The sequence below is a fragment of the Hydra vulgaris genome, chromosome 09 (assembly GCF_038396675.1).
Source record: "Hydra vulgaris chromosome 09, alternate assembly HydraT2T_AEP".
Lineage (NCBI taxonomy): Eukaryota > Metazoa > Cnidaria > Hydrozoa > Anthoathecata > Hydridae > Hydra > Hydra vulgaris.
This window is the reverse complement of record NC_088928.1, coordinates 26,892,691-26,964,779: the sequence shown is the minus strand read 5'-3', so window position 1 is coordinate 26,964,779 and position 72,089 is coordinate 26,892,691. Positions and strand designations below refer to the sequence as shown.

Below are 72,089 nucleotides of genomic sequence, written 5' to 3'. Positions count from 1 at the left end.
TTATACATTTAAATATTGCCTTTTTTTTTCTTTCAGATGCATATCCTGTATATTTTTGAATAAGTTTATGTCTTTTCTGAAATACAGATTCAATACTTAATGTATATTTTAAATACGGCTTAACAAAAGATGTATGTTTCAGTATGTTTGGATTAAGGTATTTAAATGTGTGCTTTATAATGCCAGTTTGAATTTTGTTCACAATTTTTTTAATGTGCCATCTCCTTTTAAGTTCATTTATAGATGCACTTAGATTCTAGTGTTGTTCTAGATTTTGTGACTTTTTTAACAAGTTTTTTTAACTAAGAGTGTATATATTATTAAGATTATCGTAACCTAGACGCATAATTTTGCTTTTTTTGCAATTAAATTTTCATAACCATTTTGTTGTTCAATTAAATAAGGTATTGAGATCGATTTCTAACAAAATATTTTTTATACCTATGCTTTTCTGTTGATCTTTGCAATAATTTTTATTTTCTTTTATGTCATCAGCATATAGTTTTCAATAACTTTTATTTCATCAGCATATGGTTTTCAATAACTTTTATGTCATCAGCATAGAGGGTTGTATTTTTGTTCTGTTAAATAGTAAGGTCATTAATGTATTTGACAAAAAGCAAGGGATTCAATACTGATCCCTGCAAAACTTCTTTGTATTTCTGACTTATATTGACCATTCTGACTTACATCTGACAAGTCTTTAAGGTTTTTTAGATGAAAAAGTTTTCTACTGGTTTAACAGCTTACTATTTTAGCACATAACAAATGCCTGGGAAATTAAGCACATAACAAATGCCTGGAAAATTAAGCACATAACAAATTAATGCCATGCCAATTAAGCACATAACAAATGCCTGGGAAATCTAAGAATTCTATATCTACACTTTTATTTTTCACCAGGGCAGTATACACTAGATTAATATACTTGCCCTTGAAATTAGGGTCAGGATTTGGCAATGTCGACTTAACTGCCAACTTAAAAGTGTTTGGGGTCGGCAAAAAATCCCCAACCTTGTTTCTATTTTAACCCCTTTGTGTCAAATTTTTTTTGCCGTTTGAAGTTTGCAATTTATTTTCGACCTCATTTTTCCTAATTCCAAGGGTTGCATATACTGTAGTGTATACACTATAAAATCTATAGTTTTAAATAAATTTGTGACACAATTATTTGATTACTCATATCATTAAGTTTGTTAATTCAATTTATTGTTTCTTTAATAATATTGTTTTTATTTTTTATGATTATGCAAGTTAATATCTTTCATTATTTTTGTGACAACTCAAGTGAAATCGTAATTAACAGAGTTATAATAGAGTAATATTTACTTGTAGTCAATATTTAAGAAAAATGAAGTTTATTAAAAAGAATAAATAAAAGATTACTCATGCTATCTGCTTATTTTTAAAGGATGTATTTTAAATGGATATATTGTATCTAAACCAGGACTTTTATAGACTTTTAGGTTCGACGGGTTTTTTAATATGGCTTCCTTAGGGAACAATGGATATGGACACAAAATGTATATTAAAATTTAACAAAGATATATTGAATATATATTGAATAAAAAAGAATTACAAAATACAAAATAATTTTTTATAGTTTCAGACTTTTTATATTTTTCATAGTTTCTTTGTTCAAAATAATTTAAAATTTATTTAAATATATATAAACCTATGAGTAAGCTATAATTTGAATAATATTTTAAATGGGTTAAAGTTTACTATTATATAATACTTATAGGCTATACATCCTTAGTTCTTAATTCTACATCTTCCAGACTGTATGCTGTTTGTACAAATGATGTTGTATATGAATACTCTACTTCTAATATGTCTTCTACACCTTTATCAATTTATGAAGGACTACAATCATCATCCTTTTATGTTAAAGCAGCTTTGTCACCTGATGATGGGTTTGTACTTTATCAAATTTTTTGCTATATTTATATTTCATTTTTGTGTTCTGCCTATGGCCTATTCTATATGTTTGTTTTTGTTGTATACGTAATAGTGATGTGCCATCGGCTAATGCCGATTGTGGCTAATAATAGGTTTAATGTATTTATTTAATGGGTATTATACTAATATTAAGGGTTTAAATTACGTATTTAGTATGTTACTATTCATCAAAAGTGACTCGACCTATTAGCCTATGCTATTGGTAACCAGCAACCGATTAATCGGCTAAACCATTGGCCGATTAGTCGGCCGATGGCATCGGTTGATTAATCGGCATTGGCCGATGCATCGGTATTGACTATTAAGCCAAACTAAACAGGTGCATAGGCACACCTTATATATGCAAGATACATACCTAAAATAAGATATTACCTTTATATACATACATTAAACTCTATAATTAGCCTTAATCGGCCTTTGCCGATGGCACATCACTAGTACGTAAACAAAGTCCATGGATCCCATTAAATATTTTATTTTTTACTCCATTTTTAAAATTTTGTTTTTAAAAAGTTTTTTTTATATTTTTTTTTTTATGATTGTATTATGTTATTGTTTTTTTCCAGCATTTTGTTAACTTAATTATCTCAAGAGATGTCTTGTTTAATTTATTCAAAAATGTTTGCTTTTGAATATGTCCTAAAACCAACGGAAAAAAGTTATTTTTATATCATTAGTTTCTACTATTCGTCTAAACTATTATTCTTCTAAACTATTACTAAACTATTCTTTCTACTATTCTACTATTCTTTTCTGCTATTTTACTGAATCATTATTTTCTGCTATTCTTCTGAATCATTATTTTCGTATATTCTGCTGAATAATTTCTACTATTCTACTAAATCATTATTTTCGTATATTCTGCTGAATAATTTCTACTATTCTACTGAATCATTATTTTCTGCTATTCTATTGTATCATTATTTTCTGCTATTCTATTGTATCATTATTTTCTAATATTCTACTGAATCATTATTTTCTGCTATTCTGCTGAATCATTATTTTCTAATATTCTACTGAATCATTATTCTCTGCTATTCTACTGAAAAAAACTAGACATTGTGTTTGTTTTTCTAATGATTAATGAAACTATGATTAATTATGATAATTATCAATTAAATTAATTTAGAAAGTTGTTTTTTTTTTTATTTTATTTTAAAACAGCAAATTTTAAATTAACATACAGCATCCTTAAATTCACAATTAAATAAGTAACATGATTAGAAGAAAATAAGTGAAGTTTGTTAATTTTTATCTGGTAATTAGGTAGCAAACTTTTTATGGCCCACATAAAAATAGGCAAATAAGAGAAAAATAAGCAAGTGTTGCAATCTTTTTATGGCACACAAGTAAAATAAATAGACCTGAAACAGTCAAATTACCAATTTTATTAAAGTGATAAGTGATATTTTAGACATAAAAGCCACTGATTGTACAGACTACTGTTAAAATCATTGCCACTAGATGAAAGCCACTGATTGTACAACACTACTTTTACAATAATTGTTACTACATGAAAGGCATTGATTGTATGACATGTTACAATCATCACCGCTTAAGTGGTAAGGTTGTCAGGAAGATTATTAATATAAATAGAAAACAAAACAGGACCAATTATAAAGCTGCATAAGTAGGAGAAAACGTAGTAAGAAGTGTGATGATAGGGTGATGATAGTATTTGATATAGAAGAGGTATGAGATATAAGATCAAAGTATGATTTGATAGTAAAACCATAGAATGATCGGAACTACCTAATGAAAAACTAGGAGAAACTAAGCACAATCTAGGGTTAAAAACAAAACAAAAATATTGGAGGTGATTAAGGTTATTTGAAACTAAATTATAATTACTATAATTAATTAACAAATTTAAAATTACTTAAAATAATATTAAATTTGTTAATTTACTTTTAACAAGAACTTTGTTTTTTCTATTTATTACTTTAAGTTACTTTCCTAACTGATTCAAAATAATACTATATATTTCTACTTACCACACAAATAATCAGACATATCTCCTTTCAATGGAATGTATCTCTTCCCAGAATCATGCAAACAAAATTGTAAGTTCACTTCAATGTTTCCCTTGGTTCGTTCATTAACATCACAATTTCATACTCCTTAGCCTCTTTAAAAAACACAATTCTTGATTTGGTGCCTTCACAGCCGAACTAAATCCAAATCATGGTTTCACATATATAACTGTAATGAATAAACAAACATTTTGAAGTGCTCTTTGGCACTTGTTTATCACTGGGATTGCAAAAAACATATTTTTAAAGAGTAAATAGGTCTATCCACCTTGCTTGATGCATCGCTCCAAGAGGTCTGATTTTAATTTTTTTTTTTTTTTTCTCTCCTAAGAAAATAGTAGATAGTTCAATCAGTTTCCCATAGTCATGTACAATGGTTTTTTGCAGTTCTTGATTATAAAATCAATAATTCTTATTAAGTTAATTTTTCATATAGAAGTAAATCTCTTATTTACTTCTGATGAAAAGCTATTACCATATTTAGGCTGGGTCTTCTAATGTCCTTTTCTTTTTAAACAAAAATTTATTTTACAATTAGTTTGCAAACTTGAATATTCACATCCTTTTACGATGTTATATTTATAATTTTTTTTTTTCATATTTGCATATTTGCTTATTTTTGTCATATGCTTAGTTTAGCGTAAATAAAGGAAATCCTTAAGAAAAGTAATTAAAACAAACAACAAACTTTTAGAGTTTTAGTTTAGCGTAAATAAATTGAGTCGCTGTTAAATAATAAAATATAAATGCATATAAAAATTTTTAAAAACAACAGTTTAAAAATGGACTAAAAAGTAAAAAATAAACTATTTCATGAGACCCAAGGACTTTGTGTACATACACAACTTAAATATTCATTAAAGTCAATGACTGAAAATGTTGGGTAACTAAGTTCAACTCGTTCCTATTGGCGCCAAATATTTTCAGTCATTGATTTTAATTGATATTTCAGGGTGTGTACGTAAACAAAGTCCTTGGATCCCGTTAAATATTTTATTTTTTACTCCATTTTTAAAATTTTGTTATTAAAAAGTTTTTTTTATATATTTTTTTTTTATGATTGTATTTTAATAGGCCATTGGTTTTTATAGACTTTATATAGATATGCATACACTTAATATCATACCTTCATTATCATTAGATCTACATAATTGATTCATATTGGTTTTAATCAATTGTTCTGTTTAAATTTTTTTTGTTAAGATTTTTATTATGTGGTTCAAACGACTGTCAAGCATATATCTGGAAGACAAATTCATCTGATAAACGCCCTTGGGTTTTAAAAGGTCATCATGGTGAAGTAACTAGTGTTACATGGTCGCCAAATCTAGGAGATAAGGTATGCTATGAAAATGCATTTTTTATATATCTATGTAGATGTAAATATAAATACATAAATACATACATACATACATGCATACATACATACATACATACATACATACATACATACATACATACATACATACACACACACACAACTTTTACAAAAATGTTTACTGTTAATGAAAATCAATTAAAATATTTTAATTAAGTTTATAAAAATACCTTTATTTGATGGAGATTTCAAAAATAATATTCATTTGCAATACAAATACAATATTATAATATTAATGCAAAAAATAGATATATAAAACAGACATGCTTGTATTTTTTCATTCTTTGTTAAAATAGTCGCCTTCAAAATATTCACTTTTTTGAAATAAGATTTCTTTAAAATTAGCTATGCATTTGTACAGTTTTGAAAAGAAAGAACCAGAATATGGTAGTTATTTTCCATAAAAATAAATGAAACTAAATCAAGTGGTGATTGTATATTATATTTGAGAAAATGTCATATATCATGAAAGGAGACCTGGTAACCAAGGTTGCATTACTTATTTTATTTTAATAAAATGCATATTATAAAGAATGCTTTCACAATTGATTAAAATCATGGGGGAAAATGGTAGAAAGAATAGTATTCATTTTCTTTTTAAATTGATTGACATAAAATTTGTGCAAAAGAAAAATTTTAAAAGTCACTTCACCTAATTCCTGAAGAAGCCTTCAAATCAATGTTTGCTTTCTTTTAGATACTAGTGACATTTAATATTTTACACAAATTATAGAAATCAAAATAGAAGTCAGTCATTAATTAGTCAGATATTAGCCCAGATGTTGCTCTTTCTGCTGGTTTAAATATTTTTTTCAGTTTGAAGTACTCTATAAAAGTTCATGCTTTTTGAATTTGTTTATAGTTGCATTAAAAAGTTTTACATTTAAATTAGAAAAGAGTTTGTATACAGTGTTTCTTAATAAATGATCATTGTCATAAAATCAAACATAATAAATGTAAATGTTAACATCTTCATCATGAGCAACTCTTACTTAATTTTTGAAATAAATAATTAACTGGTATTAAAAATATGTTCAATTGGTTTGGTAACAACCTCTGGCTAAAATGTATCCTTCATGTTTAGAAAAAGTGGTACAAAAAATAGCTTTGTAAACATTAAAAGACAATAATGATAATGATAACTGCTTAGAAAAATTATTATTGAATAAAGAGATTGAAGTTGCACATGCTTAAACATCGAGGATAACTGATGTTTTCCATGATGATAAGTTTGAGAAGTAATGTTACGGAGAAGCCAGATGTTGAATATCATTTTCAATGCAAGAAAAACTTAATACTGCTCGCAGAAGGGAATTTAGGTTTTGACTTTGGTTCCTGATTTATAGCCTTTATTGATTTAGCAGCTGAGGTATTTAATACATCAAAGCCAACCATAACTATAGTAAAGAAACTTAGATCTCAAAAGAGGATGTTATCATTTTCAGAAAATCAAATACTGTTAAAATATGGTTAGATATCTTAGCCTAAGTAGAAAGCTTTAAATCCAGTAATAAATTCAATCAGCAGTTGCCTGATAAAATAGACTTTGTAACTATATCCAAAAATCAAAAATGTCAAAACATTTACTTCTTTGCAATCTATAAGAATTTTTTTCTGAATTCAAATTAGAATGCCCAAAGTCCAATATAAACTTTTCCAAATTTGCTCAATTGAAGCCAAAATGGTGTATTCTGGATAAAAAGGATTTGTACAATCTAAATCTTGCCCTTAGTTCAGTTATACTACGAAAAAATTCATAAACCTATTGAGAGCATTGTTTGCAGTGAAATTATTTAATTACCTGTACTAAAATTTCACAAGTAAATTTGTGTGGTGTATTTTGGCTAATTTATTTTGGTGTGAGAAAATCTAAATTATTAGATTAGATTCCTGGGAAATTTGTCCTGCTTTCAATAGCTGCCTTTTAGTAGCTCAAGCTGTACATTTTTACTTGCATTAATAAACTAGTTTACTGCGCAATGGTAAAAGTGTACTATTGATTATAGAATTAAAGTGTATTATAGATCTTAATATGATTATAGATTAAATCATTTTTTATTAGATTACAGTCTATAATCATTTTACAATCTATAATCTGTAATACATTTTTACAGATTATATGTTTACATTTTACAGATATTTACAAATAATTAAGATTACAGATTGTAATCTTTATTATTTGTAAATTAAATAATTTTGAAACAAATTGAGAAAATAAAATTTTTATCTTTAAGGTTGTTACTTGTTCAGATGATAACACTTTTAAAATCTGGTAATTTGTATTTTTATTTATTGTGTATGTTATTTAAGAAAGCATTTTTTTTTTTTAATTGTATTATTTATTTACATAAATATTGTAATACCTTTAAAGTTTACAAGTTTATGCAAAAAAATTTTTAGGCGATTGTTTCAAGATAGTTCTAAAATCCAAATAACAGGAACTTGTGAGAAAAAAGAATCTCAGCCAGTTGTAACACTTGATGACATATTACCTGGACCGGGTATAATTTTTTATATACTATATTATATTTTATATAGTATATAAGAGTATATATTTTATAATACATAAGAATATAATGTTCTTTAACTTTATTTTCAATTATAAATGATTTATTTTTAGTTTCTCTTGAAAATAAGACTTTGTTAAAAAATTGTTCTTGTCTACCTTTGCATATCAGTTCTAATCAAAAACTTCATGCAAGTTGGACATTTGATCAAAGATGTTCTATTTTTGAAAAAATGAAAAGTAAATTGTTAGGTATCTCCTTTTTTAAAAAATCTTTTTTTATTGGTTCTATTTCTATTGGACAGAATATATATTTTTTATAAAAAAGAGAAAAGCCCAAATTGTAATCATAATAAACTAATAATTTCAGTTATGAAAATTTTTTGCATTTAAAGCTGTCTCTGAATATCTAAATACGATGCAAATCTTTTGTTCAGTTAAAGAATAAATGATACATGTGATAGTAGAATGTTTTTTTTATGAAGACCTAGCAGAAACAGCTATTCACCTATGTTTATCCTTGTCTTTCCATTTATGCATATTCGTATTTCAGAATATATTGAGTTTTTTACATTTTTTATCTTTTAATGAGCAAAAAAAAAGATTTAAAGAAACACTTGTTTGACATTAGTGTTTGTAATAATAATGGTTTATATTTGTAGCACATTTTATCAAGATTTGACGTAAAAGTAATCAAAACTAATTAATAATTTATTTTGTATTTTATTATTTTAATAAAAGCTTCAGCTGTTTTTTCTTAACTCTTTGCATTTTGTTTGGTATACAGTCTTTCCGAATTTGTCTATTTTTGAAGAAACCATATTTAAATACTGTTTGTAACTTTAACATTTCTTTTTTAAGACAAGACGGCTTTATCTAACGACTATTTAAGTTATAAAATATCTGGAAAATATCTAAGACATTTAAAGAGCGATAAATCGTTTATTAGAAGACTTGAAATCTAATACCTCTAAAATGCCTCAAAAATAAATATGAAGTAAAAAGGTGAAAGTGTTTCGATATTTAGATTATACATGATCAGACGGTAGGGCTGAATTAAAAGGCTGTCATCATTTGTAGGAAGTAAATTTTCTGATAATCGGGTAGCGAAGGATTGGCCAAGGTAGCAAAGGATTGGCCTGAGTAGCAAGTTATTGGTATAGTTTTAATAGGATAGAAAAATAAGTTACAAATATAGGTTTAAAAAAACACTGGCAACCACATTACGACTAACGATTTTCAAATTTATATATATAGTTGAAATAAAATTCCTATGCTTATTAATAGGCATATATTATAGAAAAAGATTTATAAAATCAGAAATTTATTAAACATTTGATTGTTATATAGAATATCTTTGTCAGCGATAAAAAAAATTTGATTGCTGTTGTTGGTAAAACTATAACACGTTGCTGACCGAATTCAACGTTCTTTGGGGTCATCCATAAATTACGTCACGCTATAAGAGGGGGGGGGAGTTGGTGGTTTTGTGACGACTCATACAAAACTTGCTTCTTAAGTGTTACGATATTGTGACGAGGGGGGGGGTCAAAAACAGTCAAAACTTGCGTGACGTAATTTATGGACGACCCCTTTATTGTAATTTTTTAAAATCGGTTCATTGTAAAAATACAATTATCGCGTTTATAATTGTATAAGAGGTGCGTTGGTGCGCCTGAAGATATGTTTATATTAACTGTGCGCTTTTTAAATAACTAATAAATAATAAAATTGTATGGAATGTTTTTTTGACACAACTTTATGAAGAAAAAAATTAATTTTTTTAGAAGAATCTCATTTCACATCGATGACGCCGAAAACTCCAACGTTGAATAATACATCTGCTACAAATCAATACTTTACTCCAATGTTAAATAATGTTGAATCTGCTACAAATCAATACTTTACTCCAAAAGCTGCTCGTATGACAAGTTACACACCATTTTTAAAACTTTCAACTCCTAATAATCTTATGACAAAAGCGCGGTCACTTCCTGCTACTTGCAATATTGAAAGTTCTGTACCTAAAACAACTTGTTCATCTTTAGAAACATGGTTAAAGTCTATAAATACAAACATGCGTTTAGTTAGTGATATTGGTTCAAAAAATTGCGAGTCGACAAAGGAAGTACTGTCAAACTCTTCACAAAACATTATATCTAATCTCACTTCGAATCGCACAAACCTTGGTGGTGTTAAAGAGGGAATAAACAAAACAAACGTTAAATACAAAAAATTAGATATAAACATGGTAAACAGACGCGACGTTTTATCTTTAAATATTGCAGAACTATTTCTTTCAGGAAAGCGGAAGCGTCAGTCTGATGGAACTGCACAGTGTTTAAAACAATCTAAGAAAGATAAGGAAAACATTACGTCCGAAAGTTCTTGCTCGATTAGCCGTGATGACAATAGAGGAGTAGTACCTAGAATTAAAGATTTATTAGATCACGCAGAAGACTCCTCTCAAACTTGATATAATTTTTATGCGTCTTTTATTTAATTACGGAATTATTATTTTTTTAACTTGAAGAAATTGATGTATCATTTTATTTAAGCCTATTATTGAATTTGATATTGCTTATTTAAAATTCGATATTTACGTTTCAATCCTATACTTTTCAGCTCTTTGCTACAAATCATTATATTATAATAAACAATATGTTTTAATAAAAAAAGAAATCAAAGTAAAATTAAGTTACATTTTACCCATGCTACTAAACGTTATAACAAAAAAGTTATGCTATTGCTTTTACTGTTTCACCGTTGTTTGCTTGTTTGTTTGTTATTAAAATCAACTTCAAATAGAATAGCCTATAACAATGAATTCTACCGCTGATATTACTGGCAACCTTAAAGAGAAAAATCGTATTTCGTATTAAATAATTATTCACACTAAATGTTCTCTTTGTTCTAATATATTAATAATTTCTGATATAAATATTCTTTCCCAAAACATAAATACAGCAATAAATAACACGAATGGATATTTCTTAGTAACAATAAACGAACAATAACTGGTACAATCGACTAATCGTACTCAACTTTGACTCAATTCTGATGAAAACAAACTCATAATTGAATTTATAATAAGTCTTTTAAGGTTAGGAGTTGTAAAACAAGAAAAACTAAATTAATTAAAATTAAAATATTATTTGCAAATAACAAAAACATAGGAAAATGATTTTCGATAGCTATTAAGTTTAAATACTTTTATTCAGAGAGTAACGAAAAAAGAAAAGCAGAAAGCTTATCAGAAGAAAATACAAAAAAACGGTCAAAGGAGAAACGAAGGATTGTACGAGGTAATAAAATAAATAAAAAAAACTTTTTAAAAATAGCTTTCTATTCAATCGACTAAAAAGTAGAAAATAACTTTTTTCTGTTTCTGGTACTCGTGGAAATCATGTACTTAGTAATAATCACTTTTGTAAAGCCAATACTAGAAGACTTTGAAGGCAATTCATGTACGTATGTAAACAAACAAACTCATCCAAGTAAAGGAATAGAAAGTTTGGCGCCTTTTAAGTCAGATGCTTTCAAAATCAAATTCGTTTTAAATGTACATAAAGCTAAAGGCGCCAAACTTTCTATTCCTTTACTTCGATGAGTTTGTTTGTTTACATACGTACATGAATTGCCTTCAATGTCTTCCAGTATTGGCTTTACAAAAGTGATTATTACTAAGTACATGATTTCCACGAGTACCAGAAACAGAAAAAAGTTATTTTCTACTTTTTAGTCGATTGAATAGAAAGCTATTTTTAAAAAGTTTTTTTTATTTATTTTATTTTCTACTTTTTAGTCTTGATAAAATTATTACACTTATTGATTATGATTAATATTCAATAAAAATTTATTTTGAATTCTGTATATAATAATTAACAAAAATATTTGGAGCATATTTTTTTTTATTAATTTAAATGTTGGTTGGGTCTTCTTCTCGGTTGATGTATTTGTTCTTTTTTGGACGCATTTTTATTTGTCTGAAATTAACAAGAAGAATATTTGTAAAATTTTTAATTAAATTTATATTGATACTTAACACTTTTTGATGCCCTCTCGGTTTCCGATATTTTTTTCGGAGTTCCAGATCTAACAAACGGGGAGGTGGGGCATCGTAAATCTAAAATACTTATTAAGTCAAATGTAACAAATATAGCTATTGTTAGTCGGCAAAAGATTATTTGTAAAATTTCAGGGCTGTACGATCAAAAGAATTGCTTTAAAAAGCGCTGTGAAGTTTTGGCCTCCACAAAAAAAAAATCAAAAAATGCGGACTCGTCAGTGAGTGAATAGAAAGCTTTAAAAATTAACTTAAATTAGTGACAAAAAGTTGTGCATTGTTATCATTGAATAATATTTGATATTTTATTTATTTTATGAAAAATTGTTAAATTTCATGATAAGAAACTTGATTATTTTTAATGTATTATATAATTTTGTGTTTTATTGCGTTATACTACGTTATGGTATATATTACACTATTTGTTATGTCATTTAAGTAACGTAATGAACTGTAAATATATATATTTTTTTGAATTTAATTTTAGGTGCCCCAAGAAGTTCTTACGGTCTTATCACAGAGCTCCACAGAAGAGCATTTGAAAGGAGGTTCACGCCTTCTTTCTTGCCAATATTATTAAACTTGAGGTAGCACCACGAATTTCTTGCTTCTGAGGCAAGCGCACTAATCACTGCACTACGGCTGCTCATAAATAATATGAGTTTGTAAAAAGAAAGTGATTTCTTAAAAGAGATCTTCCATAAGGTACGTACAGCTGTAGCAGCCGTGTACCTTTTTTATTTTGTAGAGGCTAACTAATGGAGGATGGACAACAATTACATAATTCGTAGGGGATTGAAGTTTTGCGCCTGAAGAGAGGAATCCAGCATAGCTGTTGCATAAAGGACTAAATGTTCTTGATTGGCCAGAGTTTAAGGTTGTTAGACTCGACATCACACTAGCAACATGGGTGTTTGCTAGAGTGAGACTGGATGCCACATAAAATGTTGGTAACTTTCATGCCACATGAAATTACGTAAGACACATCTTCAATTTATGAGGCTTAATAAGATTTTACACGTTTCAGGAATACCTCTTGCTGCAGCAACAATCAGCTGTTTTTTTACACCACCAACCTGGGCAGAAGAACTTGATTAGAGACAAAATGATCCTTGAGTATAACTTTGCTTGGAATATGTGTCAATTACGCTGAGGGTAATTTTCAAAAATAAATCACCTTTATCAATTCCAAGTTTAATTAAATGATGTGATGTAAGTCCACTTACTGAGAGAATATGGTTGATTAAGGCATTCAAGTTCTCGCAGTGAACAACTTTTCAAACTTGGTTTTTCGTTTTTTTGTCCAGAATGACAACATTTGACATGAAAAAATCTGCAATTTTTTTCCTGAGGTTGTCAAGTTTTCGTTTTACGTTTGTCTCTACAGTTCTTTTTCCTATTGAGTCGTTTAGATCTGATGCAAGTCTTTTCACACCAACATTGGAAAGATTCGTATTGTTTTGAACTTGGACCAATGTTTCTGCAGTAAATAGTTGCTTGTACTTTAATGTCCTGGCAGAACTCTTAAAGGTTTACCTTCACTTGCTCGACTAAGTTTGACAGTACCTCCTGGAGAGGCATCTTTTTTAGAGATTAAATCAGCTGCTATTTTTTCAGCACACTTATGGTCCTCAACAATAAGTTTCTGAACATTTTTCCACCTTTTACCTATAGTACAAAAGTGTGGGTGTTCTTTCGCAAGTACCGACAAACAAATATTGCATCTTTTTTCAGCTGTCTGTGATGATGAAGGTTTGGGACTGAAAGCTTTGATACGGTCAGTTTTAGGGTAGACTTTTGTTTTTTGATTCAATATATCAAGCTCAATCTGTGGCAGATTTTCTTTGAGCTTTGATTTGGCCACCCTACAAATTATACACTGGCAAGCATCTGAATACTTTGTAGATGGCTTAATAATAATCAAATCGAAATTGTACAAGTCTGGCATCTGTCCAATAATACTAACAGTTTCAAGTCGTTGTAGTTTGCTTCTACATGAATTGCAAATGCCAGTTGGAATTTTCTCATCATTGAAATTAATATTTCACTTAAAAATATTCTTGACTCTTTTATTCAAAAAATCAGTTTATATGCAATCACTTTTCTTTAAACATAAAAAGCAAACAGTTTTTCTGCAATCAGCATGAGTTTTTGCTAAATTGGGCATTTTTTGACGAAGACAGAAGACAAATTAATTTTTAACAGAAATGCGAATTTATTTGTTTACGTTATTTCAGCGGCAAAAATCTGGCGTCAACTTATTTCAATTTTTTAATTAATAAACCTTTAAATTTGAATTTTTAATAAAGAAGGAAAAAAAGTTAAACAATAAGTTAATACAATCTTTAGAAATATTTGCAACAGTTAAGACAAAACAAAAGATTTTTTTAGTAACTTTTAGCAGTGGAAACGCATTTTGAAAATTAAGTTTCTTGGTGCAAATTAGGCAAAAACTTTAAATGCAATTTTCTCCTGCGGACGTAATTAAGGGATTTTAATTTTTGCTTCAAAGTGATCACCATAACATATAGACCTTACTTGATATGTCTGACATTTCAGTTGTAATTTGTTCTTTATTACTCTTACTTGTTCTAATTTGAGATTTAATGGGATTTTTTTTTCTATTAACATATGAGAATAAAAGTTTAAGTGCGAGTTTTGCTCTCTTTACTAAATCTCATATTCTTGATCTCTTTGACTTGTTTTTTAACATTAGCGCACATTTTGTTGAATTGTTCAAGATTCTTGACTTCGCCGATGCACATTCGAATAAAATAGAGAAGAATGCAAAAGTTAAAATTCCTTTTTTAACTTTTGCATTCAACCAGGGTTGACTATTCCTTCTTTTTTTAATTTAAAATAGGAATTAAAAATCGACAAGATTTATTTTATGTATGTAAAAATAACACAGGCTGATTTATCATGAAACAGCTCAACCAAGTTGACTTATTTGAAGTACTCAATTATTTGTGTAAACTTACCTTTTTTAAGACAAAACTAATCTCTTGTGAATACCATATTGTTACTAAAACGAGTAAAATATTGCCAAATTATGGAGTAATGGTATCTTCCTTTTTAATAGTCACCTAAATGTGGACCACATTTAAGAAAATCAATGCAATTCGGTTTGGAGGCTAAAACAAGGTCAAGGACTGTAAACTGCAACTGCAAACAGGTCAACTGCAGCAACAGAATTACTTTGTTTGAATGTTTGAAAGTATCGTGCTCAATCCGACCTGATTTTGAAATTGAATATTTGGTTCCAACCGGACCACCTCTTGCCCAGTCAGGAGGAAAGTTTTTTTTGGCTTTGTATATCACAAATGGAAGTGCAAAAATGCCCATCAGCGTTGCAGCAATTGTTTACAGTATAATGAATTTTTTCATTGTTGCCTGTAAGTTTAAATGCACGTCTTCTTCCTTTTCAACAAACTGCGGTTGCTTTGCCTTAATCACCCGAAAAATCTATTTTATCACAATTTCAAGTATGCGACCCAGAAGTTATACCAGTCTGTAGATATTGCTTGGCGACGCATTCAAAATAACGATTAATTATTTCTGGCGTACAAGAAGCGGCTCTTTTAGATGTTAAGCTATCCGCTTTTCTTGTTGAAATTTCTTTTGACCCTCTCTTCATAAAGGCATAAAACCAGTCTTTACCAGTCTTGCCATTTTTGAATAAGTACAATTGATCTTCGCGTTTAAGGTAGCCGCATACAAATTCTAGGTTTTTATTTCGGGTTAAACCATAACCCCAGTTACCAAGTAATTGGAACGCATGCATCAATCTTATTGTTTCATTTGAGAGAACCTTTGTTGTACCTGAGCCATGGAAGCCTTTTTTGTTGTTATTTTTGCAATCTTTGAGTGTTGAGACTGAAACGCCATGTTTGAATGCAGTTTTTCTCAGTGATGTTTTATTATTTTTCATATCAGTTAATGCAGCAAGTCGTCTTCCTTGTATGCTCTTGTTTTTTTAGATGACATGTTAAAGTGAGTGAGTTAAATTGAATTGAGTAAGTAATGATTATTTTGAGAAATAATATAGCAATTGGTTTTTAATGAGTAAGAGATGATTCTATTAACAAATAACATTAGAGTTCATTTATAATTAAACCGGAATTAACACTAAATTAATCAGGTAAAGATGGGTCACTTGCAAAAAAATGATAGATGATAGTCACTTGATAATCACAAGATGGTCACTTGATAGTCACAAGATGATAGTCACTTGCAAAAAAATAAACTAAGTAATTAATCGAGTGTGCGGTTTTATCAGAAAAAAGATTTTTTTTACTTTTTTGATTTTTTATTTATCTTTTTGTTCTTGCTGCAAAAAAATTATACTAATAGAATTAAAATTAAATTTCCAACAAGATAGTGCTAAAATTATTTTTATATCAGTTTCGGTTCAAGTGCTATTGCAACGATAAGAACATATAAAAAATTTTGACTCCTCGTTAAAGTCGTATAAAAAAAGAAAAAAAAGTGGAGTTGAATTGGCATATAATTTTATTAATTCGAATAGAGTTCTGTATTTAAATCTATTTTTATTTTTTGCATAGCCATACCCGTTTAGTTTTTATTTGATAATTTCCATCAGTGTGCGGAATGATATGGTGTGCGGTTTGACCCGGTGTAGTATGAGATTTTTACTCCCACGTTTTTTTTACTCCCCAGTAAAAACCGCATATTAAATTTTTACTCCCCAGTAAAATTCTCATATTAAAATTTTACTACCATTATGAGATTTTTACTCCCAAAAAATATTTTGCGGCAAAACGTATTTAATTACTGTGGTTCTTGGAAAAGTATTAAAAAAGCAAATCTTTTAAAGCAGTAGCTTATTTTTTTAAATTTAGCGATGCATACTGAATTTACCGACGCTTATAATTTTTTGAAAAAAGGTATATATCCAAAGACAGCTATTAGTAAAGTTGATAAAGTAAAGGTGATAAAGTGAAGGTGATCAAACTTTCGAAGAAAAGCAAAGCCATTTGTAATTGAAGATAATGAGTTGTATCATCTGGGTAAATCTAGCGTTAAGGTAAGCAGTTTTTTTTAAACACACTACTTTAAGTATATATTTGTATTTTGTAATTTAATACTAATGTTTTTTAATGTAATTTTCATTTAGTTAGTTATTAATTAGTTTTAATTAATTACTTATCAATTAAATAAAATGTACAGTGTATTTTTATTATTTCTAAAATAAGATTGTTGTTGTTTTAATTTTTTTGTTGCAAGTTTTGATTAGTTTGATTTTATTTTATTTAGAGATGTTTATGTTTTTTTATCTTGCCTTTGAATGCATGTGTGTTAAATATTTATTCTTTTTAAATTTATTTGTTGTCTTTATTTGTTGTTGTTGTTGTTGTTGTTGTTGTTCTATTTTTTATCTTACTACGATACAACAACCTTTAAGTACATGTGTGTTATATATGTGTGTTAAATTATTCTTTATAAATTTTTGTATTTGGAAATTTATACTTAATACTATGTGTATTGTAGAAGTAGTAGCATATTTAAACATACATGCTATAACTGTTTCAAATGCAGCAGGTGTTTTATTTTTTTTTTATCTTGCTGAGATACTGGGACATACAAGTCTACAGGGAAATTATAATACAAGGCCAACATTTTTCAAATATTGGCCAATTATAAGCCTTGGCCAATATTTTTAAAAACGTTACCAAGAACAACATAGAATTATTACTTTTCTTCCCTTGTCCTACCAGTTTGAGGTGCATATACTGATACTATATTAAACACTGACTTTCCAATTCCTAATCTTAATACCATCACTTTCTCATTCACTCGTCTTACCTTAACTACATGATTTATCAATTTTTCTGCAACTTTATCAATTTTTCTTGCAGGCAGCATATGTCTAGTTTTCTTCTACCTGCCATTTCTGTTCACTTTTTATTTGCATTCAACCCTCATTGGCCGATGCAACCTTTAATCTCACAACTTTTATCACATTGACACTCACCAGCTACTTTACCAGGAGGTCAACTGGTGTTAGGACCAACCATGGATACTTTAACATACTTGCTACTGGCCAGTGATGTGTTTCTGTCCTATGCCTTATCTGAGGCCAACAACATACCATCAGATGTGCCTCTTGTAAATTCGTGCAACAGGTGATGTGGTATTTTTTTTTAAACTTGATATTTTGGAGCCGATTTTACAACTGGATGCTCTTTTAAGCATTAAGCTGTTTTATAGTTCAGGAAACTGAGTATTTTTATACTCAGTTTTCTGAGTGATAATATCACTAGGAAGTCTACATCCAAGGTTAGCGAACTCCTCCTACCTTCACTTCAAAGTGGGGTTTTATTTCAGAGTTTTCCATCTCCTATGTTAATATCATTCACCGTGGCTAAAGAGTCTAACCTGCCCAGATCAGTTTAACGTCATGACCTGGATTGGCATTTGATTAAATTTAACACTTCGATGGAATTGAGCACGTACAAGTTACATTTTGATTATACTTTGTATGTATGAGTTACATTTTGATTGAATTTAACATTTCAAGTCCTGGACATGACGTTAAACTGTTCTTTGGGGTTTTAAAGGTACCACTTTTCTTTTGGCTCCATAGCCGTGGTGAAGGCTACTCATCTTGGAGAAGAAAAACTTTGATATCAAATCCTCACTTTAATGTGAATTGGGTAGGAGGAGCTTATAAACCTTGGCTGGTAATCTTCCTAGTGACAGTGTTACAATAAAAATGCTGTTTTGTAAAATAGCACTGTTTTGTAAAATAGGTTTACTACGAAGGGGATCCAGTTGTATAATTTGCTTCAAACTACCCATAATATCATTTTCATTTTGCAATGATTAGTTATCTCACTTGTCAAATCATTTATATATGACAAATAAAAAGGGTCCAATAACTGATTATTGTGGTACTCCATCTATGACTTTTTCCACTCTGAGCTGATCACACCAAGAACCACTCTTTGTGTTCGTCCACTTAGAAAACCTTTAAACCAATGGATAATTTGTTTTTGAATCCTATATGATTGTAGTTTTAATAACAATCTCTTATGTGCAACTGAGTTGATAATTAAAATAAATAAAAAATTGGATTCTGGTAGGGGGAGAGAAGTTCATAGCCCTCATTTTCCCTGGATATGTCACTGGTTTTGAGATAAGAAATTTCTTTTTAAATTTTTTTTACTTCTTCAACTTATCTTCATTAAGTTTTTTCTCTAATCCATAATTTTTTTAAATAATAATAAATGTATTATTTAATGGAATGAATGAGAATTATCTGAATTTTTATATAAAGTTTTAGTCACCACTGTTTTTGTTTATGTTTCACAATATGATTCAGTATTGTTAATTATTTATTTTTTTTAAGAAGTATAAGTCATTTTATTAGAGGTTTTTTTTTTGCGATTGTATAGATTGAACATTATTGTTAAAATAAATTATTTTTTTCTGTATTGATTTTTATCACAAACTGTTTCTTTTATTTTCTGTCTTTATTTGACATTTTTGGGTGAATGGAAACCGTCTAGACTTTTATCACCATGGTGATTATGGTGTAGGTGGTATCCATTTGCATTTAGTTTTTTTTTTTTTTGCCCACTTTTTGGTCACGGGCAACAGCTAGTATTGTAATAATAGTTCGATATTTATTTTCTATTAATAAATATTATTATAATAAAATAAAATAAATGATTGATTATTTATTTTCTATAAATATCATAAATAAATATATATTTTTTTCATAGAGAAAAGTTATTTGGTGTAAAGAAGAGCAACACCATATAATTAAGTCTGTGCACGATGGTAATGATGTTTCTAATGAGGCTAATGCATTATCTGGCCACATAGGCATTAATTCAACAACAGAACATAGTAAAAATTGATTTTTTTGGTTTGGAATGGTAAAAGACATTACCGCCTATGTTTCAGAATGTGACAACTGTCAAAAAGCAAAAAACAAGAAACTTCAAGTTAAACCAGTATTACAAAGCATATCAATTCCAAAAGGTAACATGAAACAGGTTGGGATTGATTTGACTCCCAGAAGTAAATGGTTATAAATATTTGATAGTACTTATTGATTATTTCAGCAAATGGGTAGAAGCTGAACCTCTCTTTGATAAAACAAAATTCTTCAAAAGTAAAATTAGTGCAACGATGAAGTGAAGCTATTACAGAGTTCCTCATTTCCAAAAGGCTATTTGAATTTTGTCGTTATTTAAAAATAGTCATCCCAACATAATTTTGAAAGATGTTGATCATATTACCCGTGAGCCGACCTTTACCAGATACATCTTTTCCGTCAGATAGTTTTACCCGTCATAATTCTTTTCTTTTAAGACGTAGTAGATAGCAGATACATTCTTGTGAATGTTTAGAGTAAAATAAGACACATATTGTGAAATGAAAATAACGAACAAAGTTTTGTTTACAGTAACTAGGGACGTTCCTATAGAGTCTGATGCTAACTCAGAGTGTTTCAAAGTGTAAATAAGGACAAAGAAATCTTTTTTATTGTTTCCAATGTTATTTGCATGAATATAAACATATCAAAGGGTGAAATTTCGTGATTTTTTTTTAGATCATTATTCGCGTCTCTACCACCTTAATGAAGCACGTCGAATATATTTGTCAGTGGTCTGAAGAAGCAGTTAATATAGTTTTTTATATATATTTTTATTTATAATAGTTCTACGAAGTTTTAAACAAAGAATTAAGTTAAAGCGCCATACGGGACATTTTCTCAATTAATAATTTGTAGCATTTTGACAATTGATCTCACAACATAATTTTGATAACGCAACATAGTTTTTAAATTGTGTTTATATTAAACGGAATCACTTCTTTATTGCTTTTCAAAAAACCGCAGTCTTTAAAACGTTAAAAAATATATTCAAAATACAACTAAGTCGCAAAATACATTTGGCTGCCAAATAATTTATGGGAGTAAAAATCTCATAATGGGAGTAAAAATTTAATATAAGATTTTTAATGGGGAGTAAAAATTTAATATGCGGTTTTTACTGGGGAGTAAAAATTTAATATGCGGTTTTTACTAGGGAGTAAAAATTTAATATGCGGTTTTTACTGGGGAGTAAAAATTTAATATGCGGTTTTTACTGGGGAGTAAAAAAAACGCGGGAGTAAAAATCTCATACTACACCGTTTTTACTCTATAGGTCTTGAAATGTATTAATAAAATATAATAGGCCATATTTTTTATAACTTTTATAACTATATTTTATAAATATTTAAAAAACTTTATACTATACTACTTATACTATACTTTTATACTATAAAACTATATACACTATAATGCTATTAATATATATTTTATACTATTTTACTATATATATATCTTTTGATCAATGGTTATAAAACTATATTATAATATAAAATACGTTTATTAAACGTCGATCAAACATTTAGAATATCGACATATATTAATCAATATTGTAAACGTTTGATAGACGTTTAATAAACGCATATGTTAAAAGATTTAAGGTGGTACAAAGGTAAATTAACGGATTTGTTTATTATAGTAGTTTTTTGATATCTTATGTTTCTGAATTGTTATTAGACATTTGAAATGGTATAAAAAAAAATTAAGTACCTAATTAGGACTAATTAAAGCCAATTTTAACAAAAATTGAACTATATTTTGGCAAAGATGACTAAAAAACGAAAAAGAGTTAGCATCTGAAACTTTCACAAATTTAAGTCTATACTTTATGTGCCGAAATTAAAAATAAAAAGGTTCTCAAAGTATTTACTTCACACTACTCCACCGCAGATGTACACAATAAATACGACAAAAATTTTCATTGAATAATATAAAATTTAAGTCTTTAAAATAAAATAATAAACATTTTCTGAATTTCAGCACATTCTACAGGAAACACTTGGTCTAAATTTGATAGAAAAAGCTAAAGTACTTATTTCAGAATCCTTGCCAGAAGATCCAAAAACCTTAAGTGGAGAAAATCAAATGTAAAGTCAAAAAACAAATGATATTAAATTTAAAATTCTCCTTGTCCATAAACTTTGTCTTCATTGTTCTTGATTTTGTCATCAAAACCTTTTCTAGTTGCTCTCAATCTCTTTCTTTGTTTTTTACCTTTGTCACTAGCTTTAATGTTCATGCTGAATGCGGGTTTTATTTTTCTGATTTAAACCGCGAGTTAAAAAAAATCCTTCAGAAACGTTTAAGTTTTTTAAAACTGACAAAATACCAATTCCTCTATCATTGAATGTCAAACAGCTGATGCAACTGCTATTTTAATAATTCTCTTACCAACATAAACATTTTTTGGGGCTCGCATTTACGCTAGGTTATTTAGCGATTCATTTGCGTTTTGTGTTTCTCCATCTAGATATCGTTCAAGTAAACTGTCAGCACCTAAATCCTTCCACGAGAAAATTGGTTTAATTAACTCACTCACAGCCTTTGATATGTTTATTGATATTTGGATGATTAGTTCATCTAATTGATATTTACACCAAGTCTTGTTATCTCTTGGGCAGTATTTGTATCGCTCATCATTGTTGTTTTCTGAACATTGGATTAGTGCAATTGATTTTTTTATACCATAAAGATTACCTTTGTTCTGTTTTATGCATTTTCCATAATAATTTTGGAGACTATTCATAACTTTGTCAGTCATTCTACCTTCACCTGTCAATTTCTTGCAATCACTCAGCAACTTTCTTTTATATGAAACCTTAAGTGCTCTTAACCGTGCACCAACTTGTTTTTGTATGAGTCCGACACACTCAGTCTTTTCAATTTTATAACCTGGATATGGATTAGCATCTACAATAGGTTTATAAGATTTGCTATCTCCAACATCTCGATACTTTATATAGCGTAAATTATTTTTGAAAGCGAACAATTAAACGTTTCAAGCATTCCGACAGATTCTGTTGCTCCAGAACTTCCAAAATGATTAATTGGGCATGTATCAGATACAAACCATTCACTGTACTCTGGGGATCCTTTTTTGGACTCCTAATATTTACAAGATCTACAATTTTTAGCTAAGGTTTGTGTGTCAATGCATTTATTGTTAGAAATTAAAGTAACAACTCCATTTAATGAAGAGAATCCGCGACGCTGCCAAGTTCCGTCAACACTAACAGTTACATTTTTTATTACATTCCCTTCATTTTTAAAGGATGCACCACCTGCAAAACCATTGTCAACACATTGCAGAGATGCAACAGACATTGATTCAGAACAAGCTTTTAAATAAGCAGTGTACATTTTTTCTACAATATCATTATACGTTGGTAAACTCATTAGTGGTGGAATATTCATGACATTACAAAATGTCATGATTATTCATCTATGGCACTATGTCCTTTACCAATCTCTCGAAAAGCTACAGTTGATCTAATATCAACATCAAAGGTTTTTCTTGCTCTCTTTGAATCAGGATTGGCAATCTCTTTAGAGCTATAGAAGTTTTTTTTATCATTTACATACAACACAATGCAAAACAAATAAATGTGACAACCCTTTTTTAGATTCAATATCATGAGCAAGATAAACTTTCGATTGACAACTGGAACATATTCCAACCAAATTGACAATTGTTTGCAATATATCTGTGTTAATTAAAACATAGCATTCAATGTCATCTACAGTTTCAGTTTTTTTTATAATTGACGAATCCAAATGCAGCTTCCTGACTTATGCTGAAGCGGATATGATGAGTGGTGCTGTTATTTGTGTTGATGTTTTGTTTACATCTAGAGACGATCCTGTTTCTGAAGAAGATATATCTATTGAGTTTTTGGTCCCCAATACTTTTGAAAAGACGATCTTTCTTTTCCTCTTCTTTTAGAAGAACCCATATAAAAATATTATACTAAGAAAAAATAGTTCTTAAGAAATACCGTTTCTCTAAAACTAACAAGCGCGATAAGTGGTTTGAAACTATATCGTTTAATCATTATATAATAACTTAATATAAATTAAATAAAAAAAATTATATACTACATACACACTAGGGTGTCCCAAAAAAAAAAAAAACTCTCTACTGATTCCCATTCTATGTGACCTAAATAAGTATTTAAAAAAATTTGACGGTTTTATTTTGACAGGAAGTGCTAGATGTAAAATCTGAGTTTTACTGTTTTAATGATAAGCTAGCTTAACGTTAATAGAAAACACATTTTAGAAAATTAAAACAAAACAATTAGATGCGTATAAATCATTTCCAATTATTTTCTACTATTTAACTTGATAGATTATATTTATAAATATGAAAATACAAAAAAAAATACATGAAAACTAATATTTATTAGCAAATTTAAGATTTTATTGCGGTGAAACATTTCTCAAAAAATACAACTTTTTGAACAGTTCTCAAGCTCCTTTTTAGTCATAGTCTTAGTCAAGTTTTTTCTAGACTTTTTAACTACAAAAAGTACATTTTGAAGGTGATCTTCATCTCCAGTAGCTGAAAGAAAATCTTTAAAGCTTAATGTTTCTTTTTGCACCATCATTTACAACAGATATGTTTTTGATCCATGCAATAAAATCTAGCAACTGAGGATGGTTAAAAATATCTATAGTATTAAGACTATTATTAAGCCATTCTTTTATACTTGCTCTTGATATTTTAAAATGTTTGAAGAGAAGGTAGCTTTGCTCGGAAATCAACTCAGGTAGCTATGTGGTCTCTCCAATTTGTACATTTGATGGTTTACAACGCTGAAATTCATTTGGCTCTTCAAACTCAATCAGAGCTAACAGCATTCTTAGCTTTGTTTCAGAAGGAACTTCTTTATCCCCAAAGGACAAAACACAGAGTTGCGGAGTTAAGTACCACGTATGGCGTCCCATGCTGAGAAGCAAAGCATTTCCAATATTCTTACTAACTTTTCTCAATGCATAGGCTGTCTGGATAGCTTTCAAATCATTGTAGGGAGCCAGAAATCCCAAAAAACTTTTTAAAAACCATTGAACATAGCAAATTGCAATGAACAAACTTGCATCCTTCAACTGCAGCACTTCTTTTTCTGTCAAGATATTACTGATATCTTTAGTCATATAAAGAGTCAGGATGTAGATCGCATCTGCTAAAAACCTTGCCTCATGGCAGGCGCCAGGTTGATGGAACTTAAAATCTTGTACTTCCACTCCAAGGAAGAAGGAGGCAAGCTTACAAACTATACCATAATCATTCCTTGAAAACACAATATCAGTAGTTGCATTAGTCATAAATGTCTTAGCTTCCTCTGCAACAGTGCGAAGAACAGAGCCAATCTTCAGATCATCTCTTTGCCAGTCCAATTTACATAAATTTTTCACTTCATTCACTTTCTCACAGATTTCAAGCCACTTGTTCTTTAGCTTGACATAAAGAGCTCTTCTTGGACCTTTAGTTTTCTCACCAGTAAGGGCAGCCATATAGTGAGATACATGTACTTCATATATGTGTCTCCTACACATTATCCACAAAATTGGTAATTTCAAAATATCTGTAAGAATTTGGACTGCTCCATTTACTCCGCCTGTATCGCTTGCAGTTGTATCACAGCATATACCAATGATCTGCTCTGTACATCCGTAATATTCTAAAAGATTGTGCACTTGTTCTGCTTGGTCAACTCCCTTTGAAGAGGGACATTGAACAACACCTAAAAGATGGTCTTCCATGGTATCGTCATCCGGGGAACTCACTGAGACTGCAAGTCGCTCAATTTCTTGGATAATGTTAAGCCCAGTGGTAATTTGTTCCAACAGTTTGGTATCAAAATGAAGAATAAGCCGTCGGCCTTTAAGATGATTAGATATTGAAATCCACTCCGAGTCTCCTTCAAGTTCTACATATTTGAACTTTTTTCTATAAAGTGTGCTTCTCGAAAGCGGTATATCATTAATTTCTATACCTCCAGCTTTAAATACTTCACTTAAAATTGCCAGATGAGGTCGTACACCAACATTGAACCTTGTTGCTGGAACAGCAGTACATTCAATGAGCTTTTCAACATTCACTGCTAGATTTATCGTATCTCCAGAATTGTACCTAGGTATCATTTTATAATATTTTTCTACCTATTTATAATTATATACTTTTCAATAAAACAGCTTTAGCTTGTGAAAATTACAACTATGTTATTAAAATAATACTATACCTGCGTTTCCGACCGTTACCCAGGAAATCATCTTCCTCGCTGATTTCACAGTCCTCGTTTGACTTTTCTTCCTCACTGCTGAATTGAATCTCTTCTGTCATGGAGTCATGTGACAACAAAACATCATTGGTATCTTTTAAGTTTTTCTGTCTCTCTAATTCTTTCTCTCTCAACTTATCTAGCTTGTTCTTTCTCCTGTTTGCATCCAGTACTCTTCTACTGTAGTCTTCATCGACTTTTGTTTCCATATATCCTTTCCTATGTAACTTCTGGTCTTCATAAAAACTAAGAAATATTTAAATCTATTAAGCCATTTATAAATAAATTAATAATTGTTCTAGTTTTTCTTGGAAGATGACCAAACCATGTAAAGAGTTAAACGTAAATATTTTAAAGGAAATAATATGCTATTACTTAAGTTACTTTTAATTGGAAAAAAAATCTCACTACTAAAAAAAGTGTTATTTAATGAACTTACTTTATATCTTCCAGCTTGGCATCATCTGTTCTCAATCTATCAGCAAGAATATCTTTTTTAAAGTTTTTAGTCGAGATGTCAAAAAGCTGATAGGATTCTGTGAGAAAATCTTTCTCTAACTTTGATTGCTTATCAAGACTGCTGTTCCAGTTTAGAGAAGACAATTTAATCAATTTCTTGTATTTTAAATTAAGTTTAATGATTTTAATATTTTTATTATATTATATATTGTACCCACAAATCACAAATTTCTTGCCAAACCCAGCATTATCCCAAATTTTTTTAATCCTAGATACAAAGCAAGAACTATCAGGATCTGTACAAACACCATTTTCACAAACAAGATCCTTGGATTTCGATTTCAATTTGCAACCAACATTAGTAGAAGTGGGTTTGTATTTAACTTGTGACTCGCGAAGGATAAATTGATAGTATCTAAGAACATCACCATTAGATGGAAGCTGTCTCTTAGGTAACTCCCTCAGTGGGTACTTCAATAGGTAAATATACCTCAACCTTTCTGTATTTTTCCGTTTTATCTTATTCTGTCCTATCATCTTCTTTTTTTTAGCTGTTCTACCCATTTTTATATGAATTTCGAAATAACCAGTTTTTTAACTAAATTTATGCTAAATGTTACACTTGCATCATAAATCTATGAAGTCGTTATTCCCTCTCGTATAATATTTTATCTAAGTTTACCATTACGGCTTTTATAACCGTTTACACGAGAATTTCTTCGTGCACAAATTAGAATTCCTTCGTGCACAAATAATTCCATTTAGAAATTTTTTCCTTCAAAAAAAAAATTCTAAATGGAGTTATTTGTGAACCAATCCATGGGGAATTATACGAACTAATAATATTGTCCAGAGGGAAAAATATCAATCTCTAACAATGTTCATAGGGAATGATCCTATTCTTTAATAATATCCTATGGGAATTATTTGTGTACTAATTGATACATCATATTAAAACATATTGAAATACTAGATAGCGCTTTAGTAAATACACATAAGTGTACAAAACCGTAAAACTCAGAATTTACATCTATCACTTCTAGACATTAAAAAATTAAAAAAAAGATTTTGGTAGCTATTTAGGACCTATAGAATGGGGATCAGTTGAGACCACATTGAAATTTTAAAAAAAGTGTGTTTTTGGGACACCCTAATACACACTAATAAAATACACGTCTTTATAAAGGATAATAAATACAGAATCAATACAATAAACTACTTTTTATAGGGTTAACGTAAGGGTAAAATGTTGTTGCTATGATTTTTAAATAAAGTACTTTAACAAAATTCATATTTTTAAGCCTTTAAAGAGGGTTTTATTAAAAGATATTACAATATTGTAATATCTTTTACAAAATTTACTCTAGATTCTATTTATTAAAATAGAATCTAGAGTAAATTTTGAATATAATAAGTATAGTTTTCAAAAATTGATTTTTCAGTATTTACCTATGTACCACCTTAGACTTTAAACCTATAAATCTTTACGTTTAAACAAAATATTATTGCGCCTATTTTTTGAAAGCACTTTATATATATATGTATATATATATATATATATATATATATATATATATATATATATATATATATATATATATATATATATATGTATACTCGCAAGTTAAAATTAGGTAAACTGTACGAAAAAATTTTCAATTTTTTATTTATTGTAATTTGTTGAAACAAAATATAACGTAACTTAAGAGTTTTAAACGTGTAAAAAAAGTAAAATTTTTTCTTTATTATAATATATTTTACCAAAATGTAATTGAAGAGCTTAGTGCTAAAAGTACTTAATTTTAGCAAAATATAGTTTAGCTTGAGAGCATTTAGCATTTTTAATATATAATCAAAAATTATATATTTTGTGTGTGTGTATATATATATATATATATATTTGTATTTTGATTACTACGTTTTTTTTTTTCTGTTAGTAAATGTGAAGAAAAAAGAGACAGCGAAAGAAAAGCTTATAATCAAAAATAGAATTCCTAAAGAATTCTATTTTTAACATAAAGATTTGTATATAAACTATAAACTTACATATAAGAAAAAGATTAAATGAAAAAAAAATTTTAAATGACACATTTTGGTTCAGGTAAGGTTAAGATTAAACGTAACTTTTTGATGGGCGTTATTAATTCTAAAATATTTGTTTTTTTACATTACAAAAATTTAAAAAATGTTTTTATTTTTTTCAGTTAAGCATTATTTGTAATTGTCCGTCAGATCATGTATCCGTTCATTCAACCTTGTATCCATTAATTCAATCATGCACCCATTTGTTCAACTATGAATCCATTTGTTCAATCATGTATCCATTCGTTCAATCGTATATCCGTTCGCTTAGTCTCCATTCGTTCCATCGTGTTTCCGGTCAATCATGCATCCATTCATTAGGTAATGGTTTGGTTGTTCTTAATATTTTTGTTTGTTTATTTTTTAAAAAAAAGAATTTTTGTCGTTAGAAAACCATCCATACGCTGAGTATCTCTAGAGTTTTTAAGTCCTCCAGATTGCAACTAAAATTAGTAAACTTCTGGATGGTTTTAATAACCAAATTTTTCATTCAAATGGGTTCGACCGTCACCAACTTGCCCTAATAAATAAAGTTAAAAAATTAACAATAAGGTCTCAATAAATTGTAATACATAAACTAATATGTATACAGACGGTATAATGCTTTCTCGCGCAAAATTGTGACAAAATATTGTAAAACAAAAGTTTAAAATTATGTTTAACGTAAAAAACTCAACTCTTAAAATTTATTACTAAAAACTAAAACATTTAAGGGGTGAAACATTACCTTCAGGGGGTAACCATTCCGCAAAATCAGGATCCTTATTTGATACAGAATAAGTTTTTTTCTTTTTGTTTGTCTTAGTTGTCTAAAAGAGAAAAATAAAAAACATAAATAAGTACAATCATTTTTTAATTATTTTTTAAACATTAAAAAAACAATGACAGATTTTAAATTAAAGTATTTTAAATTAAATGAAGCTGTAAAGTAACAACTTTAAATTTTAATGGAAGAACTCTCGTGAAAAATTAGCAGAAATTCGTTTTTCATTCGTGAAAGATTAGCAGAAAAAAAAGCAACTACTCCTTTAAGCAAGATGAGGTTCTAGTAGCAGCAAGATAAACCCAAATCAGAACAAATAATTAAACGAAATAAATCAGAACAAATAATTGAACGAGCTGGAAAAGTAGCAATTCTGGAAGTTACCCTGTAGGGAAATACATATGATGATTAACGCCCTACTGGAATTCAAATTTGTACTTATTAACATTGGTAAATCCTGAAGTTACGCCACCAGAGATAATGTAAACTTAAGTTCACTGAAAACCTTAAGCTCTATCAACCCTGTATAGTAACAAAAAAATTGAAGATGAACCCCAGCTCAACTTTTCAAAAACTGAATCCGTGTGTGTAAACTTCGTGAGAAGTCTACAAACATGGCTTCAGTGAGAAATAAGTGAGAAATAACGGATTCAGTGAGAAATAAGTAAGAAATAAGTTTGTAGATTTAAGTGAGTTAAAATATGATTAGCAAGGTCATATCTTACAAGAGTTGAGGTTTTATCCGTAAGATTTTTCAAAAATCCTTCCCAACCCAGCGACTTTATAAAATCTTAGATAAAAGTTCTGCGTCACCATTAAAATTTTCAATAACAACTTTTATTAAATTGAATAAATGCTTCGTATCATCTTTTGAGAATATTTGAGAATTCATTGCTGATATATGGAGGGTAGCAAAGATCACTTACATCAATAATGTTTTTTTAAGAAAGGTTATGAACTCTTCTGCAGAACACATTTGCTTAACATAATTTGTTGGATTTATTTACTGCATAAAGAGCCACTATTTGAGTGTTGAGTTGTTATTTGGCACTCGAGTCATTTCTCGGACTTTAATTAACGAATCAGGAAATTTATTAATACTTTGAATTAGATTATATAAATAGATAAATTGGTTTTTAGGAACATCAGTTAAATATTTTTTTATCCAAGTCAAACCAACTAAATAGCAAAAAGCTTTAGATTTTTAGTAGGTTTGGAAATAGATACATAATACCATAATAGATACATAATACCACAAGATTCTGCATGATAATGTTAGCCAACAAGAATGGTTTATAAGTCTAACTTCTAAAAAGGTTAAATCATCATCAATGTTCTCTGTGATTACAATTTTTCACACACAGCGGGCATTTAAAACTGATTTCGATTTAAATTTTAAATTTCAGTAATAAGAGTATCAACATCACTGAGAAACGTATTATTTCGAATAAAATATCTAATTTTAGACCTAATATAAGTTAATTGATAGACTATTTGTCTGCTAAGTTTATTCTTTAGATTTTTGTTCACTTATTGGTAGACACTAGATAATCGGTATCGAGTCTTGGTTTATTGTCTGGTATACAGTATTGATATTGAGATCACGAGATACTGGTATTGAATCTATCGGTTATGTTGGTATCGTTTGGTATCAATGCTATGCCTTACAATATCAATATCGAGATCATGTGATACTGGTATCAAAAGTATCAGTTATGCTGGTATCGTTTGGTACAGATATAGATAGTATCATTTGGTACCACAGCTCCAATCGTCATGAGAATTTGTATTTATTTTTATAAAAGGATTAGTAACTTGAAATAGTAAATTTTTATAATAACTGAGACATATAATAGGGTGGAGCGATTTTCATAGCAAAAAAAAAAAATTTTGAAAATAAATATTCCTTTTTCAATGAGTAAAAAAAAAAAAAAATGTTCGTTTGCTACATTCTAAATTAAAATCGCAATATAAAAGTTTAATTACCGAATTGTTAAAAGTATTAAGTAAAAGAGTTAGGATCAAACAGTTTTTTTTGCTAACAACTCCCAATCATCATCTAAAAGAGCATTTGGACTGCCATCACTGATTGTAGATACAATCTACAATAAATAATAAACTGGTCTTTATAATCTAGAACTATTCTGCTCTTGAGAATTATGTCGAAAAAAATTTTTTTTCAAGACTATGCAACCGTTCAATACCATACAATTCCTTTTATTATTGGTATTGTGCGGTATTGAACCAATACTGATGATACCAACATTAGTACATAAGCGATACAACACAGTACAAGACCAAACTTCTCGTATCATATAATATCAAACTGATACTGATGGTAATAATATAAATATATAAGCAACATCACACAATACCAGACCGCCCTTCTCAGAATCAACATGATACCAAATTCTTTAGTGTCTACTAATTTGTTGGCCTGGGCACAATATATAAACATAAATTCAAAATTTTAATTTTTGTTATTTAAAAACAATCTTGTAAAAACATCCCTAAAAACATAAAAAATTTATATAATTAAACTGCAGTATTATTTGATAACTTTTTGGATATTAAGATAATATATATATAATATATTTGGATATTAAGATAGTATATATATATATATATATATATATATATATATATATATATATATATATATATATATATATATATATATATATATATATATATATATATATTATAGTATGAATGTAAGTATGTATATATGTATTATGCATGTATGTGTGTTTGTAAGTATATATGTATATATATATATATATATATATATATATATATATATATATATTATAGTATGAATGTAAGTATGTATATATGTATTATGCATGTATGTGTGTTTGTAAGTATATATGTATATATATATATATATATATATATATATATATATATATATATATATATATATATATAAATATATAAATATATATATATATATAGATAGATATATACAGATATATATATATATACAGATATATATATATATATATATATATATATATATATATATATATATATATATATATATATATATATATATATATATATATATATATATATATATATATATATATATATATATATATATATATATATATATATCTTGCTTGGTCATTTTAATTTTATCATTGCCAGGTCAGTTTTAGGTTTTTTTTAAAAAACGTTGTTTTAAAGACTAGAAAAACTTACTTTTTTTTTTTTTTTAAAGTTTTTTTTAATTATTATTTGATAGACTGCCTGCCCCAACCAAATCCTCAGTCGATGTAGCGGCACTTCCTTGTAGGAGCAAGCTATAAGATAGTCCATGTAGCAACAATCTGCGCATGTTAAACAGTAAAAAAATAAAAATTAAATATTCAGAATGTTTTTATTTAAAAAAACATTCAGAATGTTTTTAAAAACATTCTTGTCTTTTAATTTGCATTTTTGTGGTTTTTTTAAAAACATTAAATTTAATTAGTTTCCTCAATTAAATTAATGTGTTTTGTTGTAATCTAACCTTAATTATATCAGTTTAAATATCATAGAAAAGCTAACAGGTGTTTTTTTTACCACAAACGGTATATTTAATGTCTTTACTATAGGTGTATGTATATATATCTACCATTTAGATTAAAAACCATTTAGATTTTAAATGAATCAGAGTTTTTTAAAAGATTTGTTTAACAAGTTTTGAGCAAATCCGATCTTTTAAAAATTATAAAATAATAATGTATTGAACTGAGAACATTTTTTCTTTTACTTTTTGTCACTTTTTTCTTTTCTTTAAATCTTTTTATTTATTTTCTTGTTTTTGCTGCAAATGTAATAGATGTATGAATGATTTATAGATAAATTTAAAACTTTATATATTAGGATTGTTAAAAATATATTTAGTAAAATTTCGTTTTATGTAACACTAGTAGTTTTTGTAACAGTGTTTCATAAAACAATTGTCTTCTTAATATTGAGTAACAAATTACAAGTATTAAATTACAAATTACAAGTATTACTTGTTTATAATTAGTACTACTTGTTTAAATATTTTCTGTTAAGTATCAAGTTTAAATAGTTTAATATATTCTTAGTATTACGTAACAAGTTTAAATGGTTTCTGTGCACAAGTGTTAATAACTAAATTTAACAGTTTTTAAAATGAACAGAGAAAAAATATTTTATATCTTAGCTCATTAAAATCAGATATATAAAATTATTATTTAAAATTATTTGTTTATGTGACACAATGATCACAAAAAGTGACCAACAGAACCATCTAGTTAGGTAGACTCGGAGATGTGATAATAAAAACAGTTACTAGATGGTGTTGTAGAATATAAAATAAAAATCATGAGAAAATATAAAATGAGTGGTAAGACTTTTGTGAAGATGAAGAACAAAGTTAGATGCTCGAGGGGCAGGGGGAGAAACAACTAACACTCTAGTCACTCTGTGTGTAGATCATATGTAACAAAGAACAAATATTTGATGTACTGATTTTAGAGACTGTTGATGTCTACAGGCATCAACAGTCTCTAAAATCAACCAACGGAGCTGTCAGTTACGTAGACCTGGGAGATGTGAAAATAGAAGTAGATTGTAGATTGTTGTTGGGTAAGAATCATGAATAAATGTAAAGACTATTTTGTAGGAGGAGTAAAATTTTAGGACTCAAGGAGAGAGTGAACAATAACTCACGCTCTTGTCATCCTAAGCAAATGATAAAATAATGGTCTATGAGTAAAAAAATATATATCCCTTGGTGTATTAATGGCTATTATGACTAAAAATATCATACAATATAAAATGATAAAATAAGTAAATAAAAAAATAGTAATAAATAATGGTTTGGGCAATATAAAAAGAAAAAACAAAATATATGCATTCTACAAGGTTCGAACTCTGAATCATCAGATTATGACGCAGCGCGCTAACCACCACACTATAGTGTCGATATGTAAACATTAAAAAAATGTTTATAAATGTGGTATTATTAATTGCAACAGATCTCACTGTCCTTGCAACAGATCTCACCGCCTGCACTCTACATCAGGCTAGTCAATATTGCAATACAACTGGACCTCACTACAATGACCAAAAAAATTAAAAACTCCATCCTTAATGAAGTATAGCTCCAACATTTTTATAGATCTCGTGAGGGTGGTGAGGGATGCCCACAGTGTAGCTGTATTTATGTGTATAAATACATGCACTCACAACATAAAAATTTACACATACCCCTACATATATACATACATACATACATACAAACATACAAACATACAAACATACATACATACATACATACATACATACATACATACATACATACATACACTTAAACATATATATATACAAAATAGTGACAAAGCATTAAGAATAGTGACAATGACAACAAAATAAATAATAAGCAGCAGATAGTCACTTCTGTTGCTTATTATTTATTTTGTTGTTGACTTCAATATGTGATTACAATATGCCTAATATATATCTAAGTACATATATATGTATATATAACAATTCATGACTTGTAATGATATGAACTAGGATAAAAATAGTACATGGTAAAGATACACAAACGTAGTGTGGAATTTAGTAAGACAAATAGTTCAGAGAATAAAAATCTTAGCTGATAAGTGGAGGTAACTCCTTACTGAAATTAGTTTTAGATAATGACAAATTGATAAATTGATAACTCAAGATAGCTAGCTAATACACAATATAATTTGTCGATACACCAGAAATGAATAATAACTCAATATGCAGAATACTATATGAGAGTGGACCGACATAGGTCATAGACGCGTAATAGATCAAAGGGTGTGTAGCAGACTGAAAAATAGAGTTAAAAAACAAAGATTTACATAATAACCATAAGAATGCTATTGAAGACTGTATAGTGCAAAACTAAAACGAACTGACTTATCGACATCAGATAAAAATCCTTAGGATCAAAAAATCTAACACTAAAATAGTCAAATACAAAAAGTACAACCAAAACTCATGGTCTAAGTTATTAGAGTGACTAAAAGGTAATAAAAATAAAAAAATATAAAATCATCAAAAGTTAGTAAATAAAGTGGCTAATCTACCACTTAAAGGATGGTAAAAGTAATAAACAAATGGATCTGTCTTGTAAAGAACGCATGCTAAACGTTATCTATTTTTGTCTTATTTTGGGGTGTTCCGTATGTAAAAAGTATATTGCATTGATTGGTTGTTGTAGTCCTTGTGTGGTTAGTGTATATTTTTATAAGATATAAAATGCATTTATTGTGATATTTTATTTTTTTATTCTAGATAAAATATGGGTAAATCATTTTGTTTTTCTTCGAGGTTTTTCCATTCACGTGGACAAGGATCCATGTTTAAATATCTCATAGAATTAAGATAAATGTCAAAATAAAACCATCTATGTGAATGGTTCTCAATGTTTCTAGCTAGCCACAGCAGTTGGTACATTCTTTTGTTATACTTTGGGTGGTTTTTTCTAAAGCCAAGAATTAGGAATTTAAATATTAAGTATGGAGAGCATCCATTACCAATGAAAAAAATTATCAATTTAAATGTTTCAGTGTAGGTTGTAGTTATGTTCCAAAATATTATCTGTATGGATAGTGACCAGGTATTCATAGGGTGGAAGCATATTCCATTCATTTCTTTATAAATGATGTACCATTCTCTATCAAGACTTGCGTTAAATGATGCATTCGCGTCCTTCATGGCTTGGCGAAGGAATATCTCTATAGCATGTTTATCCTAAAATAGCAGTTAAGTGTGTAAATCAAATGTCTAGTACTTTTATGTAATTATGTCTAAGCCCTCTTGTTTTAGGGATATTTGTTAAAGCCTTCTAGTATATTCTGGTGTTTCTATCAGTGTCAAATAAGTAATATAACAATTTGTACTTATTGAATTATCACATAATAAAGTAAAAAGCATAAACAACATAGGTACATTTTCTGTGTAAAATAATTTAAAATACAAAATTGTAACATGTGGGTGGGGGTAAAAGTATGTCTAACCTGCTAAATATGGATTGGTGCAAACAGTGGATGTTCAGTTATTGGGATTGGCAGTGTATTTATTGCAAATAAGTCTATCTCTGAGGGGAAGTGTATTAGTGTGGGTGAGGGTAGGTACTGGTGGAAACAGCGTGGAGAGTTCTGGATCTTTGTGGATTAGGTGCCAGTCATGTAATATCATATTATTGATTCGTATACCTTGTTCATTATAAGTTGTGACTATGGAGAAGATGTGGGAGTCATCAGGTTCTGTGTTTTTGTATATAAGATCTTTCTGTGTGTGTAGTGGGGCTTTAGTAATGTTCCTATTGATGATATCAAGATGGTACCCCTTAAGAACCAATTGGTGCGCTAATGTGTGGAGTTCCCTAAATAGGTGGTGGGAGTCAGATATAAGCCTATTGTATCTGATTGTTTGGCTATAAATGAGACCTGATGTGATATGATGTGGGTGGTATGAACTGAAATCTAGGAGGCTCATTGTGTCAGTGGGTTTTTGGTGAAATGTGCTGTATTTTACCTAGATGGTTTTTGTAGAGAGTTAGGTCCATGAAGTCAATTGAAGTATCTGAGTGGTTAAAAGTGAATTTAATGGTGGGGTGCAGGTTGTTCATAAACTTTGTAACATGTTCAAGATCTTCTATAGAGCCTGTGAATATGAAGAAAATGTCATTGATGATTATTTTGTAGAAGGTGATGCTGTGTTTGATTTGTCCAGTGATGGCTTCATCTAATGTGCTTATGAATATGTTAGAGTATGGTAGTGCCATGCGTGTATCCATTGATGTCCCTGTCATTTGTAAATAGTTGCAGTCATCAAACTGGAACATCGTGTTTGTCAGAATGGTGTCAATCATAATCTGTATATATGCTACAGGTGGTGAATTAGGTGATCTTAGGTCATGTGGTGTGTTATTCAAAAGTTGTTTGATAGCTTCTATACCATCATTATAGGGTATGTTAGTGTACAGCAAGACAACATCAGCGGTGAAAAAATTTTAAGTGAGGCAGTAGTTGTTGATTTTGGAGAATGCAGAGAAGTTGTGTGGAGTCTCTGAAATATGAGGGAAGTGTTGCTAGTGATTGTATGAACTAGTTCTGCTAGTGATTGTATGAACTTAATCACAAAATATGAGAGATGGTCTCGGGACCATCGCAAGTAGATACAATAGATCCAAGAGGAATTTCAGGTTTGTGTATTTTGGGGAATCCATAGAACAGGGAAGGGCGACAAGGATTGTTTGATAAGATGTGATCAATTGTCGATACAACATTCTGTGCCATTTCTATGGTGGGGTCGTATTGTAGGAGTTTATATGTGATATAATCTGCTAGCATGGTGTTAATTTTTTCTTCATAATCTCTCCTGTTTAGAATGCAGATGCTACCACCTTTGTTGGCTTGCCTTGTTGAGTCTCCTTCTCATTGGTATCCGTTGGGGTGGTCATTCATTGTCCTTAAAATGAACTCTAAGTAGCATATTCCTTTTTAATTTTGATATTGCATCTTTGAACATCATTTCCGGAACATAATAGTCATTTTGAATAAATCCCAACTCTCTACTTAATACTTGCCTCTCCACTTCAGTGAAGTCATGATCCGATTTGTTTGTGATCAAATGATTAATCATTTCTGTGGTGGCTTTTGCTTTTTCCACCCTTATCTTATTGTGAAACGATCCTCAGATGTTATGCATATCGAACAAATTTTCCTTGTAATTGGAGTGAATTTCCTTTGTTCCTCAGACGGTGTGAAGATTGATTCGCTGTTCTTGAAAGTTATGGAAAAAGTGATTTAGTGTTGTAGGTGGTAAGCTAAAGGTGGTTCATCAGTACAGTGTCTCTATAGGTATATGTACACCAGTAATTAGGTGAGTAAAGAGTTAGCCCACTACTTAAGAATTTAGAGATAATAACCTTCTTTGTAACCCATAATGATGTGTATAATAAAGTTATCTGTGTTATGTCGGAGGGGACGGTGATCTAATACATAATCAAAATTGATAATAATCAACATGAAATAATTCAATAAAAGCCTTTATTTGCAACATCAAAAAAATGCAACTGCATAGACAAAAAAATTTGTCCATTAAATAACCAATGCCTTTCTAACAATGTCGTATACCAAGCCACTGTAAGTTCTGGAGATCCTCAATTCAAAAATAAAGTTTATTTCAGTATAAGTGAAACCACATTTAAATTAAGATATGCCAACCATCTTAAATCTTTCAATGCACCCAAATATAAAAATGACACAGAACTTTCCAAAGAAATATAGAAGCTAAAATCGAAAAATATAAAACCTGTTGTTGCAAGGAAGATAATAGCACGATGTAAGCCCTACAATCAAGCATCAAAAGTTTGTAATCTTTGTCTCCGTGAGAAATTTCATATATTATCATATAAAGGAGAAAAATTACTTAATAAAAGATATGAAATAATATCAAACTGCCAGCTTTCAAAGAAATTTTTACGATCCTTATTCGACACCGGTAGGGAATCCAATTATGATTATCGATTACCCGAGTAATTGATACTTTATAAGCAAGTTCCAAGTAGTCAACTACTCGGAATATTTTTTTCGAGTATCAAGTATAATATTTAAACAAAAAAATGTAAATATTGCACATTCATTTAACTATTAATCAATCGAGTATCGGTATTCTACCGTTTTTTCTTCTTTTACTTCTATAATAAAGTTGCTTAGCAACCGTTGATTTTTAACTTAAGTTTAAGTTTCAAAAGTTTTTTTTTAACTAAGTTACATAAAATAAATAACATTTGTAATTTGAAGTTGTACGACGTAAAATTTGCAAGAAAGTGAAATATTTTAAAAAAAATTTGTGAAATAAATAAAATAAATACTTAATTTTCTAATATATATAGCTGCCTTTGGTAAGTGAAGTGTTTTGAGTAAAATGTACTAAATTTCAAGTAATAAATGCATATTTAAATACGTATAAATTTCAATTTTCAATTTTTATGTTGTGATTTTTTATTTTAGTGATTTATTTACATATACCCAGAAATGTCTTTGAAAAAATCAGAGGTATGGAAATATTTTACAAAAAAAGAGAAATCGGAGTCAGTTTGTAACATATGCAAATCTATAATTCAACGTCCGGGATCTAATACTACTGGAATGATTAATCATTTAAAATTACATAGCATATCTTTACAAAAAAGAAATTTGGGCGACACAAATGAAACTGATGCGTCTTCTTCGAAAAACACAAAATCAGTTGGAAATGGAATAATAAATTTCATAAGTTGAGAATCATTGAATGAAATATTGGCGAAATGTGCGACAAAAGATGGATTTAGCATCAAAGGAATTACTTCATCTGAATCCATTAGGGGTTTCGTAGCAAGTCGTAATTATAAAATGCCAAAAAGTGAAACAACGGTAATGAAATATATAATGGATTTTTATAAAGAAAAAAAAGAAGAATTAATGGCGTCGTTATTAGAGCAAAAAAAATCTGGAGAGAAATTCAGTATCACTGTCGATGAATGGAGTGATACAAACGTTAGAAGGTTCATAAATATCACTCTTCATTCAGCAACAAAGCCACCTGTAGTCTTGGGTCTATCTGCAATAATAGGTTCTTGTGATTCAAATGCCACTATCGAATTGGTAAAAGCAAAACTTAAAGATTATGGAATTGAAATGGATAATGATATTGTCGGATCCACACATGATGGAGCATCAGTCATGGTAAAATATGGGAAAAATTATTTTAACATTTTCTCAGTTATGCTACAACCATGCTATACATCTTGCTGTACTTGATGTATTTTATAAAAAAAGTGGGAGTTTAATTACGAATGATGATGCGGTAATTGATACAAATTTCCAAGATGATGAGAATTTAGAATATGATGAAAATTTAGCAGATGATGACTGTGTTGAAACTACCGAACAAAATGATGAGGTAGCTGATGCATTTGCTTTTGATGGTAACTTAAATTTCCAAAATGATTTAGTTAGACAATTACCAATCTTTTGTGAAGACATTGGCAAAATTCTTGATGAAACACAAAAAATTATTAAATTTTTCAAATATTCTTCAGTTCGAAGTAGTGTTCTTGAAAAGCATATAATAAATCAAGAAGGCAAAAAGTTACGATTGCTACTCGATTGCAAAACAAAATGGAACTCAATAATACCAATGGTAAATCGTTTCATAAAAATATACGATTGTATACAAAAGGCTCTAATGGAATTAGGTCAGCAAAAATGTTCACAAAAAAATATCAAAGTTTTAGAAGAAATATCACATGTTTTACAACCGGTTGAGCTTGCTGTTAAAGAGCTCAGTAAAGATTATAATAATCTTTTAAAAGCTGAAGGAGTATGCATTTTTTTGCTAAACAAACTAAAAGAAACAAATACGCAGTTAGCCGTGGAAATCTTCACTGCTTTGAAGAAAAGAATTGAAGAAAGACGAAATGAGGATGTTGTATCACTCTTGCGTTTTTTACAATCTGGAAATTATCCTAAACCAGAGATTACCTGCCATTTTACTTATTTAAAAAAAAGTTCTATTCATTTATTGGCTAAAGAAACCTTCAAAAGGCTGTTCAATGAAGATCCTGTAAACACACAGATGGATACAGAGTTAACAATTGAAAATGAAGAAATAATTTCAAATAATGGTTTGGTTTCAAATTATGATGAACTCCAAAAAACAATAGAATTAATTATGACTGTTCCGAAAGAAAATAATGAGAGAAAATCCACATTGGAAAAAGAAATGAAGTTTTGGGAGAAAGATTGTTCAAAACGAGGTGACTCTATTGGAAAACTTTTTACAGCATTATTGACAATACAACCAAAGTCAAAGAGTGTTTTCGGTAGCTTCAGCTTTTGTCACAAAAACCCGAAATCAGTTGAAAATGGAAATGGTTGACAAACTTGTATTTTTAAAGTATTATTTTTTAAATAAAAAATAAATTTAAAACTAAAATTGTTGCATTTTGTTTTAAATTTAATTAACACAACATGGTGTGGGTAAATTTTTTTTCCTTTACCCGGATACCCGGGTAATTAAAAAAATAAATACTCGATTACCCGGATAATGTAAAAATACGATTATTTGGACTCACTAGACACCGGGGACTAAAGCCTTTGATGTCTTTTTGTTTTTGTTTTTATTGTGTTTTATTTATGTAACGTCAGAACTTGTTTCACCGTAATTTTAATCTGTAATTTTTAAACGGATTTTAGGTGACAAAATACACAATGGCTGATGATTGCTGAAAGGCATTCATTTTATATAAATAAATAATATTGAGCACTCTTAAATGCACAAGAGTATTTGTATTATTATTATTGTTATTATTATTATAACCATAATAATACATTATCTATTTTGTGTATATATATATATATATATATATATATATTTATATGCATGCAAAAATAAAGTAAACATTCTACCACTAGACTACTACTCTTTTTTAACAGCACCATTTTAGGCAAGGAGCCATCCATATATTATGTATGCCCCGAGGGGGGAGGCGTCCCAAGTTGAGTAATTTGATTACAAGTGCATATTGGGGGTGGGTGGAGGGTCCAACAAATGTATGTATGCAAACGCGAAAAATTGAGATAATAATTCACATTCTCTTGCCCATTAATAAAAGGTTAATGCCACTCACATTCATGGCCTATTAAAGTTATAAAGGTTGAACAGCACAAAAAAAAAGTGATCACATTCACGTGCATAAATGGAATTGGGGGAGGGGGATTAGACCACCAAGCATATGAAACTTATATGAGGGGGATGGGTAAGACCTCCATGAGGATGGGGGGAGTGGTGGGGTAATACCACCAAGCATACATATACATGGGGTGGGGAGTATAAAAATGTACAAGATGCAACAGGGGGAGGGGGTCCAAATCTAGAGATTTTTGCTTACATAATATATGGATGGCCGCCAAACCAGTTTTAATTTAAAATATATTGTACTAAGTAGAATGTTCCATATTTGAGGGGTGCCACCAAACAGATTATAGATGTTTTTTTTACAGTTTAGCAGTGTTCTTCCATAATAATATTTGTGATACCAATTTACCAATTAGCAGTTTCAAAAAAGTAAGCTTTTTTTGATCTTTAAACATTGATATTGCATTAGGATTATTTTTTTATATAGGATCCATGTAGAATGCAGAAATGGTGTAATGGTAAAGTGTTCACTTTGTAAGTGAGAAGTTCCATTTTCAATCTCCACCACATCTTTAGCAGTAATGCACTTAACCTGTTTCTCCACGCAGCAGCTTGTCAAGACTCATATTTTTGTTTTTCTTCTTTGTTCTTTGTACTTCTGATTTAAAGAATTAGCTATTAAATCAGGTTTGATTCAGAGAACTCCAACCTGATTTAATAGCTAATTAGTGGTTTGATCTGGCCAAGCATATGAGTATTTTATATGAATATTTATATATGAGTTTGTGAATAAAAGGATAATAGCCATCAACACTGAGATCCAAAGATGAAACTCATTTCATCAAAGATAAAACAGTCATTTCATCAAAGATGAGACAGTCAAATTTAAATTTAAATAGATAAACTTGTCTTTATAATGCAGAACTACATAAATCATTTATTTAAAACATATATTATGTTGAAAATTTAAATATCAAAACGAGAAAGTAAGTCTAGTGAATTATGCAATGTAAGATTCAATAGATAAAAAGTTACTTTGAAGACCACAAATATTTTAAAAGATTGAAACAATTAGATAGTGGTGATGGTTTTTTTTGTTGAATCTTTTTAGGCACTTTTAGAAGGCACTCAAGCTTACAAACTTTCACTTAGTGTTTTTAAAGAACTATTAGCATCCCTCAAAAAATAAATAATTATGATATAACACAACTATTGTACATTTAATTACCTTGCTTAATTTATTTTCAGATTTTTCCACTTTTTGTTCAACATTTATATTTTTAATACTTTTTTCAACTGTTGTCTGTTGTTTGAATTCAACTGTTGTCTGTTGTTTGAATTCAACTGTTGTCTGTTGTTTGAATTCCTTTTGATCATGTAATGGTATATCATGCTCCTTTTCTAAACAAAAAAATTAATTTTACAATAATTTCTTATAATAATTTAAATAACAATTTTAACTATTTTAATTCTAACTATTGTAATCATTTTAATTTGAAACAGATTCATGATTACAGTAGCATGGTTCAGTAAATAAACATAACTTAATTTTTAACCTTTATTCTGAGTAACTGTCCTTTCCCTAAAATTCCATAAAAACAAACATTTAATAATTATATAAATATAAGATCATAATATAAAGAAATAAAATAAACATATGAAAATGAAAACGATTACATTGAAAGCTCAGGAAATGTTTTTTTCTCCATGAGCGCAGGAAGGGAAACTGGTCTTGCTTTCTCCACTAGTGTCTTTAGGCTTGCAATTTCCTAGTAAAATAAAAAATACTTAAAAAACTAGTTAAAATTATTTAATAAATAATGAAAAATAATAATACTTTTCGCAAGATTAAAACATTTCTTTTCAGATTCATTTTTGTATTTGCATCCAATGAGTTGGACATGGTTTCCATATAAGCATCTAATGAGTCTTCATCATTAGCTTCTTCACTAACTAAAAATAATTAATAACTTTATATTAACACAATGTTCTTAGCAAAATTAAAATGTGAAAAATAAAGATAAATTTTATTAATTAGCACAAAGTTTTTTTTAATTCAATTGAATTAAAGCAAAATTACAGCAATTACAATACAAAACTAAATTGTTATTGTATATATATTATCTCTATTATTAAATATACACTATCTCTTACAATCTCATTATCATTAAAAATTATGCTTAGTTGTGCTAAACTGCATAAATCTTACATTTTTTATTGCGACTTAGCTTTTCTTCACAATCATGTAGTTCCTTTTCTTTTGCTGCAACTTTGATTTGCTGTCAAAAAATAAAAATAATTAATTAACACCATTCTTAAAAATATCATTAAAATTTTGTCAAATTTTTTATTCCAAAAAAATATTGCTAGAGTGTGTATATATATGTATATGTATAAATATATATGTATGTATATATTTATATGTATGTATGTATGCATGCATGCATGTATGTATGTATGTATGCATGCATGTAAGTATGTATGTATGTATGTATGTATGTATGTATGTATGTATGTATGTATGTATGTATGTATGTATGTATGTATGTATGTATGCATGAATGTATTTATGTATATATATATATATATATATATATATATATATATATATATATTATATATATATATATATATATATATATATATATATATATATAAACACATTCGAGAATTAAAAGACAAAAATATTGATGATTTTATACTGAATTGGTCCATCCTTAAAACAGTACCTGCATATAGTATTATTTACAAAAAATGCATACTATGCCAGAAATTAATTTCTGAAAAACTATAAAAATAAGTGAGCTTAAAAGATAATTATATTAAATCCCCCTATAATAATGATTTTTAAAAAAAAGCAGAAGTAAATGATTCTAAAGAATTCTTTTTATAATAGTGTCAGCATATTCAACAAATATGTGAAATTTTACATTAGTTTAATAAATTTACAACTTCTTGAAAACTCAAAAACATAATGTACTATTGGGGTAAAAAGATTGTGTCTGTTGACCACATTTGGAGCCCTTTGTTATGGCTTAGGGTTTATCAATAGTAACGAGGCAAATGCTTGGACTATTAGATACTGTACTCAGTACTAATAAAAAAAAAGACGATTGTCATCACCAAGTTCACCTTAATCTATCATTCGCTAATAATCGTGGTCTTTAAAGTAACTTTTCTTCCGTTGAGTTTTATCTCTTACAAAGTTCACCAGACCTAATTGCTCATTGTGAGACTAATTTGAGTTCTCTGCTTTACAAATTAAAGGAAGATAATCATCACATACTTGGCTTGTGCATTTACATTTGTAAGAATTCACCCATTTGTTTAAAACTAAACATATAAATCTACATACTATTCTTTTATATGCTTTTGTTTAGCACTTTTTCAACTTTTTCTTTGTTCTATATCGCTCTCCTACATCTCAAGACTGCTTTTCCATGTTATTTCTGATCAAATTGACGAAGTCCTTTCTTTTAACCCTTCAGCAAATATCATTGCTGTTGGTGACTTTAATGTTCATCACACTGAATGGCTTGGTTCTTGTGTCAGTGACTCAGCAGGTGTTAAAGGCTACAACTTTTGCCTTTCTAAATCGCTTTCCAGACAATCCGAATCATTTACTTTCTCTACTCGACTTATGTTCTGTTTCTGATCTTAGTCGGTGCTCAGTTTCTCCACATTCACCCTTAGATGCTTCTGATCACAGTTTGATTTCTCTAAAACTATTATCTCATTCTTCTTCATCATCAGAATCCCCAACCTGAAAGCTGACTGGGACTCTTTCCATGATTTTCTTTGTGATGGCTCTTGGATAGAAATGTTTTGTCTTCCTGCTGACATTTGTGCTCCTTATGTAACTTTTTGGATTCAGCCTGGTATGGAATTTTTTATTCCATGGTTTTCCTCTCATTGTGCTGCTACAATTTCCAATTGTTAGCATTATTTCATATCTATTGCCAAAACAATTCTCCAGAATACAGAAATCTGTTTACTATAGCTAGAAACCCGCTATTCTCAGGACTCAAAATCTTGCATTTCATCTCTGAAATTAGGCTCTCGTGACTTCTGGAGAATCTTTAACAGTGTCTATAATAAAGGCAAACCTGTTATACCTCCTCTCTTGCATGGTTCAGATTTTGTCACCTCACCTAAACACAAAGGTGAACTGCTTGCTAAGAACTTCTCATCAATATCATGTCTTGATTCCACTAGTCGCGTCCTACCTGATATAGCAAAAAAATAGGTTAATCATTGCCTGGCGTTTAAATCACTCCAACTTCTGTATCTAAAATGATTTCCTGCTTAGACTCTTCTACAGCTTATAAACAACATACTTGTTATAGTCCTGCAAAAGTGTTCTCTGAAGCTATCATCTATACTTTCAAAACTGTTCAACAAGTGCTTATCAGAGTCTTGTTTTCCAGCATGCTGGAAAAAGCGGCATCTATTATCCCAATTTTCAAAAATTCTGCATCTGACTTATCTAACTACCCTCCCATTAGTCTTCTTCTTATCATGTCATAAGCAAAGTTTTTTATTCTTTAATTATAACACTTAATCTCTTAACTTGAATCTAATAACTTTCTTTCTGATCATCATTATGTATTTCAATCTTCTTGTTCTACTGCTGATTTGTTAATAGTAATGGTCAATAGGTTTTATTGCGCATTAAATAGATGTGGAGAGGTTATGGCTATCGCTCTCAACATTTCTAAAGCCTTTGATATAGTTTGGCGTGCTGGTCTTTTCCATAACCCTTCTTTTACGGTGTATCTGGTAACATCTTTAAGATAACTGAATCCTTCCATACCAATCATAGTAAAAAATTGTCCTCAACAGACAGCACTCTTCTTCATATCTTGTAAATTCAGGGGTTCCTCAAGATTCTATCTTTAGCCCTATACTTTTTTTAATTTACAATAACAATTTTCTAGAAATTCTCACATCTAAAGTGGCAGGTGGCATTATTTGCTGATGATACTACCATTTATTCTGGTCTTGATAAAAAGCCATCACTCTGTGATTGCTTGGAGGAGGCTTTTGAGCTTGAAAAGGATTTCACTTCTGCTACAGCATGGGGCTCTCAGTGGCTGGTGAACTTTAACAGATAAAGAGATAAAACTCAATTTTTTTTTAGCTCACCATTATTGCAATAATCTAGATTTTCCAAAATTAGTTCCAATCTAGTTTTAAAAATTCTTATTTGTCTAGTTTTCCTCGAACATCAGTTTTTTGGAATTCGTTTATTTAATCTTGTTTTCCTGATTCATATAACTTTCAATCTTTCAAGTCGTCTGTTAATCGTTATCTTGCTTTATAAAGCTTACCTTTTCTCTTCCAGTAACTTCTAAATCTAATGTGGTTGCTTGCAGCTTTGTTGTAGATGAAAATGTTTAAAAAAAAAACAAAAAAAACTTAAAAGCATATCAATTTAAATTATTCCTTTTATAAAATATTTCTCGTGTTTATATAGTATCTCATAGTCTCGCTTAACTGTTTTAAAATACTTTCAAAAAACTCACTAATAAAAGTTATTGTTATAATGTAGAAAAAAAAATAAATAAATGTATATGAATACGCATAACAAAATGAATAAACCTAACAGAAACAAAAAAAGTGTTTTATTACTATTATCATATTACTCTTTGTATTAAATTTGTTTAATATAAAATTTATATTTATAATATATTAACTGTTTTTACTTTTATAATATTTTATAAAGTAAAACAAAAACCAAATATTATAACACAAACACATTAATTTAATATAACAAGCTGTTTTTTACCAATTGTAAAATATTTAAGCAACAAGTATAGAATAAAAAAATTAAAAAAAATAATGTATATATATATATATATATATATATATATATATATATATATATATATATATATATATATATATATATATATATGTAATAAGTTTAGAAAATTTTATTAAAATATATAAGTTGAAAAATTTTGTTGACAAGTTATTAGGTAGAAAATCTTTTAGATGTTTTACTTACAATTTCAGCGTTTGTGCAAGTAAATTTACCCATCAATTAGCCTGAAATTTAGATAATGAATATTATTTCAAATAAAATAAAATTTACCAAAGATTGGAATGTTTCCACTTCTTCTTTTTCTTTTTTACCTGCCCATTGCTTTCTCTTTAATCGCTTCTTCTCAACTATAATATATAATATTCAGTACTTAATTTATTTTCAAATTTAGTAAAGCAGATAGAATGAAATAGTTATGACAAAGTTTATTTTTTGCTCCTACTTATTTATTGAATAAACATTTTGTGCATATTTTTTGATCATGTTGCAATTATTAATAAACATCTAAAAATATATATATAAATTATTTTTTTGAAAAATGGGCATGAAACATTCCCAAGTGAAAAAGCTGACATAGAACATAAAACAAGTATTATTTTTTATGCCTGTCAAGAATTTATTATTTAAATTAAATTGGCTATTTCCGGCAAAAAGTTATGAGTTAAAAACAGAAATGGTAAACTATGGGGTCAAATGAACTACGATAATTATTTGTTTGGTAAATAGGGCTTTTATTAATTAATTATGTCTAAACTGACCAATGAATCTTTATAAAATCTTTGTCCAACTTTTAAATAAATTATTATCAAATCTATTTTAATAGCTCTGGTGAAGCCTTTACATGCACACAAATAGTCATTAGATTTTAAAATACTGATTTGTTTCTGCTCAACATCAAGAAAATTGATCGATCTAACTAACAAATTTCTAATACGTTTGAAACACTTTCATCTCAACCTGAGCTTTTATCATCTCTACCACCAGATTCCAGTGCCACCCGATAGAAAAAGTTTGATTATCTCTATGTATTAAATTTATTTAATACATAGATTAATAATAAATATATTATAAATTTATAAATAAAAATTTATAAAAATTATATTTATAAATTTATAATATATTTATTTTATATATTTATAATATATTTGTTTTTACTTATATAATATAATAAAGTAAAAAAAAAAGCAAATATTATAACACCAATACATTTTTCCATGTCAAACATAAAAACAAGACATAAAGAGTTAATTAATATTGAAAAAAAAAAGTTTTAACTAATGTAAAAAAAAATTTTTAAATTATAATAATAGTAAGTGCTTTTTTTTTATCAAAATCATATTGATGTTGATGGAAAACTTTTTCCAAATATATCTAGTAAAATAAAGAAAGTATAGTTACTATTGTTGTTCCAGGAAAAAGTTACCTGTTACCAATTACTTGTTCCAAGAAAAGAGGTGACATTTAATCTAGTTGCACAAGCCAAACAAGAATTAATGACTAGAAACTAACAGATTAAATGGTTGGAAATATTGTTTAATACAACAGTGCTAAACATACATTATCTAAATGGAGTCTGCGTTTTGTTACAAAAAAAGCTTTAAAAATTATTGGAGTTGTTTTCAAAACAATATTTAACCCTAAAACAGGTCTAAATTTTTAACTGTTTTGCATATTTAAAAAATCTTTAAATTTCTTACATATAGTTGTAACAATACTAATTTTTTACATATTATCATAATGGGCTGTGCATGCTTATATGAGAAAATATAAACGATCTAGATAGTACACAATAATGTACTCTGAATTTATAAAATCCTATGGAAAAGAAAAATTTCAAGGAGAAAATTGTTTGATCAACTTTGGTTGTTTAAAATAATTATTTAATATAATCATAAAATAAGAATGAAGTAATCAGCAAGCATAAAAATAATAATTTGTTATAATTATTAATAAGCATCTGAGTTTCAAAGTAATTTCAATACGAAACAGTAAAAAAGTTTCAAAAAAATGGTACAATACGAAACAGTAAAAAAGTTTCAAAAAAATGGTACAATACAAAACAGTAAAAAAGTTTCAAAATAATGGTACGATAAGAAACAGTAAAAAAGTTTCAAAAAAATGGTACGATACGAAACAGTAAAAAAGTTTCAAGAAAGCCGAAAGGAATTAAGTTTTATAAGTCAAAATGTTTAGTCTTTTTCTACAATATGCTCTGTGTTAAATTTTCAATTTTGCAGTATTGCTGATCGATTTTATGATTTTCTGCTCCAGATTCTAAAGCAATCTAAATTAGCATTTAGCTAACAATTGTTTTGTGGCAAAATTGTGGTGAAGTGAAAAAAAAAACACACCTAATTTTAACAACACAAATAAAAATTACTTTTTTATTAAATAAAAAAAATGCATTAACTCACTAAGTCCAGTCCTATCCAAGAATGTATCTTCATCAGAGTTGTAAAAATCATTTTCTTCAAGCTCACGTTGACGTTTTCGTTTGAGATCTTCTAAACATTACTTTGTTTAGTACAAGTGTATTAAGTTGCTTAGTAACAAAAGTATTAAGTTAAAAATAATGAAAAAGAAAAATTTTTTATTCAAACTAATTAAAGAAAATTATTTCATAGAAAAATTAAAAACCTCTAGATTTATTTTGCAGCATATCATATGCTTGAATAATCTTACAAGCATCATTAGCACAACTCAAAATTGCATCCTTTTTGTTTGAAGAACTTCCTTCAGCAATTACAAAATCTGCATCACCAACATCAATGGGAAGTCTAAAAAATTAAAGCTGTCAGATTGGTACCTTTACTGTTACCCCAGTCCAAGATGCATATTTAGCTTGAGTCATATTAGCAGTTGCTATGAAGTTATTAGCAGCTGCTATGGAGTTATTATTGCTAACTACTTTAAAATTAAAAAGATAAATATTAAAATTTTTTTTAATTAAAATTTATTAATACTACTACTAAATGATTTTTATTTAAAAAAAAGAAAAAGTGTTCATATGTTAAAATTTAATAAAATACTTTGATTGATCTATGTTTGATTTTTTACATATGTTTATAATGCTTTACACGTTTTTAATGTTTTTTAAGTCTTAATAATTTTAATTAACACTATGTAACAAATTTTTATTTTTTGTTCTGTTCCTAGGTTGAAATTTTCCAAAGATTTTTCTTAGTCCCCAGACCGTGCCAGTCGAGGACCAAGAAAAATTTTGGGCACCAAATTTCACATGCAAATAATTCAAGAAAATACTTGAAGGTAAACTGAACAGTTTCTTCTCACTTGGATGTGTTATAATTTATTTTCATAAAATTTCAAGGCTTTAGATTTAGTTCATTTCAAGGAGTTGTAATTTACAAAGTTTTGTTATAAGTTGTGTACTGTAGGCAAATACGGTCCATCTTGAAATTGTTCCATACTTTGAAATTTCCTGTCCTCAAATTATAATTCTTATGTATTATTATGTGCTATGTTACAGGTTGGTACAGAGGAGAGAAGCACGCCATGAAGTTTGCTGTCCCAAAAATTTGGAGAGAGCTGTCAGGCCACTCAAGCAACTGCTACTCAGCATTATTGCACCAGCAAAAATGCCCCTCAGATCATTTATCCTGACATAACTTCTTCCATCGCCCCAGTACCACACAGCCCTGATCTGCCTGTTCCAACTTCTACTGGGCCATCATCAGGAGACAGCAGCAGGTCAGATAGTGAGGCAGATACTGGAGATATGGATTATGATTCTGCAGATGAAGTTAGGGATAAAAAGCTGTGCTTCCCTAACAATAAAGACTTAATGATTTAATTAGGGCCCTTGGGCTTACAAAATTGTATGCTGAGCTTCTGATATCCAGGCTCAAACAGTGGAACTTGGTTGATGATAGCATACAAGCCACGGAATTAGAGAAAATGACATCAAAGATTCTTCAACTTCTTCAGTCAGCATGATGAATCAGTCTGTTCTACTGCAACAATGTTGCTGGTCTACTCCTGGTTATAGGTATCACATGTAATCCTATTGAATGGCGCCTATTCATAGACAGTTCATCCCGGAGTCTCAAAGCAGTTGCTTCACAATGGACACAACTACCCATCTCTCCTGATGGCCCGTTCTGTGCAACTCAAAGAGGACTACACCAATGTCAAAATGTTGCTAAGTGCATTAAAGTATGACAACGACAGATGCGAGGTCATCAGTTACTTCAAAATGCTATCATTCCTCATGGGCCTACAAGGAGGATTCATGAAATTTCCTTATTTCCTCTGTCTCTGAGACAGCTGTGACACTAAGTCGCATTATTGCACTCTCATAAAGAATCACGCCAAAATGGGATGTAAAATGTCTCTGAATTTCCATACCCTTGATTCGCATCTCGACAGATTCAAGGAGAACATAATCATATCTAATTATCATGTAATATGATTCAAAATACAAAAAATACTTTTAAGTATCAACTCAATGTATCAAATATTTTAATGTCGTTAAATATGACTTAAATTTTAAATTATCTCATTCAACATAATCTCATTTATGTTTTGAGTAAACTCTTAAATTTTAAACACTGAGTTGGTATAACCATATACAAATATATAATAATAATAATACATACATATATATATATATATATATATATATATATATATATATATATATATATATATACACAGGGCTTGAATTAAGCATATCGCGATTGCTTTTCACACCTTCACAATTTTTTTTTTCTTTAAAAAAAATATTTTCGCAATTTGCTTGTTTTTTTATTGTTTTTTTTTGTTAATTTTTTTTTCTTTTCTAATTTAGCATTTTTATGCTAAATTTCTAAAAAGAAATGTTTTGGTCTAAGTTTTTTATTAGGAGTCATAAATGTCATGCTAAATTTATCTTTTAAATAGAAGTATAATCTTTGCTCTCTTGCGTGGAGATTTTATTCAACAAAAAGCGTTTTTGAATTTAAATTACTTTATATCAGGGATGCGGAGTCCCAAAAAGGACTCCGGATTTAAAAGTCACAAAAAGATTACTTTGTCCTAGTTTTTGGTACCCAGGAGCTCTGAAAATATAAATAAGTTTATGGACTACTGATAGGAAAAAAATTAAGACTTTTAGGGTAATCCTGCAGTTAAGCGGCCTAAAATAATTTTATTTTTTCGCTTGTTGCGCTTTCGTGTGAAGACTTGCTCAAAGTAGTGACTTTTTAATATAAACAAAAGGAATATTTATTGGCTTCAGTACATACATCGACTATCTTATAGCCTGCTGCTACAAGGGAGTGCTGCTACATCAACTATCTTATAGCCTGTTGCTACAAGGAAGTGCTGCTACATCGACTAAGGATTTGGCATGGAGCAGCATCTTTTTTTCTTATTATTATTTCACTTAATATTTCTAATGTTTAAAAAGCATCCTCTGACGAGCGCAACAAGCGAAAAAATAAAATTATTTTAGGCCGCTTAACTGCAGGATTACCACTTTTAGGTTAGAGGAACAATTGTTTTTTGAGCCTGAAGTCCTTAGGCATAATGGCGGCAAGGACTCCGGGACTCCAGGATTAAAAACAATAAGTTTCAAGTCATTAAATGTCATGAATTTTTTTATTATAGCAGATAATAAGTCAACAAACATGTTTAGAGCTTCTGGACACTACAGACTTGGAAAAAGTAGAGATATAAAGCCGGAGACCTTTTGGGACTCCGTATCCCTGCTTTAAATCTCTGCGTGGAAGCCATTATTATTTTAGAGTTATATTTAGTTTGATTTACTGAATGGATCATAGTAAATTTACCTTTAAACTAAATCAAAACAACCAGATGAGTTACTATGGTAACTTACAGTTACTTAACTTTTAAATTTACTTAATATACTCAGAGACTCACAAAAATTAGCCATATAAATATTTCTATTTATATCTCATATGTTGTTAACACATAATATAAGCTTTTAGTTAAAAATTACAAGAAACCTCGAATGAAATATAAAAAACGCAATACCATTTTTTAAAATTTTATTTAAAGCGATATCATGATCAAACATTTTCTTTAAATACACAAATTGTTTTTAGAAATTTTATTTAAAAAGAAATCTATTTGAACAAAAGAATTTATTATTTAAAAAGAAATTTTAAATAAAATTTGAACAAAAGAATTTTAGTCTTCTAAAACTCTCTTATTCAAATAATTTTGAAATCAAAACGACCAAATTTTTAGCAATTGAAATTTAAAACTGAAAAAAAATTAGTAAAATTTAAAAGAAATTAATGCTCAACAATTATAAATTTAATTTGGTGGCGTCCGTAATATCCAGCATAGTGAGAATTGTTTCTGAAAGCTAAACGTTTATCTAGCTACAGTAACAATATCAGATTTAGAACATAGTGCAAGCGAGGAAAAAAGTTTTATTTAAATTGTAAACATTTTTTTTTTTTTTTGTAATTCCCCAATCTCCCTAAGGCCGAGAAGGCCACTGCAAATGAGGAAGCTACTTGTGGTTATAACCCTCTGTCAACTCTTTAACTCCAAAACACGAACCTTGACAAACAAGGAAGCTGCGCGGAGAAACAAGTTGAGCACAGTACTACCAGGGACATGGTGGGGATCGAACTCGGAACCTCTCGCTTATGAAGTGAGCGCTCTACCACTGCACCACTACCACATTTTGAATAAATAATTATATTTTGTTTCTTGAAAACTGTTTTAAAAGTAGAAACATTGTATTGCCAACATTAAACAAAATATTAGCTTTACAGGTTAAAATAAAAATTAAATTATAAAAAGTATAAATTAAAATTAATAAATTATTTTACTTCTGTTCAAAGAAATTTTTTTTCTAAAAAAAATAATTTAAACATTCTCTAAAACTTAAGGAAATATAACTTGATTTATTAAACCAAATTTTTTTGTTTCCTTTTTATTGCAAAACAATTTGAATAAAAAAATTGAATGAAAACATCAGTTTATATCAATAAAACCGTTTGAATGAAAAACTTAATTATACTTAAATTTTTAATAGTAAACTAGAGCAAGAAACGAATAATAAAAAATGTGGTATCTAATGTTTTTTCACTTTGATCTTACTCAATTGGTCTATAGATTATAGTGATGTGCCATCGGCTAATGCCGATTGTGGCTAATAATAGGTTTAATGTATTTATTTAAGGGTATTATGATAATATTAAGGGTTTAAATTACGTATTTAATATAATCCTATTCATCTGAAGTGATTCGACCGATGCCATATATGCCAGCATCTATGGCATCGGTTGATTAATTGGCATTGGCCGATGCATCGGTATTGACTATTAAGCCAAACTAAACAGGTGCATAGGCACACCTTATATATGCAAGATGCATACCTAATATTAAGATATTACCTTTATATACATACATTAAACTCTATAATTAGAATTAATCGGCCTTTGCCGATGGCACATCACTAATAGATTATAGACTTGTATGGTCTATAGGCATGTTTTTGTGCAAATAAGTTTGAAATTTTATGACGATAATGTTTTAATTTATTATTTAGAACAAATCTATTTATTTACTTTGTTTTATTTTAAACGTGTTTTATTAAGGTTGTAAACTGTATAAAACAGCAATAAAACAGTGTCACAGCATTGTTTTACATTAACACAAGTTTTATTGTTGTTTTATAGCTTTTTTACAATAACTTTTTAAATACTATTTAAAAATAATATGTTTTATTGTCAGCTTGAATATATTAAATAGTTTTCTATGACTAATTAAAGTGGTTAAAATATTGTAATATTAGCGGGGTTTTTTCTTACTTTTTTACTTATATTTTTTTAAGTGGCATGTTAATTAAAAACAAGTACTAAAAGTAATATCTTTATAGTATTAAATATGTTACTTGCTCATTACACTATAACTGCAATGTAAACTTTAAATTATAACCTATGCTGTAAATTATAACAGTAATTCACAATATTTTAAACTCCGCCAAAGGAAAAAATTATAAGATAATATTTAATTAAAAAAAATGTTAAGTTAAAAAATAATAATTACGAACTGTGAACTATGTACTATGTATGTGAACTATGTACAAAAGATACAATTTTATACTAAAGCAAGGGTGGAGGACAAAAATTTTTTTTCGTTTTGCAACAAGATTTTTGTGTTAATTCGAGCCCTGATATATATATATATATATATATATATATATATATACAGGGTGTTCAGGATAAATTTGACATATTTATAATTGATTTTTTTTTTTTTGTAGATTAAAGGTATTAATACACACTACAGGTCATTTAAAAGTTTGAACCCTTCTTCATTCATATACAAGATGTCAGAAAGGATGGATGACTGGAACCCACCTGAATCATGGAAGAGAATAACTTGCATCATGATGATTCGTGCCAGCCATCAAAATAAGGATACTATGATTATGCATCCTCTACTATGAAGCTTGCACTCAATGAAGACCTTCAAAAAACAACATTGCCAAACACTTCATTGAGTGCCAACATTCATTTCACGTGACAAAGCCCGAATTCCAATGCCAGGGTTCTTCAACACCTGTTCCTGCAGACTTGCAAGGAACTCTGCTGTACGAACGCAATCAGATCGTCTACTAGGGATCTTTCTTCTTACTACATCCTCGTAGTCACCATTGCAAGTCTCTAGTTCATACCTGATTGTTTTTACTGTGTTCAGGGAGCATTGGGCAGCAGTCATAATATCCTTATTTTGATGGCCGGCACGAATCATCATGATGCAAGTTATTCTCTTCCATGATTCAGGTGGGTTCCAGTCATCCATCCTTTCTGACATCTTGTATATGAATGAAGTAGGGTTCAAACTTTTAAATGACCTGTAGTGTGTATTAATACCTCTAATCTACAAAAAAATATAATCAATTATAAATATGTCAAATTTATCCCGAACACCCTGTATATATATATATATATATATGTGTGTATATATATATATATATATATATATATATATATATATATATATATATATATATATATATATATATATATATGTGTATATATATATATATATATATCGCAAAAGCCATAACAAAAAGAATAACATGGAAAGAGTGTTTTTTTAAACTTTTTTTTTACCTTCATGTTCATACATTACCTTCTACAGTGATTAAACTCAAATATTATCTTTTATAGAGTATTAATTTATAAATTACTTTTTATAAAGTACAAACTCCAATTTTATTTTTTGCAATACCTTTTATGGTGTATTAACGTGCCCAATTTCTATTGTATTGGTATAAAATATATTTTTATTATTAGCTACGAAATCTTAGAATTCAATTTATATTTTAGAATTTCATATAAATTACAAAGATCAAACCGTATTTGAGCTATATGTAGCAAAGAACTTCCACTTCCTTTTTCAGTCATTTCATACTCTAATTCCAAACCTAATCAAAAATATATTATTAATCAAAATATATCAAAAATTAATCAATAAAATCTTTATAAAATAGTCTTATCTTCTAGGTAAAAATCAGAAAGTCGTCATAAATGAAAAACTATCTAGACATGTCAACTTTTACTCCTTGCTAGTGATAGTTAACTGTTGGTTAAACTTTGATGATGGTTAAATGTTGGTTTAACTTTAATGATGGTTAACTGTTGGTTAAACTTTGATAATGGTTAACTGTTGGTTAAACTTTGATAATGATTTACTGTTGGTTAAAATTCTTACTATTATTTAAAAATCTTTTAGACATCCTATCCATTAGGTTGATCGTCAGATCTTTTTGTTTGATTCTTAGATCTTTTAATTTGATCTATGGATCAGACTAAAACATATTAATATTTTCTCATTTTTGCATAAAACTTAACATAAACATTTTGTTTTCTTAATTTTATTTCTAAAGACCAACTATTTGAAAAAATTTTAAAATTGGAAACTCTACAATAGCACCATTAATAGAAATGTTTTTGTTTACTGACTGTTATGCAGAAATGTAATGCAATATGGTTTTTTTACTAATTGCCTTTTTTCCCAATTTTTTACAAATAAATTATTTGATTTTGTGCCAAATGTTCACAGTGCTTTATTTTTCAATATTTTTTCTAAAAATTAGGTGAAAAAAATGTAATCCAAGTTAATAATATACAAAATGTTTTTAGTTCAACATACAGTCATACTAACACTGCTGGTATTTTTGCAATTAATAGTGTTTTTAAAACTGCTTAGCGCAGTTATGTCAACTTGAACTTATGCAAATTCATATCTAGGCATGCCTCTACAATTATTTTACTAATGAAAAGAATAATGTACTTTATCTAATTATAGATACAGAATGTAGTCTATACAGCCATAACTACTCAATAGGAATAGATGTACTAACATCTATTTTTATTGAGATAATATTGATTTTTATTGAGTGACCTTAAAAGTTTTCCAGGGTTTTTTAAATTCGACAAATTTTAAAACTCCTGGGAGACTTAATTGGTCACTCAAAGATAAGTAATGTTTTTATGCACAGTATAATTATTTTTTCATAAAAGATGATTTTTATGTCACTTGTACAAGATTCTAACAGAAAAATAATGAGAAGATAGACAAATTTGAAAATGATTAGATGTCAAGTAAATATACTGCTGTAACAAAAATAACTGCATGACTCAATCTTTTTATGTACAGAAACCCGTCAAATAAAGAAACCTACACAAACAAATAAAAAAAGGTTGGCAATTCTTTACTGGTAGAGATAACAATTCTTTAACAGTAGAGATAACAGTTTTTAATTTGAATCTGTCTTTTTTTTTAAGTAAAATTTTAATAGAAAGACTCGATATTTAAACACAAATGTTTGTTTACAAATTGTGAAAAAAACATTTAAACACAAATGTATGTTTACTAATTGTGAAAAAACATTTAAACACAAATGTTTGTTTACTGATTGTGAAAAAAACATTTAAACACAAATGTATGTTTACTAATTGTGAAAAAACATTTAAACACAAATGTTTGTTTACTGATTGTGAAAAGACTAATTAGATTTTAACACACTCATGATTTGTGTCAACCTGATTAAAAACATAATTTTATCATGTTACGAAAAATCTCTCAATAATACCTTCTCGCTCAAAAAAACCTTTAAGTGTTTTTTTAGGATCTTTTATTTCTATATCTTTCTTCTTCTCAAACAATTCCTTTAAATTGATCCCTTCATCGGTGGCATCCTCACCTAAAAATGTTAAGTATTAATTTAATGAAAAACAAATTATTTTTTTAAATTATTTGTGGACTAAGGGCTGTATAAAATTTATCATTATAAAAACTTTAGATAAGTTCTTTTAAGAACTTTGACAATTAAAGTATTTCTTATTTCAAATGGTAAACAAATATTAGATGCTTGCAATTTATATTAAAATAAGTAATACTGTAATTTTCTAATGAATTATATGTTGTAAATGGCTTTAAAGCTATAATTTATATTTCAAAAATTGGTGTTTTCATAAAAACACAATTAAAAAAAATTTTTTTTAACAAAATATAGATTTACTACCAATAATTTCTTGATGCTGTATGAGAAATAGTTATGATAATAAGTAGTTTAATGAACATAATGACAAGATATTAAAACTTCAAAAATACAAATGTTCTAATGAACTAAATAAATCTCAACATGTAAGAACATGTCAACATGTAAGAAAATGTTCAAAATTTTAGCAAATTCACTAAATTGTCTTATGCTTTAAATTTTAAAGATGTGGTAAACAAAAATATAAAGATAATATAATATATAAAAAAAGTTCAGAACTAAGAAAATTGATAACAAAGATAAACTGTGACAGCTTGAGCAAATCTTTACCTTAAATCTATTTTAATCAAGCTATTTTTATCTAAATCTCCAAGAACGCTAGTAATAGATAAACAAAGACTGTTAGTAAAAGATAAACTTCAAGAATGCTAATAAATAATAATCTCCAAGATTGCTAGTAAAAGACAAACGACTAAGAACGTTAGTAAAAGATAATATCCAAGAACGTTAGTAAAAAATAATCTTCAAGAACGTTAGTAAAAAATTATCTTCAAGAACATTAGTAAAAGATAACCTTCAAGAATGTTAGTAAAAGATATTCTTGAAAAATGTTAGCAAAAGATAATCTTTAAGCATATTAATTAAAAATCTTCAAGAGCGCTAGTAAAAGATAAACCTCCAAGAATGCTAGTAAAAGGACATTAGTGAAAGACCAATAGTGAAAGAATAGAGATTGTGAAGTATCCAAGAAGATTTAAAGCAGAAAGTTACTGTATGTTACCATCCATTGATATAGAGAAATGGATAGAGATATTAAGTTAATTATTTTTTAACAATTTTCATGGATATCACTATCTTGTGTAAAATTTCATATATAAAAATAATAAACAATAATAACAACAAAGATAATAAAATATATAATAGCTATTATAATCCAACAACAACAGATTTTATACCAAATCCCCATGTTGCACCTTCATCTTCATTGATTTGATCAGAGTCATTTAATATTTCAGCTTGAGTTAAGGTTTGTGGTTTTGAAAATGACTTCTTGTGCTGTTCATACTCCAACATTCTTTTTCGCAAAATATCAATATCTATTTCTTCCTCTTGATCTTCATTTGGTCCCTATTTTAAAAACAGACTTTTAAATCATTTAACTATTAAAAGTTAACAATTTAAAGTTTATATAGAGAGAGTCTATTCTTTTAAATCATTGTTTCATTTTTATAACAAATTTTTATTTAACAATAATGAAAGTAGGGATTGGAAGACCCAAAAACAAGGTTTAAAGTCAAATATTAATTATTTTTAACCCAAAAAAATGTTAGATATGTATTTAATAGATAACCCAAAAATGTAAAAACCTAATATGGAAAAATTATACCTATTTAAAAGTCCTTAAAAAAGGTGTCACTTTTTTATTATTTAAAAGAAGATAAAGAAATTAATGGGAATTTTTGATGAAGAAACTAATGGGGATTTTGAAGCTGCTAAAACAATTTTAAATCTTCTAAATCAAATTAAACAATTAAAAAAATGATGTATTGTGGGATTTTGAATTGTAATTAATTAAAACATAATTAATACTATGAAAACCCACATAATTACCACATAATTACCACACAACTACCACATAAATCACATAACTACCAGTATAAATAAAACAGAACAGAAAACTGTATAACAAATATCTTAAATCTTCAAAAAAATATTTTCAAAACAAGTTGATCACAGAAACGAGGTTGAAAGACCTGCCATATCTCACTTTATTATATAGATATTAAAAATGTCTTACTTCAATGATATAAAGTCGAGAACTACCACCAAACTTTAATTGATACCCAACCCTAATTCTGCTGTACACTTTAGGTTTGATCTTTTCTTTGTTCAAAAATGTACCATGAGTGCTTCCCAAATCAAAAATATAAAAACCTTTTTTCCGCTTTCCTTCTTCAAGAGCACAATATTGAATAACAGCATGATAACGAGAACAAGATGGGTGTTCTAAAAAAACATCACATGTATTGAATCTTCCAAATGTTAGGTGTGATTTAAACTCTAAAGTAATTGTGTCTTTAATTAAACCATCTTTAAGAATGGTAATGAAATAGTGTTTTTCTGGTATACCACCCCACAAAGGAGGTTTATAAGGAAACTCTACGCTTTTCAATTTGTTATCTTTATTATCTACATCCTTATCTTCAATGACTTTATCCTGATTTTCATTAAAACTTTTATCACTTGTTACTTCAAGCTTAACACCACGTTGAGTGGGTTTAATAAATTTAGGAGCAGTTGTAACTGGTGCTGCAAAACCTGAAGAATGAACTTCCGATAAACTCTGTGCAGATATATTTTCAGCATTGATTATTGGCGCAGATTTTAAATCATTAGTTTTCAAATTATCCACAACGTCCAAGTTTTCATTAGGTTTTAGTTGATGAACTATCTCAGACTTTAAATTGTTGTCAATTTTTAATTCATCAAAACAGTGTCCATTATTTTGTTGGACGTCAGAAATAACTATTGGGTCTATCATGTTTAGATCTATAAAACAAATTTAAAAAAAAACAGAATAAAATGTTATGTAATATACTAATTTAAAATATTTTTATATACTATATATATAACCTATATGTTTCTATATATATAAACTATTTTAAAGCATATATATATAATATATATATATATATATATATATATATATATATATATATATATATATATATATATGTGTGTGTGTATATATATATGTATATATATGTATATATATATATATATATACATATTGGCTGCATATATATATATATATGTATATATATAAACATATGGGCTGTATATATATATATACATTTGGGCTGTATATATATATATACATTTGGGCTGTATATATATATATATATATATATATATATATATATATATATATATATATATATATATATATATATATATAATATATAATTATATTATTATTTATTTAAATAATTACTAAATTACTAATATTATTAATATATATGTAATTTTAGTCATACTGTAATAGTCATCTTTAGCACCTACATCATCTGAGAGTTTGGACAGATACTATCTAGATATGAAGAACATTTATTACAGCTTATTTTTTTCTTCTTTGTCTAAAAAACTGTTTAAATTATTTTATGCAATTGTTTATCTTTCAATATATAACATCTAAGTTATACAATTTTATACAAATATTCATTATAGTAACATTCAAATATTTTTAAGCCAATCTATGACGTAATACTTTCCATTGAATTGAGATCTGGTGATTTCCATTGAATTGAGATCTGTTTCCATTAAGTTGTGCAGGATATTTTTATTTCAGCTTTATTTTAAATAGACTGTTTTTGTTTATAAGTTGTTAAAAATTAAAAGTTTTTTTTAAATTAAATTTAAATTTAATTTAAATTTAATTTAAATTTAATTTAAATTTAATTTAAATTTAATTTAAATTTAATTTAATTTTAATTTAATTTAATTTTAATTTAAATTTAATTTAAATTTAATTTAAATTCAAATTAAACTAAAATTAAATTTAAATGCTTTTAAACTTAAATTTAGTTAAACTCATAATGAAGAAATTATTTTATTTATTTGGTTATTTAACAAGAAGTTGTTATTTTTCCATAGTAGATTTAATTTTGACATTAGCATATAGAGTTTTTTACAATTTACTAAATTTTTATTATTTAATGATATTAAATTTTAATTATTTGTTTGTATGTTATTACTTACATAAGATCACTTAGTGGATCATAATGGGTCGAGTACGCTTATAGAAGCAAATTAAAAATAAGATCTCAAGTAGAAAAGAGCCGGATCAGTGTTCCATGCTGTTTTGTAGAAGAGATATTTTAGGCTTGGATTATTAAGTTCAAAACTGCAATAGTGCTAGGTTCAACAAACCGAACAATGAGCATAACTATGTAAATATCTAATGGTAAAAAGTCTGGTAATGGCAAGGATTTCAAATAAAATTGAATATAATGAAAAAGAATGAAAATGACAGAAGAAAAATATGTAATTTGATATAATCAACAGGATTTGAACCTTGCAATGTTAGATTACTAGCACTATGCTCTATCTGATTGTGCTATACACACATCAACTTCGGGTAAAAATGATTTATTAGTAAACATTTTAATATATAAAATTCGTCACAAAACAAAAAGGCAAAATGGATGCTTGTGCATTATAAATGTGTAAAAATGTGTATATATATATATACAAATGTGTATATATATATATATATATATATATATATATATATAATATATATATATATATATATATATTATATATAAATATATATATACATGTATATATAAATACATATATATATATATATATATGTATATACAAATGTATATATATATATATATATATACTATAAATATATATATTTATATATATATATATATATATATATATATATATATATATATATATATATATATATATATATAATATATATATATATAGTTCTATAGTTTGTTGGCTTTAGGAAGAGCGGAAGGAAAAAAGTGATTCTTACGCCAACACATACGTCACTTTTAATTACTTTTGACTTTCGTCCAACATTTCCGTGTTGGACGAAAGTTAAAACCATTAATTTAATTACAAATTAATCGTTTTTTAAAAAAACCACAAAAAACGCAAATTTAATTGACCAGAATGTTTTTAAAAACCATTCTGAATGTTTTTATAAACATTTTGAATGTTTTTAACAATATAAACAATGTTTTTATTTTTATTTTTTTTTAATAAAATGTTTTTATTTTTATTTTTTTTTAATAAAATGTTTTTATTTTTATTTTTTTTACTGTAAATCATGCGCGGAGTGTTGCTACATCGACTATCTTATAGCCTGACTCGCAAGGGAGTGCTGCTACATCGACTGACAAATAGCCTGACTCGCAAGGGAGTGCTGCTACATCGACTGACAAATAGCCTGACTCGCAAGGGAGTGCTGCTACATCGACTGACAAATAGCCTGACCCGCAAGGGAGTGCTGCTACATCGACTGAGGGTTTGGTTGGGGCAGGCAGTCTATCATTATTAAAAAAAAAAAATTCCGGTCTTGCATTTTAATTTTTACTTTTTGTCAACAAAATATCGAAAAAACTTTCGGACAACATCTAAGGGTTCTATATATTTATATATATATATTTATATATATATATATATATTTATATATATATATATATATATATATATATATATATATATATATATATATATATACACATTTGTATGTATATATATATATATATATATATATATATATATATATATATATATATATATATATGTATATATAAATATATATTTATATATATATATATGTATATATAAATATATATTTATATATATATATATTTATATATATATATATATATATATATATATATATATATATATATATATATATATATATATATATATATATATATATATATATATATATATATATATATATATATATGTATATATACTTATACTGCACACTAATCTTTTTGTTTTGCAACAATTTTTATATATTTTCTTATAAATCATTTTTACTCATCATTGCATGTATAGCACAATCAGATAGAGTGTAGCACTAGCAATCTGACAGTGTAGGGTTTAAATTCCACTGATATTCATTTTTTTCCTTTGGTTATATATATATATATATATATATATATATATATATATATATATATATATATATATATATATATATATATATATATATATATATATATATATATATATATATATATATATATATATATATATATATATATATATATATGTATATATATATGTGTATATATTATATATATATATATATATATTATATATATATATATATACATATATATATATATATATATAATATATATATATATATATACATATATATATATATATATATATATATATATATAATATACAGTAATATATATATATATAATATACAGTACTGTGCAAAAGAAAGTAGCATTTAAGAAACTTTTTAAAAAATGTACATTTAAATAAATACAAATAATATTGAGTTTTTATTAAATTAAACAAAGATATTGTTTTAAATAAAGCTATATTTATTTATTTTAGTTAACGATTCCGTTAATATAATTACAGTACTAATAAAATGCCAAAGATATCAATAAATGACAGAAATTGCATCATTGTTTTACATAACAGCGCTATGAAATCGCAAGAAAGTAAGCGCAGAACTCAATCAAGATCTTAAAAGAGCTAGTGGAACTTTAGTACATGCATCTATTGTGCAACGATCTTTAATAAAATCTGGATTAAAAGGCTGTTTAGCTATTAAAAAACCTTTACTACGCAAAGAAAAAATATTAAATTTCACCAGAGAGCACAAAGAGTGGCAAAAAAATCAATGGGACAAGGTATTGACAAACCATAATTTACAGACCAATCTAAGTTTCAAATATTTGGGGCGAATAGACATCAGTATGTTAGGCGAAGTAAGGGAGAAGCATTAAAGGAGCCATGTCTAGCATCAACTTTCAATAAAATTCAATAAAAGGGATAGGGGATATTGTTAGAATAACAGAAAAGCTTACAGGTGAAAAATATAAAAATATTTTACATAACCATACTGTGCCTTCTGGACGACAACTGATTGGGGATTATTTTATCCTACAACAGAATAACGATCCCAAACATACTTGCAAATTAGTTAAAAATTTTTTATCAAATCTGGAAGAGGAGGGAGTGCTTCAAACCATACCTTGGCCTCCTCAGAGCCCTGATTTGATATAATCGAACATGTTTGGGACTACTTAGACAGAAAGAAGATGGAAAGGTTGCCAAAGAATGTAAATGAGCTTTGGAATGTTCTAAAAGAAGAATGGCATAATACCCTCATCAAATTTATTGAAAATCTGTATAAAAGTATAAATAAAAGACTCACACTGAATATTAAGTCTCTATGCATAGTTATAAATTTAAAGTTTTAATATAACTTGTATTATATTACACAACTTAATAAAAAATGTACCTATATGTAAAAAATGTACCGAGTTGTACTTTTGTTTTAATTTTATTTTGTTTGACATTTTATCTTTAATATATTAAAATTCTCTTAGGTGCAACTTTCTTTTGCACAGTACTATATATATATATATATATATATATATATATATATATATATATATATATATATATATATATATATATATACACACATTTTAAATGCTTTTTTTATTAATTTTGTTTGAAATTGGTGCCGTTTCGGAGCTTTTATGATTGGATATTCACATTTATATGACTGGATTATTACTTTTATGATTGGATATTTACAGTTACATTAATTGTTTGGTTTGTTGAATTTAGCAACACTATTACCATTTAAACTCCATACTCTAAGACCATTAAATATCTTTTCTACAAAAGGATATGGAACACTGATCCAGCACTTTTCTACTTAACAAAAGAGTTTTTTTGTAAAAATAAGAATTTTTTTCCATTTGTTAGAAATTAAAATTCAGTTAAACTCAAAAAGAAGAAATTTATTTATTTATATGGTTATTTAGCAAAAAGATGCATTTTTCCTTATTAGATTTAATTTTGACATTAGCACAGAGTTTTTTACAATTTACTAAACATTTTATCATTTAATGCTATTAAATTTTAATTATCTACTAAGTGAAAAGAAAAAGAACTAAAGTAAATTAGGCAGAAGTTATTTTATTATTTTTATATTTGTTAATTTTTTTAAAAAGGCTTATAATTTCTAAATATCAAAAAATCCATCTAAACACATTAGGCTTTAAAGTATTGACTTTAATCCAGACACTTTTTTAAATAAATAAAAAATCAGAAAAATTATGAAAACAACTAAAAATGTTTTTGCAGTAATAAATATCTTTGTTTTCTAAATGTTTTCTTCTAAGTTATCTCTTATACACACTTGGAACCAGCCTACCATGATGATTTTTTTATGTGCAACAATTAAGAAGGCTTGTGATGTTTGTAATATTTATAATGTCCTTTAAACATAAATACTTCCTAAACCTAAAACTGGCGGTTGGTGTATGTAGCCCCTGAACCAGTGTACCCAAGGACTATATACACCGATAAGTTGGTGTATATAGCATTTGCTATCTGCAAGGGCTACATACATCGACTCCAGGTTTAAAACCATTAAGTTCTAAAATCTCATGTACTTTTTTCTTATCGTATTTTATATATATATATATATATATATATATATATATATATATATATATATATATATATATATATATATATATATATATATATATATATATATATATATATATATATATATATATATATATATATATATAAATATATATATATATATATATAGAACTCTTATATGTTGTCCGAAAGTTTTTTCCATATTTTGTTGACAAAAAGTAAAAATTAAAATGCAAGACTGGAATTTTTTTTTTTTATTAATTGATAGACTGCTAGCCCCAACCAAACCCTCAGTCGATGTAGCAGCATTCCCTTGCGGGTCAGGCTAAAAGATAGTAGATGTAGCAGCACTCCATTGTGAGTCAGGCTATTTGTTAGTCGATATAGCAGCACTCCCAATACATGATTTACAGTAAAAAAAATAAATAATAAAAACATTTTATTAAAAAAATTAAAAATAAAAACATTTTATTAAAAAAAATAAAAACAAAAACATTGTTTATATTGTTAAAAACATTCAGAATGTTTTTAAAAACATTCTGGTCAATTAAATTTGCGTTTTTGTGGTTTTTTTAAAAAACGATTAATTTGTAATTAAATTAATGGTTTTGACTTTCATCCAACACGCAAATGTTGGACGAAAGTCAAAAGTAATTAAAAGTGACGTATGTGTTGGCGTAAGAATCACTTTTTTCCTTCCGTGCTTCCCAAATGCAACAAACTATAGAACTATATATATATATATATATATATATATATATTACTATTGTAAACTAAATTTAAATTTATCAAACAGATTTTAAATTTTGTTGAAAAATTGTAAATTACAAAAGTTATGACCATGCAAATTTTCTGCCCACCCACCCCCCCTCAAAAAAAAAAGGGGGGTGTAAATTTTGCATGGTCATAACTTTTGTAATTTACAATTTTCACGAAATTTAAAATCTGTCGATAAATTTAAAGTTAGTTTACAATAGTAAAATTGAAAATTTTACTATATTAGTGCCCTCACGTTTGGGAAGGAGGGTGGGGCAAAGGTTTAAGGGCTTTTTTTTGTTCCCAGGCCAATGCCATCCCAAATTTTTGCAAGGCCTCCTCATTTGGCATCGATATAAACATACTTAAGTTTGGAGTTTGCACAATGTGTGAAAGTGTTGTATCTGAAATATCAAAAAATCCTGCAGGCGCCCATATATATATATATATATATATATATATATATATATATATATATATATATATATATATATATATATATATTTATATATGTTTATATATGTTTATATATGTATATATATGTTTATATATGTATATATATGTATATATATATATACATGTGTGTGTGTGTGTGTGTGTGTGTGTGTGTGTGTGTGTGTGTGTGTGTGTGTGTGTGTGTATAAGATTGCCTGCCTCAGCCAAAACCCTCAGTCAATGTAGTGGTGCTCCATGCATGTTTGACCTATTTAAGTCAGTCAATGCATGTACACTTCATTGCACTAATTCCTAAATAAATCAGTCAATAGAACAAAAATGAAAAAACAACAAAATAAAACAAATAAAATTAGATAATAAAAACAGTAAAAAAGTAAAAAGAAATAAAAAATTTATTAAAAAAAGAACAACATTTTAGTTTATTAAATTGCATTTTTGTGGTTTTAATGTCCCAATTATTTTAATAGTTTTTAGGTAATGTTTACTTGATTTTGTTAACTTTTGTTAAAATTTTAATTCATGTTAATTTATAAGAGTTTTTTTTAATAAGTCAATTTTCATTCAGTTAAATTTAGTAAAGCAAAATTTTTATTTTTTAAACAAAATATAAAAATATTCAAGTATGATTAATGCGCAAAACAAGTTGAACAGGTTCAAATACTTAGAAATCCCAAAAAATATTTGTGAAGAATATTTCAGGACCATATTGAGATTACTAATCCCAAACATGTGGATTGATTATTTCATCAAACATGTGGATTGATTATTTTACTATTATTGTTGATTATTTAATAACAAATGTTATTTTTTCAGAACAAATACTAATGCTTTTTCAGAACAACCACTAATGTAATCATACTTTTACTAGTTAACTATATAAGAATATTTTAAACTAATCAGCTGAAACATACTTTCCATTCTTTAAAATCTTTTTCTTGAACGCTTGTATATCCCAAAACTTCAGTTGATTTATAAAACCCTAAAATTCAGTTCAATTTATTTTCAATTAAAAAAATTAAAATTAAAAACAATTTTTTTAATTTTATGACTTGATAAACTTAAAAACTATCAGAAAATGTTCATAAAATTAAATTATAAGTCAAATGTTACCTGATAAAATATTTGGGTAATTTTTGTACATCCAATAACGATACTCTAAAAGAGCATACATTCTAAAAAAGTATACATTTTGAAAAAGTATACATTTTGAAAAAGTATACATTTTGAAAAATTATACATTGTGAAAAAGTATACATTTTGGAAAAGTATGCATTCTAAAAAAGTAAACATTCTAAAATACATTGTAATGTCATTCCATAGTCCTTGTCAATTCTAATTCTAATAAGACTTATTTATAATTGTAGTTTATAATTGTTATCGTTCTTTGCGTGTTATGTCTGGTATGATTATTTTTGTTATTGCAATTTATTGTGATCATTTTAAATATTTTTTCTATTTGATATAAAAACTTTTATATTGTTTTCTTAAATCTAATAGGTTTACAAAATTCAGTAAATTAAAAACCTTGACTAGTATTCATAGAATGCCAAACATGATATGAACTGAAAACTAATGTTAACTCAATGAAAACTAAAGACTTTATATACCTCATTAGACATACCTAGAAATTTTAAAAAAAGTATATAGTATTGTGATTCAGACATGTGCATATATATTGTATGTATGTATGTATATATATATATATATATATATATATATATATATATATATATATATACGTATATATATATATATATATACATATATATATATATATATATATATATATATATATATATATATACATATATATATATATATATATATATATATATATATATATATATATATATATATATATATATATATATATTATATATATATATATATATTTATAAACGCCATACAAATTTTGGGAGCTGTGATGGATTGAGTACATACATTGACCGATATAGAAAATGCAAGGTAGTTGCCGCTACATCAACTGAGGGTTTGGGTTAGGGTATTGTCCTTTTACAAAAAAACTATCTGGAATTAGGTTGGCAGTACCCACCTAAATCCATACAAATTTTTTACACAAAAAAAAAATAAATGAAGAATCATTACCCCGACCCAAATCACTGAGTTGATGTAGCAGCAACCCCCTTGCTTGTTCTCCCTATATCATTTAATGCATGTACTGAAGACCCTAACAGCTCCTTATTTCAGTATGATGTTAGGTTGCCAATTTAGATGTGATTTGTATGATTATTATATATATAAATGTGTGTATGTATACATATATATATATACATGCATATATATGTACGAGGTGTGTTCCAAAAGTGAGGCAACTTTTCAAATATCGCAAACAATATACACTTGATTTTTTGTTTTGTTTTGTTGCTTTGTTATGCATGTAGACATGTCCCGAAGATTTGTATACAGTTTCAAGTGTATAGATTATTTAGTTTTTTATCTATAGATAAAAATATTAGACATGTTTTGGTGTGCTTAGCTATTTTCTTTTTAAAAAAAAATGGATAAAAGAATTTGCATCAAATTTTGTGTAAAAAATGAAATTAAGTGCTAAAACATTTGAAATGTTGACAGTGGCATACCATGATAATAAGTGGTACAAGCTCTTCCAAAATGGTTGAAAAGATGCCAGTGATGAACGTAACTCTAAACGTCTCAGCACATTAACAACAAATGAAAACGTTTGAAAGTAAAAAAAAATTGTTTTGATTAATCATTGACTTACTATTAGAGAAGCTGCTGAGGATGTTAGCATATCAGTTGGTTCATGCCATGTAATTATTTCAGATACTTTGAGATTTATGTCAGCAAAGTTTATTCCAAAACTGCCTAACTTAGATCAGAAAAACCATTGCATGGGCATCGTTTAGGAGCTGCAAAATGAAATCAACAATGACATTGTTGATTTCATTTTGCAGCTCCTAAAAAAGATCATGACTGGGAATGAATTATGGGTATATGGTTATGTAGAAACCAAAGCCCAATCATCTTAATTAACCAGAACTACCAAGGAGAACTAAGAGCAAAAAAAGCAAAAAAAAAGTTTTATCAAAAATCAAAGTGTTGTTGAAACTGTTTTCTTCGATTACTGCAGCATAGTGCATCAGGAGTTAATAAGAAGTATTACCTTAAAGTTAAGCACCATTTGCGTAAAGCAATATTGAAGAATAAATAAATACTTTTTCATAAAAACATTAAGTCACCTTA

General features: G+C 27.7%; 2 protein-coding genes and 1 long non-coding RNA gene across 9 annotated transcripts in view; 2 read left to right on the top strand and 1 right to left on the bottom strand.

Moving 5' to 3' along the window:
• Positions 1–10,454, top strand: part of LOC101238567 (denticleless protein homolog) — a 60,522-nt gene extending 50,068 nt beyond the window's left edge. For 2 of the 6 annotated variants that reach the window (XM_065805193.1, XM_065805195.1), the window contains 6 exons: positions 1,745–1,916; positions 5,199–5,334; positions 7,608–7,645; positions 7,774–7,874; positions 7,994–8,131; positions 9,667–10,454. In XM_065805193.1, coding sequence (XP_065661265.1) covers positions 1,745–1,916; positions 5,199–5,334; positions 7,608–7,645; positions 7,774–7,874; positions 7,994–8,131; positions 9,667–10,355 — 1,274 coding nt within the window. In that variant the 3' untranslated portion in view covers positions 10,356–10,454. The remainder of the gene's footprint in view (positions 1–1,744; positions 1,917–5,198; positions 5,335–7,607; positions 7,646–7,773; positions 7,875–7,993; positions 8,132–9,666) is intronic. The other 4 variants (XM_065805194.1, XM_065805197.1, XM_065805196.1 and 1 more) reach the window with 2 other exon arrangements.
• Positions 10,455–16,700: 6,246 nt separating this feature from the next.
• On the top strand, positions 16,701–20,510 carry LOC136084683 (uncharacterized). Its single transcript, XR_010640758.1, has 2 exons — positions 16,701–16,992; positions 19,694–20,510. It is a non-coding gene; the product is annotated as an uncharacterized LOC136084683 (long non-coding RNA).
• An 8,205-nt stretch (positions 20,511–28,715) lies between these two features.
• Positions 28,716–70,492, bottom strand: LOC100201631 (kanadaptin). 2 transcript variants are annotated; one of them, XM_065805191.1, is made up of 17 exons: positions 70,389–70,492; positions 69,975–70,019; positions 69,776–69,843; positions 61,246–61,997; positions 60,404–60,575; positions 59,040–59,150; positions 57,299–57,368; positions 50,591–50,730; positions 50,368–50,457; positions 48,224–48,300; positions 44,336–44,405; positions 43,964–44,079; positions 43,804–43,895; positions 43,683–43,708; positions 43,355–43,527; positions 29,401–29,482; positions 28,716–29,193 (listed from the first exon to the last, which is right to left on the bottom strand). In XM_065805191.1, exons 3-17 carry the CDS (start codon positions 69,780–69,782, stop codon positions 29,144–29,146), a joined length of 2,028 nt encoding a protein of 675 aa, XP_065661263.1. In that variant the 5' UTR covers positions 69,783–69,843; positions 69,975–70,019; positions 70,389–70,492; the 3' UTR covers positions 28,716–29,143. The 2 variants fall into 2 exon arrangements, with proteins under 2 accessions (XP_065661263.1, XP_065661264.1); XM_065805192.1 differs by having other exon boundaries at positions 69,975–70,036; positions 70,389–70,488.
• Positions 70,493–72,089: the final 1,597 nt, after the last annotated feature.

What these genes read in the sequence shown, in the direction of transcription:
- LOC100201631 (XM_065805191.1), bottom strand. An exon ending in CTTGGATAGGACTGGACTTA is followed by an intron (nt 48,301 to 50,367) that starts GTGAGTTAATGC and finishes TATATATTATAG; the next exon opens with TTGAGAAGAAGCGATTAAAG. An exon ending in ATGTTTTAATCTTGCGAAAA is followed by an intron (nt 43,896 to 43,963) that starts GTATTATTATTT and finishes TTATTTTACTAG; the next exon opens with GAAATTGCAAGCCTAAAGAC.